This window comes from Bufo bufo, chromosome 5 (assembly GCF_905171765.1).
Source record: "Bufo bufo chromosome 5, aBufBuf1.1, whole genome shotgun sequence".
Taxonomy (NCBI): domain Eukaryota; kingdom Metazoa; phylum Chordata; class Amphibia; order Anura; family Bufonidae; genus Bufo; species Bufo bufo.
Window position 1 is genome coordinate 4,801,757 of NC_053393.1, and position 72,089 is coordinate 4,873,845.

Here is a 72,089-nt window from a genome sequence, read left to right on the forward strand (position 1 = left end):
TAGTGTTGGTTGCACACAGGTGTGAGGGGACGGTAGTGTTGGTTGCACACAGGTATGAGGGGACGGTAGTGTTGGTGGCACACAGGTGTGAGGGGACGGTAGTGTTGGTGGCACACAGGTGTGAGGGGACTGTAGTGTTGGTGGCACACAGGTGAGAGGGGGAGGGTAATGTCGGTTGCACACAGGTGTGACGGGGACTGTAATGGTGGTTGCACACAGCAGGTGCCCGGGCAGGGAGTGCGGTGGGGGAGGGGAGGGCTGGGCTCAGGAATGTCTCTGCTCTCGGTCTCTGCTCTGGGTGGAGCTTTTCATGTTTTCTCTTCCTGAGGAGACTGAAGAAGTAGGAAAAGAGAGAGAGAGAGAGAGAGAGAGACAGCTCCTGAGCCGAGGTACGACCCTGCCTGCTGTCTACTCTCTGTACAGCCGGTGTTACACTCTTCCTGACTGTCTACTCCACTCTGTACGGCGTTACACTCTTCCTGACTGTCTACTCCACTCTGTACGGCGTTACACTCTTCCTGACTGTCTACTCCACTCTGTACGGCGTTACACTCTTCCTGACTGTCTACTCCACTCTGTACGGTGTTACACTCTTCCTGACTGTCTACTCCACTCTGTACGGCGTTACACTCTTCCTGACTGTCTACTCCACTCTGTACGGCGTTACACTCTTCCTGACTGTCTACTCCACTCTGTACGGTGTTACACTCTTCCTGACTGTCTACTCCACTCTGTACGGCGTTACACTCTTCCTGACTGTCTACTCCACTCTGTACGGCGTTACACTCTTCCTGACTGTCTACTCCACTCTGTACGGTGTTACACTCTTCCTGACTGTCCGTTGAACTCTGCCTGTCTCTGTACGGCCGGCGTTGTACTCTGCCTGTCTCTGTACGGCCGGCGTTGTACTCTGCCTGTCTCTGTACGGCCGGCGTTGTACTCTGTCCTTAGCTGCAGGATATCCTGACAGATCTCCAGTGTTTTTCAGTTTTAGAAAATTGAGATTGTCAGCTCTTCTTCACTACATGTGGATATGTACTGTGTAATGGGGAGGATAGATTGTAACGACGGGTATGTACTGTGTAATGGGGAGGATAGATTGTAACGCCGGGTATGTACTGTGTAATGGGGAGGATAGATTGTAACGCCGGGTATGTACTGTGTAATGGGGAGGATAGATTGTAACGCCGGGTATGTACTGTGTAATGGGGAGGATAGATTGTAACGACGGGTATATACTGTGTAATGGGGAGGATAGATTGTAACGCCGGGTATATACTGTGTAATGGGGAGGATAGATTGTAACGCCGGGTATGTACTGTGTAATGGGGAGGATAGATTGTAACGCCGGGTATGTACTGTGTAATGGGGAGGATAGATTGTAACGCCGGGTATGTACTGTGTAATGGGGAGGATAGATTGTAACGCCGGGTATATACTGTGTAATGGGGAGGATAGATTGTAATGCCGGGTATATACTGTGTAATGGGGAGGATAGATTGTAATGCCGGGTATATACTGTGTAATGGGGAGGATAGATTGTAACGCCGGGTATATACTGTGTAGTGGGGAGGATAGATTGTAACGCCGGGTATATACTGTGTAATGGGGAGGATAGATTGTAACGACGGGTATGTACTGTGTAATGGGGAGGATAGATTGTAACGACGGGTATGTACTGTGTAGTGGGGAGGATAGATTGTAACGACGGGTATGTACTGTGTAATGGGGAGGATAGATTGTAACGACGGGCATGTACTGTGTAATGGGGAGGATAGATTGTAACGCCGGGTATATACTGTGTAATGGGGAGGATAGATTGTAACGACGGGTATGTACTGTGTAATGGGGAGGATAGATTGTAACGACGGGTATGTACTGTGTAGTGGGGAGGATAGATTGTAACGACGGGTATGTACTGTGTAATGGGGAGGATAGATTGTAACGACGGGCATGTACTGTGTAATGGGGAGGATAGATTGTAACGACGGGCATGTACTGTGTAATGGGGAGGATAGATTGTAACGCCGGGTATGTACTGTGTAGTGGGGAGGATAGATTGTAACGCCGGGTATGTACTGTGTAATGGGGAGGATAGATTGTAACGCCGGGTATATACTGTGTAATGGGGAGGATAGATTGTAACGCCGGGTACTTACTGTGTAATGGGGAGGATAGATTGTAACGCCGGGTATGTACTGTGTAATGGGGAGGATAGATTGTAACGCCGGGTACTTACTGTGTAATGGGGAGGATAGATTGTAACGCCGGGTATGTACTGTGTAATGGGGAGGATAGATTGTAACGCCGGGTATGTACTGTGTAATGGGGAGGATAGATTGTAACGACGGGTATGTACTGTGTAGTGGGGAGGATAGATTGTAACGACGGGTATGTACTGTGTAATGGGGAGGATAGATTGTAACGACGGGTATGTACTGTGTAATGGGGAGGATAGATTGTAACGCCGGGTATGTACTGTGTAATGGGGAGGATAGATTGTAACGCCGGGTATGTACTGTGTAGTGGGGAGGATAGATTGTAACGACGGGTATGTACTGTGTAATGGGGAGGATAGATTGTAACGACGGGTATGTACTGTGTAATGGGGAGGATAGATTGTAACGACGGGTATGTACTGTGTAGTGGGGAGGATAGATTGTAACGACGGGTATGTACTGTGTAATGGGGAGGATAGATTGTAACGACGGGTATGTACTGTGTAGTGGGGAGGATAGATTGTAACGACGGGTATGTACTGTGTAGTGGGGAGGATAGATTGTAACGACGGGTATATACTGTGTAGTGGGGAGGATAGATTGTAACGACGGGTATGTACTGTGTAGTGGGGAGGATAGATTGTAACGCCGGGTATGTACTGTGTAATGGGGAGGATAGATTGTAACGCCGGGTATGTACTGTGTAGTGGGGAGGATAGATTGTAACACCGGGTATTGTGGCTGCCCACATGACGCCTCTGTATTGCAGGAGCTGGGAGGTGAAGGCGGTATTATGTGGGCACTGCAGGCGGCACACATTTGGGCTCTGCTGTAGCAGTAAGCACTCTGTCGGCTCTGCTGTGTTCTGGAGCAGTGATGGCGGCGTTCCATCTGGTACAGAATGTCAGGTGGCGGTCTATGCTTGGTGCAGCTCGGTGGCCTCTGCTGGTCTTCCAGCTGATGGTTTGTTACAGTGTATCAGATTCGTGCTGCTGTGAGAGGACTGGAGAATAGAGACGATTATAAGAGCAGGACTGGGTCAAGGCGGGTTTCAGCCTCGTGACATAAGGGCACGTTCACACTTGCGTTCTTCTTTTCCGGCGCTGAGTTCCGTCCTCGGGGCTGAATACCGGAAAATAACGGATAAGTTTCATCCCCATGGATTCTGAATGGAGAGAGATCCGATCAGGAAGCATCAGGACGTCTTCAGTTCAGTCTTTTTGACGTTTTAGGACGGAGCTAATACCGCAGCATGCTACGGTTTTATCTCCGGCCCAAAAAACTGAACACTTGCCTAAATGCCGGATCCGGCATTTTTTTCCATAGGAATGTATTAGTGCTGCCGTCCGGTCTGCGCATGCGCAAAAATAAAAAAATGTGAAAAAAATAGGAGAAACGGACCGTATGACAAATGGACAGATGGATCCGTCTACAATTGCTGTCCATTTGCATGCAGATTGCCGGATCTCTCTTCCGCAAGTGTGAAAGTACCCTAAGTTCCCATTCACTGATAGCAAGCAGAGATCTTGAGAATTGTGTAGAACACAGCGGAGCACAGAGACGTAAATCACAAGTTATGAAGGTGATGCTGGCTACCTGTTCTGTCTGGTGTGATTTACCACACACAGGATCCGCACATGTCCGCCAGTAGAGGACGAAAGCTGTTGAGTAACCCCCCCCCCCCCATTAAGAAACTTAATTTTTTTGCAACAGTTTGGTAAAATGTGTAACGCTAGGAATCTCCCATAACCCAGAGATCGGAAGCTGGAATCAAGACTTCCCACCGTCATCTCCTTATCTTTCTGCATCTCCGAACATGAATGGGTTAAGCCCGGGCACTGGTGTGACCAGTTTTTATGTATGGGGTCATGTCACCCACCATGATTGACACCGACAGTGTGTGGGGCAGGACATTTGGTTCCCAGGCCTCAATGTATAAGATGGGGGAAAGGAAGATTACAGGGACAGTATGGAGAGAGGATGACTGTAGGACAGGAGAATACAGTCTATTGTCCCCTGTTATCAGCCATATCAGGAGAGAGGATGACTGTAGGACAGGAGAATACAGTCTATTGCTCTCTGTTATCAGCCATTTCAGGGGAGAGGATGACTGTAGGACAGGAGAATACAGTCTATTGCTCCCTGTTATCAGCCATTTCAGGGGAGAGGATGACTGTAGGACAGGAGAATACAGTCTATTGCCCCCTGTTATCAGCCATTTCAGGGGAGAGGATGACTGTAGGACAGGAGAATACAATCTATTGCTCTCTGTTATCAGCCATTTCAGGGGAGAGGATGACTGTAGGACAGGAGAATACAATCTATTGCCTCCTGTTATCAGCCATTTCAGGGGAGAGGATGACTGTAGGACAGGAGAATACAGTCTATTGCCCCCTGTTATCAGCCATTTCAGGGGAGAGAATGACTGTAGGACAGGAGAATACAGTCTATTGCTCCCTGTTATCAGCCATTTCAGGGGAGAGGATGACTGTAGGACAGGAGAATACAGTCTATTGCCCCCTGTTATCAGCCATTTCAGGGAAGAGGATGACTGTAGGACAGGAGAATACAGTCTATTGCCCCCTGTTATCAGCCATTTCAGGGGAGAGGATGACTGTAGGACAGGAGAATACAGTCTATTGCCCCCTGTTATCAGCCATTTCAGGGGAGAGGATGACTGTAGGACAGGAGAATACAGTCTATTGCCCCCTGTTATCAGCCATTTCAGGGGGGAGAGGATGACTGTAGGACAGGAGAATACAGTCTATTGCTCCCTGTTATCAGCCATTTCAGAGGAGAGGATGACTGTAGGACAGGAGAATACAGTCTATTGCCCCCTGTTATCAGCCATTTCAGGGGGGAGAGGATGACTGTAGGACAGGAGAATACCATCTATTGCTCCCTGTTATCAGCCATTTCAGGGGAGAGAATGACTGTAGGACAGGAGAATACAGTCTATTGCCCCCTGTTATCAGCCATTTCAGGGGGGAGAGGATGACTGTAGGACAGGAGAATACCATCTATTGCTCCCTGTTATCAGCCATTTCAGGGGAGAGGATGACTGTAGGACAGGAGAATACAGTCTATTGCCCCCTGTTATCAGCCATTTCAGGGGAGAGAATGACTGTAGGACAGGAGAATACAGTCTATTGCTCCCTGTTATCAGCCATTTCAGGGGAGAGGATGACTGTAGGACAGGAGAATACAGTCTATTGCCCCCTGTTATCAGCCATTTCAGGGGAGAGGATGACTGTAGGACAGGAGAATACCATCTATTGCTCCCTGTTATCAGCCATTTCATGGGGGAGGATGACTGTAGGACAGGAGAATACAGTCTATTGCTCCCTGTTATCAGCCATTTCAGAGGAGAGGATGACTGTAGGACAGGAGAATACAGTCTATTGCCCCCTGTTATCAGCCATTTCAGGGGGGAGAGGATGACTGTAGGACAGGAGAATACCATCTATTGCTCCCTGTTATCAGCCATTTCAGGGGAGAGAATGACTGTAGGACAGGAGAATACAGTCTATTGCCCCCTGTTATCAGCCATTTCAGGGGGGAGAGGATGACTGTAGGACAGGAGAATACCATCTATTGCTCCCTGTTATCAGCCATTTCAGGGGAGAGGATGACTGTAGGACAGGAGAATACAGTCTATTGCCCCCTGTTATCAGCCATTTCAGGGGAGAGAATGACTGTAGGACAGGAGAATACAGTCTATTGCTCCCTGTTATCAGCCATTTCAGGGGAGAGGATGACTGTAGGACAGGAGAATACAGTCTATTGCCCCTTGTTATCAGCCATTTCAGGGGAGAGGATGACTGTAGGACAGGAGAATACAGTCTATTGCCCCCTGTTATCAGCCATTTCAGGGGAGAGGATGACTGTAGGACAGGAGAATACAGTCTATTGACCCCTGTTATCAGCCATTTCAGGGGAGAGGATGACTGTAGGACAGGAGAATACAGTCTATTTCCCCTGTTATCAGCCATTTCAGGGGGGAGAGGATGACTGTAGGACAGGAGAATACAGTCTATTGCTCCCTGTTATCAGCCATTTCAGGGGAGAGGATGACTGTAGGACAGGAGAATACAGTCTATTGCCCCCTGTTATCAGCCATTCAGGGGAGAGGATGACTGTAGGACAGGATAATACAGTCTATTGCCCCCTGTTATCAGCCATTTCAGGGGAGAGGATGACTGTAGGACAGGAGAATACAGTCTATTGCCCCCTGTTATCAGCCATTTCAGGGGAGAGGATGACTGTAGGACAGGAGGATACAGTCTATTGCCCCCTGTTATCAGTCATTTCAGGGGAGAGGATGACAGTAGGACAGGAGAATACAGTCTATTACTCCCTGTTATCAGCCATTTCAGGGGAGAGGATGACTGTAGGACAGGAGAATACAGTCTATTGCCCCCTGTTATCAGCCATTTCAGGGGAGAGGATGACTGTAGGACAGGAGGATACAGTCTATTGCCCCCTGTTATCAGTCATTTCAGGGGAGAGGATGACAGTAGGACAGGAGAATACAGTCTATTGCCCCCTGTTATCAGCCATTTCAGGGGAGAGGATGACTGTAGGACAGGAGAATACAGTCTATTGCCCCCTGTTATCAGCCATTTCAGGGGAGAGGATGACTGTAGGACAGGAGAATACAGTCTATTGCCCCCTGTTATCAGCCATTTCAGAGGAGAGGATGACTGTAGGACAGGAGAATACAGTCTATTGCCCCCTGTTATCAGCCATTTCAGGGGAGAGGAAGACTGTAGGACAGGAGAATACAGTCTATTGCCCCCTGTTATCAGCCATTTCAGGGGAGAGGATGACTGTAGGACAGGAGAATACAGTCTATTGCCCCCTGTTATCAGCCATTTCAGGGGAGAGGATGACTGTAGGACAGGAGAATACAGTCTATTGCCTCCTGTTATCAGCCATTTCAGGGGAGAGGATGACTGTAGGACAGGAGAATACAGTCTATTGCCCCCTGTTATCAGCCATTTCAGGGGAGAGGATGACTGTAGGACAGGAGAATACAGTCTATTGCCCCCTGTTATCAGCCATTCAGGGGACAGGATGACTGTAGGACAGGAGAATACAGTCTATTGCCCCCTGTTATCAGCCATTTCAGGGGAGAGGATGACTGTAGGACAGGAGAATACAGTCTATTGTCCCCTGTTATCAGCCATTTCAGGGGAGAGGATGACTGTAGGACAGGAGAATACAGTCTATTGCTCCCTGTTATCAGCCATTTCAGGGGAGAGGATGACTGTAGGACAGGAGAATACAGTCTATTGCCCCCTGTTATCAGACATTTCAGGGGAGAGGATGGCTGTAGGACGGGAGAATACAGTCTACTGCCCCCTGTTATCAGCCATTTCAGGGGAGAGGATGACTGTAGGACAGGAGAATACAGTCTATTGCCCCCGGTTATCAGCCATTTCAGGGGAGAGGATGACTGTAGGACAGGAGAATACAATCTATTGCTCCCAGTTATCAGCCATTTCAGGGGGGAGGATGACTGTAGGACAGGAGAATACAGTCTATTGCCCCCTGTTATCAGCCATTTCAGGGGAGAGGATGACTGTAGGACAGGAGAATACAGTCTATTGCTCCCTGTTATCAGCCATTTCAGGGGAGAGGATGACTGTAGGACAGGAGAATACAGTCTATTGCCCCCTGTTATCAGCCATTTCAGGGGAGAGGATGACTGTAGGACAGGAGAATACAGTCTATTGCCCCCTGTTATCAGCCATTTCAGGGGAGAGGATGACTGTAGGACAGGAGAATACAGTCTATTGCCCCCTGTTATCAGCCATTTCAGAGGAGAGGATGACTGTAGGACAGGAGAATACAGTCTATTGCCCCCTGTTATCAGCCATTTCAGGGGAGAGGATGACTGTAGGACAGGAGAATACAGTCTATTGCCCCCTGTTATCAGCCATTTCAGGGGAGAGGATGACTGTAGGACAGGAGAATACAGTCTATTGCCCCCTGTTATCAGCCATTTCAGGAGAGAGGATGACTGTAGGACAGGAGAATACAGTCTATTGCCCCCTGTTATCAGCCATTTCAGAGGAGAGGATGACTGTAGGACAGGAGAATACAGTCTATTGCCCCCTGTTATCAGCCATTTCAGGGGAGAGGATGACTGTAGGACAGGAGAATACAGTCTATTGCTCCCTGTTATCAGCCATTTCAGGGGAGAGGATGACTGTAGGACAGGAGAATACAGTCTATTGCCCCCTGTTATCAGCCATTTCAGGGGAGAGGATGACTGTAGGACAGGAGAATACAGTCTATTGCCCCCTGTTATCAGCCATTTCAGGGGAGAGGATGACTGTAGGACAGGAGAATACAGTCTATTGCTCCCTGTTATCAGCCATTTCAGGGGAGAGGATGACTGTAGGACAGGAGAATACAGTCTATTGCCCCCTGTTATCAGCCATTTCAGGGGAGAGGATGACTGTAGGACAGGAGAATACAGTCTATTGCCCCCTGTTATCAGCCATTTCAGGGGAGAGGATGACTGTAGGACAGGAGAATACAGTCTATTGCCCCCTGTTATCAGCCATTTCAGGGGAGAGGATGACTGTAGGACAGGAGAATACAGTCTATTGCCCCCTGTTATCAGCCATTTCAGGGAGAGGATGACTGTAGGACAGGAGAATACAGTCTATTGCTCCCTGTTATCAGCCATTTCAGGGGAGAGGATGACTGTAGGACAGGAGAATACAGTCTATTGCCCCCTGTTATCAGCCATTTCAGGGGAGAGGATGACTGTAGGACAGGAGAATACAATCTATTGCTCCCTGAATGTGTCTTGGCCTTTGCTGGCTGTATAGCCTAGTGTAGTCAGGGTTTGCTGGGACTTGTGGTCGGGATTTGGTAGAGATGCACTTTGATTTCACCTGCTGTCCTGTGCACTCGTTATACACAGTGGGGAAGGTGCACACAGCAGGACAGCCATGTGAAATTGCTTTTTCACAGCTGAGGGCTTGTTACAATGCATCAGTGCAGACAGTCCTCTGTAGGTGAACACATTAGCTGCACACCGCTCTCTCCTGTTCCTAAAGTTTGTTACACTGGATACCATTGTGACAAACTCTCATCTGTGTGACTGCTTACATTTACTGACAGCAAGAAGAGATCTTGAAAATGGTGACAAAATGAAGCACACCCCCCAGTAGAAAGTTGCAGAACTTTAGTCACATAGACTGGATGGGCCCTTGATGAACTTTCTTGTGTGACCTACTTGTGAACCTCTGGGCCATCTGTGGCTTTTAACCCTTACAGTCCTGAGCTTATAAAAACACAGGAGCATTATAAGAGGAGTGACCGGACCTGTCTGACGTGTTCTCCCCCACCCGCCTCAGGTGAGGGCCCTCTGCTCCAATATACAAGACTGACCTTCATCCTGTGGGAAGCGTGACTGTCCCTTTAACGCTCGGTGCAGAGATTTTTTTTTTTTTTGGGGGGGGTCTCCTATGTCTGACATCTAACTTTTGATGCGGCCCCCAAACCCTGCAGAGAATATCGGAGGGGTGACCGGTGTCACATGTTCTGTATAGGGGTGGGTGGACGTGGACGAGTGTCTGCTGCCTTCCTGCCCCACTGTCCTCCCCACAATCCGGCCGTTTTCCTGTAGACAATACATAGTAAAGTCATTGGCCTGTAACCTCCAGACTTGGAGCTCTGCTGTCCTGTTCATCCTGAGCCTCCTGGTTCATGAATACAATGCTAAATGTCCATTGTGCGGCTAATGGTCATGCTGTGAGTTGTAGTTTCTCTGCCAGCCACAGGTCACATCTCCATGATTTGTCGCAGTGGGTGGAGTCAGAGCCGGACGGATACTTCATAGTTTATCAGTGAAGTTATTTCTGGACGCGGTTTATGATAATTTGTGACAGATTTAGTTTGTGTTTTATGTGGAGTCCGGGGAAGGTTTTTGGCCGCGCGCCCAGGGATAATATCACGGCGTCCACTCTGCGGTTTTATAACCTGCGCGATGTCTAGCGTCGCCTCCACCTGAACATCGTGTCCGCAGGAGCAGAGTCCTCAAGTTTATTGAATTCTTTGCTCTATTCATCCTAAGTCACCTGCTTCATGAATAGAATGGCAGGGCGGCAGTGCAGACTGACACACAGCAGTGTAGGTCTGTACCCACATATTCAGGATGATGACACCTCAGTGAACCGACCGACCTGTCGGCGTGAGGAATGTTCCAAAGTTCCTCTTTACTGGCTTGGTGAGAAGGTTTTTATGGCTTCGCTGTCATTATCCCAGAGTTTCCTGCAGCATGATGAGTGTTGTCTTTCTTACTGCAGCGCTCCAGGCATCATATCTCAGCCCCTGGGAAAGCCGGGTGACTACTACCTCCATCGTGCAGCTTCATTCAGGGTGAATGTGATGAGATAATTTACACCTGAGCACGTGAGTCTCCCAGCATTGCCGGCTCTCCTCGCAGTAGGGATGTCATTGCCAGGGCCCCTGGAGGACCCCTGTGGCCCCTGGTCTGGACTTTCCACTGTGTGGATAGACGTCATGCTGCCACCCAGCCGCTCCTTGGCTTAATGGGTTAATAATTGCAGACTGTATATGGAAAAGTTCTCCAATTTGTGTTACAATCTCTCATTTTTAATACCTCTGCTTGCTGTCAGTGATTTAAGAAAATAGTTTCCATTCAGAGGCAGTAAGGCCCCATTCACACGTCGGCAAAATGCGGAACGGAATTGTGGACCGATTCACTTCTATGGGGCCCGCACAGCTCCGGAAATGCAGATCCGCACTTCCGGGTCCGCATTTCCGTTCCCGAAATGAATAGAGCATGTCCACACGCAATTGTGGACAAGAATAGGCACATTCTATTAGTGCCGGCGATGTGCGGTCCGCAAAATGTAGAACGCACATTGCCGTGTCTGTGTTTTGCGGAACCGTGGATCCGCAAAACACGTTACGGACGTGGGAATGGACCCTAAACCTGTACGTCCTGCTGTCATCTGACAAGTGGATACAATGTATCAGTCTACAGGGAGTGCAGAATTATTAGGCAAGTTGTATTTTTGAGGAATACTTTTATTATTGAACAACAACCATGTTCTCAATGAACCCAAAAAACTCATTAATATCAAAGCTGAATATTTTTGGAAGTAGTTTTTAGTTTGTTTTTAGTTTTAGCTATTTTAGGGGGATATTTGTGTGTGCAGGTGACTATTACTGTGCAGAATTATTAGGCAACTTAACAAAAAACTAATATATACCCATTTCAATTATTTATTTTTACCAGTGAAACCAATATAACATCTCAACATTCACAAATATACATTTCTGACATTCAAAAACAAAACAAAAACAAATCAGTGACCAATATAGCCACCTTTCTTTGCAAGGACACTCAAAAGCCTGCCATCCATGGATTCTGTCAGTGTTTTGATCTGTTCACCATCAACATTGCGTGCAGCAGCAACCACAGCCTCCCAGACACTGTTCAGAGAGGTGTACTGTTTTCCCTCCTTGTAAATCTCACATTTGATGATGGACCACAGGTTCTCAATGGGGTTCAGATCAGGTGAAAAAGGAGGCCATGTCATTAGATTTTCTTCTTTTATACCCTTTCTTGCCAGCCACGCTGTGGAGTACTTGGACGCGTGTGATGGAGCATTGTCCTGCATGAAAATCATGTTTTTCTTGAAGGATGCAGACTTCTTCTTGTACCACTGCATGAAGAAGGCGTCTTCCAGAAACTGGCAGTAGGACTGGGAGTTGAGCTTGACTCCATCCTCAACCCGAAAAGGCCCCACAAGCTCATCTTTGATGATACCAGCCCAAACCAGTACTCCACCTCCACCTTGCTGGCGTCTGAGTCGGACTGGAGCTCTCTGCCCTTTACCAATCCAGCCACGGGCCCATCCATCTGGCCCATCAAGACTCACTCTCATTTCATCAGTCCATAAAACCTTAGAAAAATCAGTCTTGAGATATTTCTTGGCCCAGTCTTGACGTTTCAGCTTGTGTGTCTTGTTCAGTGGTGGTCGTCTTTCAGCCTTTCTTACCTCGGCCATGTCTCTGAGTATTGCACACCTTGTGCTTTTGGGCACTCCAGTGATGTTGCAGCTCTGAAATATGGCCAAACTGGTGGCAAGTGGCATCTTGGCAGCTGCACGCTTGACTTTTCTCAGTTCATGGGCAGTTATTTTGCGCCTTGGTTTTTCCACACGCTTCTTGCGACCCTGTTGACTATTTTGAATGAAACGCTTGATTGTTCGATGATCACGCTTCAGAAGCTTTGCAATTTTGAGAGTGCTGCATCCCTCTGCAAGATATCTCACTATTTTTGACTTTTCTGAGCCTGTCAAGTCCTTCTTTTGACCCATTTTGCCAAAGGAAAGGAAGTTGCCTAATAATTATGCACACCTGATATAGGGTGTTGATGTCATTAGACCACACCCCTTCTCATTACAGAGATGCACATCACCTAATATGCTTAATTGGTAGTAGGCTTTCGAGCCTATACAGCTTGGAGTAAGACAACATGCATAAAGAGGATGATGTGGTCAAAATACTCATTTGCCTAATAATTCTGCACTCCCTGTAGGTGAAAGATCTGGACTGCAGACTGATACATTGTAGCAGAGAGGTGTTCAGCTCACAGACCAGGCTGGATACCATTGTAACAAACCCTCAGCTGAGAGCAGGCCAAGCTAAATATAGCCTGTCGCCTCTGAATGTAAAGAGTTCTCAATCGCTGACTGCAAGCAGAGATATTGAAAACAAGGGGGAGTTGAAACACAAAGTCTTAGGCCTCATGCACACGACCATTGTTGTGTTCCGTGTCCGTTGTTCCGTTTTCCGTGATTTTCTGCGGACCCGTTGACTTTCAATGGGTCCATTGAAAACTCGGCTAATGCACCGTTTGTCGTCCGTGATCCGTGGTTCCAGTCCATCAAAAAAATATAACCTGTCCTATTTTTTTCACGGAAAACGGTTCGCGGACCCATTCAAGTCAATGGGACCGTGAAAAAATGCGGAGGCACACAAGTTGTCCGCGTCCGTTTTTTTCCTATCATTTGCATGGCAAACTTGACTTCGACTTTTTTTTTTAACTTTCCTTCATGTCTGGTGATCCTCCAAAAATAAAGGAAGACACACGGAAACAAAAACGGATCACGGAACAACGAAACCCCATTTTGCGGAACGGAACACAACAACGGTCGTGTGCATGAGGTCTTAGAAGATTTATTTCCATAAAGCCGGAGAGCCCTTTTAAGCTTCTGTTCACACCCGTGTCGGGGCCCCATGCCGCTGCACCCCAGTATACGTCGGGGCACCTCTTAGAGAGCTGATGCAGTGCACTGTCCATGTTTCCTGTGTGAACAGAGACCGAGCGGCGACGTCTCTGTGCGCCAACCCCTGACCCACATCTGGGTGCGGATTTCTTCACCACGAGGGACATTTGGCAGACACACTGATTGCTGAGGAGTCCAGCAGGGAAGGGGTTAAGCGTCTGGTAGCCTCATTTGCATTTTCTGTGCTCGTGGGGGCTTGTTACCGAAAACTGCTGATGGCGCAATGGCCTTCTGCCCGTGTCCCTGTGACAACACTCCCTGTCCTCTGCAGCTTAGGGACCACGGGCCTTATATTAGTCGGACCTCTTCCTGCAAAATCCAGGATTCTGACTGGTTTCCACAAACCCCAGTGTCCTCAGAACAGGAAGAGTTGTCATGGGGATGCAGGCAGGGCACAGGGGCAGGGAGGGTTGCCATGGGGATATAGGCAGGGAGGGTTGCCATGGGAATATAGGCAGGGCACAGGGGCAGGGAAGGTTGCCATGGGCATACAGGCAGGGCACAGGGGCAGGGAGGGTTGCCATGGGCATACAGGCAGGGCACAGGGGCAGGGAGGGTTGCCATGGGCATGCAGGCAGGGCACAGGGGCAGGGAGGGTTGTCATGGGGATGCAGGCAGGGCACAGGGGCAGGGAGGGTTGTCATGGGGATGCAGGCAGGGCACAGGGGCAGGGAGGGTTGTCATGGGGATACAGGCAGGGCACAGGGGCAGAGAGGGTTGTCATGGGGATACAGGTAGGGCACAGGGGCAGGGAGGGTTGTCATGGGGATGCAGGCAGGGTACAGGGGCAGGGAGGGTTGTCATGGGGATACAGGCAGGGCACAGGGGCAGGGAGGCCACAGGGGCAGGGAGAGTTGTCATGAGGATACAGGCAGGGCACAGGGGCAGGGAGGGTTGTCATGAGGATACAGGCAGGGCACAGGGGCAGGGAGGGTTGTCATGAGGATACAGGCAGGGCACAGGGGCAGGGAGGGTTGTCATGGGGATACAGGTAGGGAACAGGGGCAGGGAGGGTTGTCATGGGGATGCAGGTAGGGCACAGGGGCAGGTAGGGTTGTCATGGGGATGCAGGCAGGACACAGGGGCAGGGAGGGTTGTCATGGGGATGCAGGCAGGGCACAGGGGCAGGGAGGGTTGTCATGGGGATGCAGGTAGGGCACAGGGGCAGGGACGGTTGTCATGGGGATGCAGGCAGGCGGGTTTTTCTCCTTTTAGATGCCAGGTGTGAGACTGTAAGGGTTATCTGCGGGCACTGTGACACAAGGCGGGTATGGGAAGGTGGCAGACAAAGTTGTCAGCAGTTGTCACTGCTCCCTGGAGAAGCCCCAGTGAAGGGTTAACCCTGCGGCAGTCGAGTGACGCTCCCACTCTCTGCATTTTTTATTTCACTTGGTAAAATGTGAGTGTGAAGCCTCGACATCTGCTGCCCCCCCCCCCCCCCCCCACCGCAGGTGATATAACAGTATCAACCATAACGTGTGCGCTCTGCTGGCTGTCAGTGAATGGAAAGGCTGGACACCAATCCAGACCTAATATGTTGCACACCTGGGGGTTTGATACAATGTATCACAGGGCAGACAATCCTCTGAGAGCTACACCTAACTGATACACTGTAACGGCTCCAGCAGCTGTGACAGCAGGAACAGGTCAAGGCTGTAAACAGTGAATGTTTCACTCACTGGAAGCAAGCAGAGATCTTATAAGGAAGTTGCAGAACTTTCCTTTCTCTTGTGCTCTCGGGAGGCTCCTTCTCCTCACCTGATGATGGGAGTGTTCCATGTGAGGGCTGCAGTTGAGGACATCTTGTTTCCCTCCTGCTCCGTGTTCTCTGGTGCAGTGACATGTTGGACGCCGGAGCTGATGAACCTGTATCTCCAGGAATTGTCTCCACCGCCCCGTCATAGGCTGCGACGAGAGGGACCCCAACATGGCCGCCAGCACCGTACGGATCGATGAACGTCATCCTTGTACAAATCTATATCTGATTCTGGAAAAGCTGGGTGGTTGACGCCAGTATGGGAGCACAGCTGGGTGACAACCACACGGTGGCTTAGTGCTTAGCACTGGGGTCCTAGATTCCTCTGCATGGAGTTTGTATGTTCTCCCCCTGTTTGGGTGGGTTTCCTCCGGGTTCTCCCGCACTCCACAGACAGACTGATAGGGAACTTAGATTGTGAGCTCCTGGGGACAGTGTGACACTAATGTCTGTAAAGCGCTGTGCAATATAGTTGTGCTATATAAGTGCATAAAATGAAAATATTAGGGCCCCTCCATGGGTAAGTACTGTAAAGGCCACGTTGCCTGCCACCCAGCTTTCCCAGGAGCCGATCTGGTGACTCCAGGGATAATCCTGTACCGTGACTCATTGCCCAGATGTGGCTGTGACGTCATCCGCGTGAGATCTTATTCATCTGGATGATTCTGTCACTCTTCATTCTTTTGCCTAATAATTGGGTGGGAACAGCGAGGAAGGACGCCAGAGGCTCGGAGCGCCTCGTCCGTGGCATTACTATGAGTCAGTCTCTGGGATCTGCACTCCTCCTTCATCTTCACCTGCCCATATTGTACCTATAGGGATGTGGCTCCTCATGCATTGTCCACTAGGGGCGCTGTTATGTATATCATCAGCAACATGGCAGTTCTCTTGTATGTGACCTACCTGTCCTCTCACTCTGGTGGCACCTACTGGTACAGTCTGCATCCGAGGTCTCCGGCTGCCGCAATACTACAGGCCATAGTCAGGAGATGTTTCGCTCATCAATAAGTTGTGAATCTATCTTGTGAGACATTTCCCCCCTCAGTAAGGTGTGATTCCATCTGGTGAGACATTTCCCCCCTCAGTAAGGTGCGATTCCATCTGGTGAGACATTTCCCTCCCCCCTCAGTAAGGTGTGATTCCATCTGGTGAGACATTTCCCCCCTCAGTAAGGTGTGATTCCATCTGGGGGAGACATTTCCCCCCTCAGTAAGGTGTGATTCCATCTGGTGAGACATTTCCCCCCTCAGTAAGGTGTGATTCCATCTGGTGAGACATTTTCCCCCTCAGTAAGGTGCGATTCCATCTGGTGAGACATTTCCCTCCCCCCTCAGTAAGGTGTGATTCCATCTGGTGAGACATTTCCCCCCTCAGTAAGGTGTGATTCCATCTGGTGAGACATTTCCCCCCTCAGTAAGGTGTGATTTCCATCTGGTGAGACATTTCCTCCCTCAGTAAGGTGTGATTCCATCTGGTGAGACATCCCCCCCCCCTCAGTAAGGTGTGATTCCATCTGGTGAGACATTTCCCCCCTCAGTAAGGTGTGATTCCATCTGGTGAGATGTTTTCCCCCTCAGTAAGGTGTGATTCCATCTGGTGAGATGTTTTCCCCCCTCAGTAAGGTGTGATTCCATCTGGTGAGACATTTCCCCCCTCAGTAAGGTGTGATTCCATCTGGTGAGACATTTCCCCCCTCAGTAAGGTGTGATTCCATCTGGTGAGACATTTCCCCCCTCAGTAAGGTGTGATTCCATCTGGTGAGACATCCCCCCCCCCCTCAGTAAGGTGTGACTCCATCTGGGGGAGACATTTCCCCCCTCAGTAAGGTGTGATTCCATCTGGGGGAGACATTTCCCCCCTCAGTAAGGTGTGATTCCATCTGGTGAGACACCCCCCCCCCCCCCCTCAGTAAGGTGTGATTCCATCTGGTGAGACATTCCCCCCCCCCCCCCCAGTAAGGTTTGATTCCATCTGGTTAGACATACCCCCCCCCCCCCCTCAGTAAGGTGTGATTCCATCTGATGAGACATTTCCCTCCCCCCTCAGTAAGGTGTGATTCCATCTGGTGAGATGTTTTCCCCCCCTCAGTAAGGTGTGATTCCATCTGGTGAGACATTTCCTCCCTCAGTAAGGTGTGATTCCATCTGGTGAGACATTTCCCCCCTCAGTAAGGTGTGATTCCATCTGGTGAGACATTTCCCCCCTCAGTAAGGTGTGATTCCATCTGGTGAGATGTTTTCCCCCTCAGTAAGGTGTGATTCCATCTGGTGAGATGTTTTCCCCCCTCAGTAAGGTGTGATTCCATCTGGTGAGACATTTCCCCCCCTCAGTAAGGTGTGATTCCATCTGGTGAGACATTTCCTCCCTCAGTAAGGTGTGATTCCATCTGGTGAGACATTTCCCCCCTCAGTAAGGTGTGATTCCATCTGGTGAGACATTTCCCCCCTCAGTAAGGTGTGATTCCATCTGGGGAGACATTTCCCCCCTCAGTAAGGTGTGATTCCATCTGGTGAGACATCCCCCCTCCCCCCCCCCCCCCCTCAGTAAGGTGTGATTCCATCTGGGGAGGCATTTCCCCCCTCAGTAAGGTGTGATTCCATCTGGTGAGACATTTCCCCCCTCAGTAAGGTGTGATTCCATCTGGTGAGACATTCCCCCCCCCCTCAGTAAGGTTTGATTCCATCTGGTTAGACATACCCCCCCCCTCAGTAAGGTGTGATTCCATCTGGTGAGACATTTCCTCCCTCAGTAAGGTGTGATTCCATCTGGTGAGACATTTCCCCTCTCAGTAAGGTGTGATTCCATCTGGTGAGATGTTTCCCCCCTCAGTAAGGTGTGATTCCATCTGGTGAGACATTCCCCCCCCCCCCCTCAGTAAGGTTTGATTCCATCTGGTTAGACATACCCCCCCCCCCCTCAGTAAGGTGTGATTCCATCTGGTGAGACATTTCCCCCCTCAGTAAGGTGTGATTCCATCTGGTGAGACATTTCCCCCCTCAGTAAGGTGTGATTCCATCTGGTGAGACATTTCCCCCCTCAGTAAGGTGTGATTCCATCTGGTGAGACATTTCCCCCCTCAGTAAGGTGTGATTCCATCTGGTGAGACATTCCCCCCCCCCCCTCAGTAAGGTTTGATTCCATCTGGTTAGACATACCCCCCCCCCCCCTCAGTAAGGTGTGATTCCATCTGGTGAGACATCCCCCCTCCCCTTCAGTAAGGTGTGATTCCATCTGGTGAGACATCCCACCCTCAGTAAGGTGTGATTCCATCTGGGGAGATGTATTCCCCCTCAGTAAGGTGTGATTCCATCTGGTGAGACATTTCCCCCCCTCAGTAAGGTGTGATTCCATTTGGGGAGACATTTCCCCCCCTCAGTAAGGTGTGATTCCATCTGGGGAGATGATTTCCCCCTCAGTAAGGTGTGATTCCATCTGGTGAGATGTTTCGCTCCTTAATAAGGTGTGATTTTATCTCGTGAATTGTTTTGCTCTTCTGTAGGTTGATTCCAGCTCATGAGATGTTTTGCTCCACTATAGGTTTCGCACCTCGATAAGATGTGATTCCATCTCGTGAGACGTTTCACTCCTTGGTAAGGTGTGATTCCATCTCATGAGACATTTTCGCTCCTCTATAGGTTGTTTCCATCTCGTGAGACATTTCGCTCCTTCATAATGTGTGATTCCATCTCGTAAAATGTGTCGTTCCTTGATAAGATGTGATTCAATCTCGTGAGATGTTTCGCTCCTTGATAACGTGTGATTCCATCTCTTGAGACATTTTGCTCCTCTATAAGTTGTGATTCCATCTTGTCAAATGTTTCATTCCTTGATAAGATGTGTTTCCATCTTGTGAGATGTTTCGCTCCTCTATACGTTGTGATTCCATCTCGTGACATGTTTTTCTCCTCTATAGGTTGTGATTCCATCTTGTGAGACGTTTTGCTCCTCTATAGGTTGTGATTCCATCTCGTGACATGTTTTTCTCCTCTATAGGATGTTATTCCATCTTGTGAGACGTTTTGCTCCTCTATAGGTTGTAATTCCATCTCGTAAGATGTTTTTGCTCCTCTATAGGTTGTTTCCATCTCGTGAGACATTTCGCTCCTTCATAATGTGTGATTCCATCTCGTAAAATGTGTCGTTCCTTGATAAGATGTGATTCAATCTCGTGAGATGTTTCGCTCCTTGATAACGTGTGATTCCATCTCTTGAGACATTTTGCTCCTCTATAAGTTGTGATTCCATCTTGTCAAATGTTTCATTCCTTGATAAGATGTGTTTCCATCTTGTGAGATGTTTCGCTCCTCTATACGTTGTGATTCCATCTCGTGACATGTTTTTCTCCTCTATAGGTTGTGATTCCATCTTGTGAGACGTTTTGCTCCTCTATAGGTTGTGATTCCATCTCGTGACATGTTTTTCTCCTCTATAGGATGTTATTCCATCTTGTGAGACGTTTTGCTCCTCTATAGGTTGTAATTCCATCTCGTAAGATGTTTTGCTCCTCAATAAGATGTGATTTCATCTAGTGAGACGTTTCGTTCCTCGATAGGTTGTGATTTCATCTAGTGAGACGTTTCGCTCCTCGATAGGTTGTGATTCCATCTCATCGGATGTTTTGTTCCTTGATAAGATATGATTCCATTTTGTGAGACATTTTGCTCCTCTATAGGTTTGATTCCATCTCGTGACGCGTTTCGTTCCATAATAAGATGTGATTCCACCTCGTGAGATATTTTGCTCCTCGATAAGATGTGATTCCATCTTGTGAGATGTTTCGCTCCTCTATAGATTGTGATTCCATCTGGTCAAGCATTTCGCTCCTCGATAAGATGTGATTATGTCTCATGGAGCTTCTTAGCATCTTCAGAAGACAGAAGACTCAGCACAGCAAATCGATTGAAGTTTTAATGAGAGTCTGGTCCTGGGGAAGGGATTAGGTGACACATGGAGGCGAGGAGATGGTCCCTGATGTTCGGTCCCTCCCTCTGTGTCACTTGCGTTCAGTCACCTATGGGTCTGCCAGTCCGTGACCGAGGAAGGGAGCAAGGATGTCCTATCCCGTCTGCAAGCACCACGGCCGAGCGATGCAGCCACGCTGGCCGGTGACGTGGAGCCTGTACCTGCCCATGGTCCAGGAGACCAGAACGTGGGGGAAGAAGGTCTGGATGGCGGTCACCCCGCCGCCCCTCCTGTTACACGGGAACCTGCAGGGGTCATTTTGCTCCTCGGAGTGCTCCTGGGGTCAGTCTGCGGTGAGTGCCAGGACTGCGCCTCCTTTGTGGACTGGTCTAGGACCAGTTGTCGTGGGAAGTGGGGGGGGGGGGGGGATTCTTTACCTTACCATGTAATAAAGGTGCACATTTCATACATGCATAGACTGTGAACGCTCTGGACAATGATGAGGGTTTTACTGCCTGTGTGGTTAATCGGTCACTGTCTTGCTGCTTTCATCTTCCTGGAGGAGAATCCGGGTAATTTTGGTTCATGGATCGATGTTCATTGGATGCGTGTGAAGTTTACATGTGATGTCACATCTACATGTTCTGTATGCAGCAGGTGTACAATGATGGGTGTTGTAGTGTACATTTCTGTTCTGTACAGTAATATTAGTCTGTGTTGGTAATGGAATGTCTATTGTATGTTCTTCAGTCATGTATGCACACGGCACTACCTGCCCTACGTCATGTATGCACACGGCACTACCTGCCCCACGTCATGTATGCACACGGCACTACCTGCCCCACGTCATGTATGCACACGGCACTACCTGCCCCACGTCATGTATGTACACGGCACTACCTGCCCCACGTCATGTATGTACACGGCACTACCTGCCCTACGTCATGTATGTACACGGCACTACCTGCCCTACGTCATGTATGCACACGGCACTACCTGCCCCACGTCATGTATGCACACGGCACTACCTGCCCTACGTCATGTATGTACACGGCACTACCTGCCCTAGGTCATGTATGTACACGGCACCACCTGCCCTAGGTCATGTATGTACACGGCACCACCTGCCCTAGGTCATGTATGTACACTGCACCACCTGCCCTAGGTCATGTATGTACACGGCACCACCTGCCCTAGGTCATGTATGTACACGGCACCACCTGCCCTAGGTCATGTATGTACACGGCACCACCTGCCCTAGGTCATGTATGTACACGGCACCACCTGCCCTAGGTCATGTATGTACACGGCACCACCTGCCCTAGGTCATGTATGTACACGGCACCACCTGCCCTAGGTCATGTATGTACACGGCACCACCTGCCCTAGGTCATGTATGTACACGGCACCACCTGCCCTAGGTCATGTATGTACACGGCACCACCTGCCCTAGGTCATGTATGCACACGGCACTACCTGCCCTATGTCCAGGGGAGGACTGGGAACTTGAAGTTGCCACGGAAAAAATACTAAAAGTGGCCTCATTTTGTAGTTGGGTCAAACTGATGGAAGGCAGGGCCACCTATACCATATTGTGGCACATTATACCACAGTCCATCACAGAATACTGCCGTCCGCAGCACAACATACATCCCCAGAAACTTCCACTGGCCGGCCGTGAGGAGGGCCCAGGTGGCCCCCTTATGCATCGGCCCACTGGGAAATTTCCCTGTAAGTTCTATGGCCAATCCACCGCTGCCCCACATCATGTACACTGCCTGTCCAAAAAAAACCTTGCCACCAAAAAAAGCCTCCAGCTTTGATTCCGGCACGCATTCCCTGTGGCATTGTTCCGATAAGCTTCTGCAATGTCACAAGATTTATCTCCATCCAGTGTTGCAGTAATTTCCCCCCAAGATCTTGCATTGATAATGGTAGAGTCTGACCACTGCGCAAAGCCTTCTCCAGCACGTCCCGAAGATTCTCCATGGGGTTAAGGTCTGGACTCTGTGGTGGCCGATCCCTGTGTGACAATGACGTCTCCTGCTCCCTGAACCACTCTTTCATAATCTGAGCCCGATGAGTCCTGGCATTGTCATCTTGGAATATGCCCGTGCCATCAGGGAAGACCAGATCCATTGCTGGAATACCCTGGTCCTTCAGTAGGTTCAGGTGGTCGCTGACCTCATTCTTGGAGCACATACTGTCGCTGAACCTAGACCTGACCAACTACAGGACCCCAGATCATAGCACTGCCCCCACAGGCTGGTACAGGAGGCACCGGGCATGATGGGGGCATCACCTCATCTGCCTCTCTTCTTACCCTGATGCGCCCATCACTCTGGAACAGGGTAAATCTGGACTCATCAGACCACATCACCTTCTTCCATCGCTCCAGAGTCCAATCTTTATGCAAATTGAAGCCTTTTTTTTTCTGGTTTACTCACTGATTAGTGGTTTTCTTACGGCTACACAGCTGTTCAGTCCAATCCCTTGAGTTCCCTTCGCATTGTGCGTGTGGAGATGCTCTTACTTTCACTATTAAACATAGCCCTGAGTTCTATTACTTTCACTATTAAACACAGCCCTGAGTTCTATTACTTTGACTATTAAACATAGCCCTGAGTTCTATTACTTTTACTATTAAACAAAGCCCTGAGTTCTATTACTTTCACTATTAAACATAGCCCTGAGTTCTATTACTTTCACTATTAAACATAGCCCTGAGTTCTACTGTGGTTTTTCTTCGGATTTGATTTCACCAAACGTTTAAGTGATCGCCGGTCACCATCATTCAGGATTTTTTTCCCGCCACATTTCTTCCTCGAATACGATGGGTCCCCACTATCCTTCCAGTTTTTAATAATGCGTTGGACAGTTCTTAACCCAATGTTAGTAGTTTCTGCAATCTCCTTAGATGTTTTCTCTGCTTTATGCGTGCCACTGATCTGACCCTTCTCAGACAGACTGACATCTTTTCCACGACCACGAGATGTGGCTTTCCACATGGTTGTGTAAGAAAAGAGAAGCAACTCATTGCACCAGTCGGGGTTAAATAACTTGTTGCAGCTGAAAGATAATCGCCCCCATGCGGTAATTATCCAATAGGAGGCTCAGAACTATCTGCTTAGTTACATCCATGTGGCCCACGTCATGTATGTACACGGCACTACCTGCCCCACGTCATGTATGCACACGGCACTACCTGCCCCACGTCATGTATGTACACGGCACTACCTGCCCTACGTCATGTATGTACACGGCACTACCTGCCCTACGTCATGTATGCACACGGCACTACCTGCCCCACGTCATGTATGCACACGGCACTACCTGCCCTACGTCATGTATGTACACGGCACCACCTGCCCTAGGTCATGTATGTACACGGCACCACCTGCCCTAGGTCATGTATGTACACGGCACCACCTGCCCTAGGTCATGTATGTACACGGCACCACCTGCCCTAGGTCATGTATGTACACGGCACCACCTGCCCTAGGTCATGTATGTACACGGCACCACCTGCCCTAGGTCATGTATGTACACGGCACCACCTGCCCTAGGTCATGTATGCACACGGCACTACCTGCCCTATGTCCAGGGGAGGACTGGGAACTTGAAGTTGCCACGGAAAAAATACTAAAAGTGGCCTCATTTTGTAGTTGGGTCAAACTGATGGAAGGCAGGGCCACCTATACCATATTGTGGCACATTATACCACAGTCCATCACAGAATACTGCCGTCCGCAGCACAACATACATCCCCAGAAACTTCCACTGGCCGGCCGTGAGGAGGGCCCAGGTGGCCCCCTTATGCATCGGCCCACTGGGAAATTTCCCTGTAAGTTCTATGGCCAATCCACCGCTGCCCCACATCATGTACACTGCCTGTCCAAAAAAAACCTTGCCACCAAAAAAAGCCTCCAGCTTTGATTCCGGCACGCATTCCCTGTGGCATTGTTCCGATAAGCTTCTGCAATGTCACAAGATTTATCTCCATCCAGTGTTGCAGTAATTTCCCCCCAAGATCTTGCATTGATAATGGTAGAGTCTGACCACTGCGCAAAGCCTTCTCCAGCACGTCCCGAAGATTCTCCATGGGGTTAAGGTCTGGACTCTGTGGTGGCCGATCCCTGTGTGACAATGACGTCTCCTGCTCCCTGAACCACTCTTTCATAATCTGAGCCCGATGAGTCCTGGCATTGTCATCTTGGAATATGCCCGTGCCATCAGGGAAGACCAGATCCATTGCTGGAATACCCTGGTCCTTCAGTAGGTTCAGGTGGTCGCTGACCTCATTCTTGGAGCACATACTGTCGCTGAACCTAGACCTGACCAACTACAGGACCCCCAGATCATAGCACTGCCCCCACAGGCTGGTACAGGAGGCACCGGGCATGATGGGGGCATCACCTCATCTGCCTCTCTTCTTACCCTGATGCGCCCATCACTCTGGAACAGGGTAAATCTGGACTCAGACCACATCACCTTCTTCCATCGCTCCAGAGTCCAATCTTTATGCAAATTGAAGCCTTTTTTTTTCTGGTTTACTCACTGATTAGTGGTTTTCTTACGGCTACACAGCTGTTCAGTCCAATCCCTTGAGTTCCCTTCGCATTGTGCGTGTGGAGATGCTCTTACTTTCACTATTAAACATAGCCCTGAGTTCTATTACTTTCACTATTAAACATAGCCCTGAGTTCTATTACTTTCACTATTAAACATAGCCCTGAGTTCTATTACTTTCACTATTAAACATAGCCCTGAGTTCTACTGTGGTTTTTCTTCGGATTTGATTTCACCAAACGTTTAAGTGATCGCCGGTCACCATCATTCAGGATTTTTTTCCCGCCACATTTCTTCCTCGAATACGATGGGTCCCCACTATCCTTCCAGTTTTTAATAATGCGTTGGACAGTTCTTAACCCAATGTTAGTAGTTTCTGCAATCTCCTTAGATGTTTTCTCTGCTTTATGCGTGCCACTGATCTGACCCTTCTCAGACAGACTGACATCTTTTCCACGACCACGAGATGTGGCTTTCCACATGGTTGTGTAAGAAAAGAGAAGCAACTCATTGCACCAGTCGGGGTTAAATAACTTGTTGCAGCTGAAAGATAATCGCCCCCATGCGGTAATTATCCAATAGGAGGCTCAGAACTATCTGCTTAGTTACATCCATGTGGCCCACGTCATGTATGTACACGGCACTACCTGCCCCACGTCATGTATGCACACGGCACTACCTGCCCCACGTCATGTATGTACACGGCACTACCTGCCCTACGTCATGTATGTACACGGCACTACCTGCCCTACGTCATGTATGCACACGGCACTACCTGCCCCACGTCATGTATGCACACGGCACTACCTGCCCTACGTCATGTATGTACACGGCACTACCTGCCCTAGGTCATGTATGTACACGGCACCACCTGCCCTAGGTCATGTATGTACACGGCACCACCTGCCCTAGGTCATGTATGTACACGGCACTACCTGCCCCACGTCATGTATGTACACGGCACTACCTGCCCCAAGTCATGTATGTACACGGCACTACCTGCCCCACGTCATGTATGTACACGGCACTACCTGCCCCACGTCATGTATGTACACGGCACTACCTGCCCCACGTCATGTATGTACACGGCACTACCTGCCCCACGTCATGTATGTACACGGCACTACCTGCCCCACGTCATGTATGTACACGGCACTACCTGCTATATGTGAATGTCTGCCCCCCATCCTCTAATGTTCTCCTGAACTCGGGGGAGGGGGGCGCCTGCACCCGTCCTGGTGTCGCCCTGTTTTCTTGCTCTGCCCCTTGTAGATGTGCAGCCAGGGAGCAGGGACGGAGTTACAGCCGGGGTAATTACATGTGACTGCCGGAGACGCTGTCAGGTAGAGGCAGGTTGTCAGCAGGGAAGGTATGTGGTGAGGACAGGTAGAGGCAGGTACGCAGCACATGTGCGGAGGACTCTTCTAGTTGGGGATGGGGGTGTGAGTCTCCTCATACATATAGACATAGGGGAGCGTGGACTGGTGGTAGAGGACTCCGTGTCACCTGCAGGCCCTGGAGCTCCATGTGTGGGTGGAAACTGCCGGATGTGAGCGCCAGTCACTGCTGCCTCCCAGGACAGCTCCCTGCCACGTCATGCCCTTCAGGGGCCCAGAAAATATGGGTGACTACCGGTTGTAATGTGTCACCTGCAGTCCTATGTAACACAACAGACAACAGTAATACCTCTCTGAATACAGATAATGTAGTAGATGACGCCTGCAGTCCTATGTAACACAACAGATAACACAGTGATAACTCTCTGAGTACAGATAATGTAGTAGATGACGCCTGCAGTCCTATGTAACACAACAGATAACACAGTGGTAACTCTCTGAGTACAGATAATGTAGTAGAGGTCACCTGCAGTCCTATGTAACACAACAGATAACACAGTGATAACTCTGTGAGTACAGATAATGTAGTAGATGCCACCTGCAGTCCTATGTAACACCACAGATAACACAGTGATAACTCTGTGAGTACAGATAATGTAGTAGATGTCACCTGCAGTCCTATGTAACACCACAGATAACACAGTGATAACGCTCTGAGTACAGATAATGTAGTAGATGTCACCTGCAGTCCTATGTAACACCACAGACAACAGTAATACCTCTTTGAGTACAGATAATGTAGTAGATGTCACCTGTGTTTGTTACATGGGACTGCAGGATAGCCCCGAGGGTTAGGTGTCTGCCCCTATGGCTCTGGCTTTTGTGTTGTATCATGTGACTGGATACAATGTTTCCGCTCAGTTGTTACTTTGTATCTTCTGCTCCCCACAGACGGGTCTGGATCTTGGGCCGTGTTCACACTGCGTCTTGGGACTGTTCCCTCGGACGTAGATGTTTAGCAGACGCTCCTCGCACTGCGGTGTACGGTATTTACCACATGCCTGTGTATGGTAAACTGCAGGAGGAGATGGGAGTGAATGACGTCACCCACAATGCATCTGAGCGCCGCACGGATTTCAGGGCCAGTGTCTGAGCCGGGGGTTGCTGTCCCTGCATCTCCTGTAATGGGGTCAGACTTCGCTCCTGATGGTCTGGGGGGCACATGAGCAGGTGGGGGTCTTCAGTTAGTGGGGGCTTGTGGTCGACCACATCCTTGTGCACGTTTTAGGCTTCGTAATTGGCCATCTGCAGGCAGCGACCGCCGCGGTCGTGTCCGGAAAGATTTGTCCATGTAGTATTCATACTGGGGAAGGGGGTGGGGGGCAGATATTTTCCAGCCCGCCATCTATGTGTGGTGGCCTGTAATATATTGTGTAGTGCGGATATGGGCGAATCCGATGGGAGTCCTTCCATATTGTGAGTCCGCGTCCCCGGAGCAGCTGCTGAGGGCATTGTTCCAGAGGCTTCCTGTTGTTTATGTATTCACGGATGTGCAGATTTTTGCTTTGGGCCCCCCTCCTCTCTATGCGCCCCCATACCGGCCACAGATTATGAAATCATCTCATGAAGGCAAGAAATCAGTGCTGGGGTTGTGTCCGTACAGCGCCTGCGCTGGCTGATAACAGAGAGCAATGAGGCGCGCAGCAAGTGTTGTCATACTGTGATGATTATGGGGTAGTTGTAAAAGTCTTGACACCCTGGGCACAGTCGTATGGTTACTGGAGCCCTCTTACTCCCAAGACTGGAATGGACAGTCAGTATAGAAAGAAGTAGCAACCTGCAGAAGTGTCATTACAGCTCTGGATGTGAAAAAAATGACTGCAGCTCTGGATGTGACTAGAGTAATGAGGGTCAGCGCTGCAGGCACTTGGCATGCCCTGTTGGCTCGGCAGTGGGTAATGGCGGTAGACTGTGACTCAGCACCTGGCGGGGGTTTCCTTGCGGATCAACGCCAGGTGATAACGCTCCGGAGTAAAGTTCAGCTGCAGCGGCCACATCCTGGAGATGGAAGGCGCCTGTTGTGGTAAACAAATATTTAGGTTTCTAGGAATGAAGATGCCGCTCTGTCATGTCACCTTTGATTTAGGTTTGACTTCATTCCATCGCCTGCACGTGACCCTGGGGACAGACATGAGTGACACGTGTCCCCACATTAGCTGGGGCCCAGAGAAGCACCTGGTGCCCCCACCTGATCCAACCTGTCAGCCCCAGGAATAGTCCTGACCCCCTCCAAACATGACATTACTTATCCTGTACTGATGCTGTAAAATACTCCAGAGCTGCACTCACTATTCTGCTGGTGTAGTCACTGTGTACATACATTACTTATCCTGTACTGATCCTGAGTTACATCCTGTATTATACCCCAGAGCTGCACTCACTATTCTGCTGGTGCAGTCACTGTGTACATACATTACTTATCCTGTACTGATCCTGAGTTAGATCCTGTATTATACTCCAGAGCTGCACTCACTATTCTGCTGGTGCAGTCACTGTGTACATACATTACTTATCCTGTACTGATCCTGAGTTACATCCTGTATTATACTCCAGACCTGCACTCACTATTCTGCTGGTGCAGTCACTGTGTACATACATTACTTATCCTGTACTGATCCTGAGTTACATCCTGTATTATACTCCAGAGCTGCACTCACTATTCTGCTGGTGCAGTCACTGTGTACATACATTACTTATCCTGTACTGATCCTGAGTTAGATCCTGTATTATACTCCAGAGCTGCACTCACTATTCTGCTGGTGGAGTCACTGTGTACATACATTACTTATCCTGTACTGATCCTGAGTTACATCCTGTATTATACCCCAGAGCTGCACTCACTATTCTGCTGGTGCAGTCACTGTGTACATACATTACTTATCCTGTACTGATCCTGAGTTAGATCCTGTATTATACTCCAGAGCTGCACTCACTATTCTGCTGGTGCAGTCACTGTGTACATACATTACTTATCCTGTATTATACTCCAGAGCTGCATTCACTATTCTGCTGGTGGAGTCAATGTGTACATACATTACTTTTTCTGTACTGATCCTGTATTATACTCCAGAGCTGCACTCACTATTCTGCTGGTGCAGTCACTGTGTACATACATTACTTATCCTGTACTGATCCTGGGTTACATCGTGTATTATACTCCAGAGCTGCACTCACTATTCTGCTGGTGCAGTCACTGTGTACATACATTACTTATCCTGTACTGATCCTGAGTTACATCCTGTATTATACTCCAGAGCTGCACTCACTATTCTGCTGGTGCAGTCACTGTGTACATACATTACTTATCCTGTACTGATCCTGAGTTACATCCTGTATTATACTCCAGAGCTGCACTCACTATTCTGCTGGTGCAGTCACTGTGTACATACATTACTTATCCTGTACTGATCCTGAGTTACATCCTGTATTATACTCCAGAGCTGCACTCACTATTCTGCTGGTGGAGTCACTGTGTACATACATTACTTATCCTGTATTATACTCCAGAGCTGCACTCACTATTCTGCTGGTGGAGTCAATGTGTACATACATTACTTTTTCTGTACTGATCCTGTATTATACTCCAGAGCTGCACTCACTATTCTGTTGGTGCAGTCACTGTGTACATATATTACTTATCCTGTACTGATCCTGGGTTACATCGTGTATTATACTCCAGAGCTGCACTCACTATTCTGCTGGTGCAGTCACTGTGTACATACATTACTTATCCTGTACTGATCCTGAGTTACATCCTGTATTATACTCCAGAGCTGCACTCACTATTCTGCTGGTGCAGTCACTGTGTACATACATTACTTATCCTGTACTGATCCTGAGTTACATCCTGTATTATACTCCAGAGCTGCACTCACTATTCTGCTGGTGGAGTCACTGTGTACATACATTACTTATCCTGTATTATACTCCAGAGCTGCACTCACTATTCTGCTGGTGGAGTCACTGTGTACATACATTACTTATCCTGTACTGATCCTGGGTTACATCCTGTATTATACTCCAGAGCTGCACTCACTATTCTGCTGGTGCAGTCACTGTGTACATACATTACTTATCCTGTACTGATCCTGAGTTACATCCTGTATTATACTCCAGAGCTGCACTCACTATTCTGCTGGTGCAGTCACTGTGTACATACATTACTTATCCTGTACAGATCCTGAGTTACATCGTGTATTATACTCCAGAGCTGCACTCACTATTCTGCTGGTGCAGTCACTGTGTACATACATTACTTATCCTGTACTGATCCTGAGTTACATCCTGTATTATACTCCAGAGCTGCACTCACTATTCTGCTGGTGCAGTCACTGTGTACATACATTACTTATCCTGTACTGATCCTGAGTTACATCCTGTATTATACTCCAGAGCTGCACTCCCTATTCTGCTGGTGCAGTCACTGTGTACATACATTACTTATCCTGTACTGATCCTGAGTTACATCCTGTATTATACTCCAGAGCTGCACTCATTATTCTGCTGGTGCAGTCACTATGTACATACATTACTTATCCTGTACTGATCCTGAGTTACATCCTGTATTATACTCCAGAGCTGCACTCACTATTCTGCTGGTGCAGTCACTGTGTACATACATTACTTATCCTGTACTGATCCTGAGTTACATCCTGTATTATACTCCAGAGCTGCACTCACTATTCTGCTGGTGCAGTCACTGTGTACATACATTACTTATCCTGTACTGATCCTGAGTTACATCCTGTATTATACTCCAGAGCTGCACTCACTATTCTGCTGGTGCAGTCACTGTGTACATGCATTACTTACCCTGTACTGATCCTGAGTTACATCCTGTATTACACTCCAGAGCTGCACTCACTATTCTGCTGGTGCAGTCACTGTGTACATACATTACTTATCCTGTACTGATCCTGAGTTACATCCTGTATTATACTCCAGAGCTGCACTCACTATTCTGCTGGTGCAGTCACTGTGTACATACATTACTTACCCTGTACTGATCCTGAGTTACATCCTGTATTATACTCCAGAGCTGCACTCACTATTCTGCTGGTGGAGTCACTGTGTACATACATTACTTATCCTGTACTGATCCTGAGTTACATCCTGTATTATACTCCAGAGCTGCACTCACTATTCTGCTGGTGCAGTCACTGTGTACATACATTACTTATCCTGTACTGATCCTGAGTTACATCCGGTATTATGCTCCAGAGCTGCACTCACTATTCTGCCGGCGGAGTGAGGCACATGTGCTGTATGAGGCGCCTCGTGGTTCCCGCTGGTTTATGAGTTGTGACGGTCGTACCTGCACAGACTGGTATTCTCGGCCGCACCCTGTGACGGGCAGGGATCGGGCACAGTGTCGCTGCACGGCGCGTTCTCAGTCTGTAATAAATAGATGATTATTTATTCCGGGGGGATAATGGCGGCCGGCGTGAGTGTGATACTATGTCGTCTTCGTTGTGCTAATAGTACTACAACCCTCAGCATTTCTTCACCACAATGAGGTGAGCATAGTGAGCATACTCTGTGAGACAGAGGTCAGTGCAGGCCCGTTCCTGGAAAAGCTGGGTAAAAGTACTACAACCCCCACTGGATGCAGCACCCAGCTTTCCTGCCCCCGTGACTGCAGCGTCTCTTAAACTCCGATTTACATGGCGGCTGCAGGACGGGGGAGGGGCGGGGGGGGGGCTTTAAGGGCTGTACATTCAACAAATATGTTTTCTGCTTCATCTTCAAACATGTGGCTTTATTGTCTCCTGACATTTGCGCCATTCCTGTCATTCCGCGGTGAGTGGCGGCATTATGTGGCCGGTGACATATGGGGGGGAATAAGGAGTTAAGTGACCCGCTTGTACACAACATGCCCCCCTCCCCCAAGTGAATGGTCGCCCTGCAGCCGCCATCTTTACCACTGGAGCGGTCTCTCCGCCCAGTCTCATCCACATACAATCCATGGTTCATTAACCCCAGGCAGACTGGATTGTGTTCCACGATGGGAGTTGTGGTGTTCTCTTCCCCTTTATAATCACTGAAAGCTTGTCCAGGGTTAGAGAGATGGCGGTTTTCTTCCTGAAACGGCGCCACAGCTGTCCATGGGTCGTATCTGGTATTGCAGTTCAGCCCTATTCACTACAAAGGGATTCAGCTGCAGTACCAGACACCACCTGAGGACAGGGGGGGGGGGGGGGGCGACGTCCCTGCAGCAAGTAAGCTGGACAGCCCCTTTAAGGGTCCTTCTACCCTGCTCCAGGCGTGGCCCCCTCTGTGGTGGCATCTAACGTACGACCGATGCAGCCAAAATACAGCAGTCGAAATGCGTGTGCTGCCATTAACAGGCTGCAGTCGGCGCCTCCTTCATTAGCGAGTCTTGGTGGGACGGCCCCCTGACACTCCCAGCTCCGCCTCCTGATGCGTCAGTAACATTAGGAAATCTGCAACATTGTTTCAGCTTCCAGATTGTAACGTTTCCAGGATACAATTACTGTCATGGCGACTTTGGTCGCACTACACGAAGATGACTGTGACGCATCCGGCAGGGCAGTTTCTTCTCCATGTACAGGGGCGTCGCCGGTGCTGCATCGCGCTGCGAATTCTCTGAATGTAATACGCACAGTGTGTCCGTGGTGTCCGCCCGCTCATTCCTGTCATAGCGATGGCGCGGGGCGGGCTCCCCGGCTGCAGGCGATGCACATGGTTCTTCTCGATCTTGGGCCCTCGTGTGCCCCAGGGCGTTCTGAACTGCCACCAGCACAGACGTCTGTAGTTACTGGTTACAGTGGATTTGATGAGGGTAGTAGTGCTGGTTCCGAGCACCTGGGCCTTCTGTCCATGTCGCGGGTGGAGCCGCCGTCCGTTATTTATACAAGGTCTGTGTCATGGAACCGCAAATCCTGAGATTCCATTCATAAATGTTCTCATTGTAAATCCTGGTCACACCCAGAGCGGCTCAACGAGGCCTCCACACCCAGCGTGCCTCACTCCAGCACCCAGCGTGCCTCACTCCAGCACCCTGCCTCCACACCCAGCGTGCCTCACTCCAGCACCCAGCGTGCCTCACTCCAGCACCCAGCGTGCCTCACTCCAGCACCCAGCGTGCCTCACTCCAGCACCCTGCCTCCACACCCAGCGTGCCTCACTCCAGCACCCAGCGTGCCTCACTCCAGCACCCAGCGTGCCTCACTCCAGCACCCAGCGTGCCTCACTCCAGCACCCAGCGTGCCTCACTCCAGCACCCAGCGTGCCTCACTCTAGCACCCAGCGTGCCTCACTCTAGCACCCAGCGTGCCTCACTCTAGCACCCAGCGTGCCTCACTCTAGCACCCTGCCTCCGCACCCAGCGTGCCTCACTCTAGCACCCTGCCTCCGCACCCAGCGTGCCTCACTCTAGCACATAGCGTGCCTCACTCTAGCACCCTGCCTCCGCACCCAGCGTGCCTCACTCTAGCACCCTGCCTCCGCACCCAGCGTGCCTCACTCTAGCACCCAGCGTGCCTCACTCTAGCACCCTGCCTCCGCACCCAGCGTGCCTCACTCTAGCACTCTGCCTCCGCACCCAGCGTGCTTCACTCTAGCACCCTGCCTCAGTACCCAGCATGCCTTACTCCAGCACCCAGCGTGCCTCACTCCAGCACCCTGCCTCTGCACCCAGCGTGCCTCACTCCAGCACCCTGCCTGCGCACCCAGCGTGCCTCACTCCAGCACCCTGCCTCTGCACCCAGCGTGCCTCACTCCAGCACCCTGCCTGCGCACCCAGCGTGCCTCACTCCAGCACCCTGCCTCTGCACCCAGCGTGCCTCACTCCAGCACCCCGCCTCTGCACCCAGCGTGCCTCACTCTAGCACCCTGCCTCAGTACCCAGCATGCCTCACTCCAGCACCCTGCCTCCGCACCCAGCGTGCCTCACTCCAGCACCCCGCCTCTGCACCCAGCGTGCCTCACTTCAGCACCCAGCCGGCCTATATTACCCAGCATGTACATAATAAATTACTAGACAGCCTTCATCTTATCCAACATGGCAGCAAACCTGTTACCCAGAATGCCTTGCCTTTTCTAGCCTCTTAGCATATGTGAGGCTCCAAGGGTGGGAAACCTTTCTAAGAATTAGCAGAGACTTCTAACCAATTGGGAATTCCCCGTGCACAGACCAGTCATGGAGTGCGGGGGCCCCAGTAATGGTTCCACATTGTAATGGTCTTTTTTGCTCCTTTCTAGGTCTGTTCTCTCCCCTCCCTCTGGTGTAGACCCATGGCACGTCGGTCCCAGAGCTCCTCACAGGGGGACAACCCTCTGGACCCCAATTACCTGCCCCCGCACTACAAGGAGTATTACCGCATTGCTATCGATGTCCTAGCGGAGGACGGGCCGGAGGCATATGAGCGCTTCCTCGCTGAGGAGGGGGCGCCAGACTTCTTGTCACATTCTGAAATTGACCACATCTCAAACCACTTGCAAAGACCCCCAGAGCCCACCCAGGAAAGTCTATACCCAGACCATGTTTATAGCGGACAAGAGGAGGATGATGGCTCGTCAGGGACCTACTGGCCCATGCACTCGGACACGGCCGCCCCAGAGCTGGACCTCGGGTGGCCCACTGTCTTTGACTTTCAGGGGACAGAGGTGACAACGCTGATCCATCCACCCCCTCCGGAGAGTCCTAGTATTAAGGAAGAAGTGCGAAGGATGATTCGGTCAGCACAACAGGTGAGAGACCGTATAGTCCTATATACCCTTCTATATCCTTATGTTACCGTTAGGGGTATATGTCCATAGTGTACATCTCCGTGATGTAATATACCATGTACCGCCATATCCCTGCTCTTTAGTGTTAACATTTCTGATGATTGAAGGGATAACTTTTTTATCCTATGGTATAACACCTCTGTCTCCAGAGTCTAGTGGTAGAATACCTCTGTCTCCAGAGTCTAGTGGTAGAATACCTCTGTCTCCAGAGTCTAGTGGTAGAATACCTTTGTCCCTGGTGTCTAGTGGTCGAATACCTGTGTCCCTGGTGTCTAGTGGTAGAATACCTGTGTCCCTGGTGTCTAGTGGTAGAATACCTGTGTCCCTGGTGTCTAGTGGTAGAATACCTGTGTCCCTGGTGTCTAGTGGTAGAATACCTGTGTCCCTGGTGTCTAGTGGTAGAATACCTGTGTCCCTGGTGTCTAGTGGTAGAATACCTGTGTCCCTGGTGTCTAGTGGTAGAATACCTGTGTCCCTGGTGTCTAGTGGTAGAATACCTCTGTCCCTGGTGTCTAGTGGTAGAATACCTCTGTCCCTGGTGTCTAGTGGTAGAATACCTCTGTCCCTGGTGTCTAGTGGTAGAATACCTCTGTCCCTGGTGTCTAGTGGTAGAATACCTCTGTCCCTGGTGTCTAGTGGTAGAATACCTGTGTCCCTGGTGTCTAGTGGTAGAATACCTCTGTCCCTGGTGTCTAGTGGTAGAATACCTCTGTCCCTGGTGTCTAGTGGTAGAATACCTCTGTCCCTGGTGTCTAGTGGTAGAATACCTCTGTCCCTGGTGTCTAGTGGTAGAATACCTCTGTCCCTGGTGTCTAGTGGTAGAATACCTCTGTCCCTGGTGTCTAGTGGTAGAATACCTCTGTCCCTGGTGTCTAGTGGTAGAATACCTCTGTCCCTGGTGTCTAGTGGTAGAATACCTCTGTCCCTGGTGTCTAGTGGTAGAATACCTGTGTCCCTGGTGTCTAGTGGTAGAATACCTGTGTCCCTGGTGTCTAGTGGTAGAATACCTGTGTCCCTGGTGTCTAGTGGTAGAATACCTGTGTCCCTGGTGTCTAGTGGTAGAATACCTGTGTCCCTGGTGTCTAGTGGTAGAATACCTCTGTCCCTGGTGTCTAGTGGTAGAATACCTCTGTCCCTGGTGTCTAGTGGTAGAATACCTCTGTCCCTGGTGTCTAGTGGTAGAATACCTCTGTCCCTGGTGTCTAGTGGTAGAATACATGTGTATAGTACCATTCTGGTGGTGTTTACAATATTTTCTTGGTATTTGGAGTGGTCTGTGCAGCACTTTATACCCTTGTGTTGGATGTTATTTCTGATGTCTTTTGTATTGTAGCTTCCTGCGTCCATAATTCCATATACTTTCAGGAACCCAGTGTTCCCAGATTCCATATTCTGTCAAAATAATGTTATGTTGCTGTGTGTAGCTACGTGATGATGTCACAGGACAAACATGAACACTCAGCTCAGTCTGTTCATTTAAATGGGAAGAGTAACACAAGCCGCTATCAGACAGACTTCTCTGTCACATCTCCAGATACCTCTGTCCCCCCAGACCCCTGTATCCCCTTCAGACCCCTATGTTCCTTTGCAGACATCCTCTGCCCCCATCCAGACATCCTCTCCGGGCTCCTCTGCCCACTCTTCTCCAAGACCTTCTGCCCACTCTTCTCCAAGACCTTCTGCCCACGCTTCTCCGGGCTCCTCTGTCCTCGCTTCTCCGGGCTCCTCTGTCCTCGCTTCTCCGGGCTCCTCTGTCCTCGCTTCTCCGGGCTCCTCTGTCCTCGCTTCTCCGGGCTCCTCTGTCCTCGCTTCTCCGGGCTCCTCTGTCCTCGCTTCTCCGGGCTCCTCTGTCCTCGCTTCTCCGGGCTCCTCTGTCCTCGCTTCTCCGGGCTCCTCTGTCCTCGCTTCTCCGGGCTCCTCTGTCCTCGCTTCTCCGGGCTCCTCTGTCCTCGCTTCTCCGGGCTCCTCTGTCCTCGCTTCTCCGGGCTCCTCTGTCCTCGCTTCTCCGGGCTCCTCTGTCCTCGCTTCTCCGGGCTCCTCTGTCCTCGCTTCTCCGGGCTCCTCTGTCCTCGCTTCTCCGGGCTCCTCTGTCCTCGCTTCTCAGAGTTCCTGATGTGCGATTATCCCAGAATCGCTGCAGTCATATATTTATTTGTACATTTTGTTTCTGTTGTTACATTGTATCCTTTCTGTATTTCAGGTCATTGGGATTGTCATGGACTTCTTCACCGATGTAGACATCCTCTCAGATCTCCTTGATGCTGCTGCCCGACGTGTTCCAGTCTACATCATCCTGGATGAGATGAACTGTCAGCAATTTCTTGACATGGCGTCTAAGTGTAGGGTCAACCTGAACTTTGTAGAGGTGAGAACACTAGAGAAAACCCCTCGGCTAGCTTCTCAGTTGAAGGAAGAGACATAGCAATAGGAGATGTCGAGGCAGCGGTTGCACTCGAGCCTTGGTGACTGAGAGGTTCCAAAGATACCTCTGCCATATAAGAAGTCACCATGATTACAAATGGCACATGACAGGTAGGGGCACTGGTACAGATTTTGCCCTGGGGTTTTGCCCAGGAGCTTCATGTTATGGGATGTTGGTCTTGCTGTAGAGCAGGCATGCTCAACCTGCGGCCCTCCAGCTGTTGTAAAACTACAACTCCCACAATGCCCTGCTGTAGGCTGATAGCTGTAGGCTGTTCATACAAGCTGGGAGTTGTAGTTTTGCAACAGCTGGAGGGCCGCAGGTTGAGCATGCCTGCTGCTGTAGAGGATCTTGGTATCATGTTTATCAATGTGCAGCTGCTGGTAATTACTGTCCCAGTGGGATGACAGTTTCCTCTCCACCATTGGTAAACACTGGCAGGGGCAGGCGGTACAGCAGCTGCTGACTAAGAGATCTCACATTGCTCAGCTGGGGTACAAAGGTCATCCATACCTGACGTGTATGGCGTGGATATGTGAACTGTAAATCCTGTACATAAAATACTCTCTGGGAACTCTAGATTCTGCAAGGAGTTTCAGACCCATTAACGCTCCAGTCTCGTCTACAAATAAATGGACACTCTGGCCAAAACTGTGTTCTGCTACTCCGAATGCAGGGCCTGACTGTCACGGATGAGAGTGGGGGAAACCCTCAACCGTGCAATGTTAAAGGATAATGGAAGCTGCTAGGCCAGGACCACAGGATCAGGGAGCAGGTCACCTCCTATTGCGTCCCTAATACATACCCTGACTCCTATCCGTATGAGCCAACCCAGATGGTAGGAGGGATCATACTCCGGAACCTAGGGTCCCTACTAGCCCTAAGGAAATCCCTGGACTTAGGAGCAGGGTAAGACGACCTGTTCCTCCTAGACACGGATGAACAGGTATCTAACTGGCCAAGCTGCAAGGAAGGGAGTACATATACAGCCAATGGATATGGCAGGTGAGTGAAACCACTTCCACACCTACCTGCCACTGACACACTGACTGGAACCCGTGCTCAAAAGCTGATGTCCACACCAAACATAAAAAGGACACAGCACACACACATAAACACACAGGAAACCAGATCCATAGCTGCAATGAGGATAGACACCACACAAACATAACATCACGACATGTCTTTTATGACCACAAGGGTGGCCCTCACTGGAAGATGGTATAAGAAGACCAGGAGGATGACTCCAGCATACACCATGGCTGGAGGACCCCTCAGCTACAGGCTTCCAGCAGAGGCTAAACGGCCCAAGTAGCCGCACCCACACAGACACACACTGGGAAGGGAGTTAACCCTTCCAACACCAGACAAGGTAAGGTAACCACTTAAAGGGAAAGTGCACATACAACTAAATCCCATGCACACCAAACAAACAAAGTGCACACATAAAATTACACGTTTGCCAGAGGCAAGCGCATGCATAGACAGCGGACCGCCTAGCCACCAGCTCCGGCTGCTCCACTGCCAAGAACCTTATGTTGCCAGATGCAACCGCATGCCTTGACAGAGAGCCGCCTAGCAACCAGCTCAGGCTGCTACACTGCCAAACCTCATTATGTTGCCAGCGGCAACCACACGTGACACAAACATACAAACTGTCCTCACCTGCGGTAGACAACAAGCAGACCGCTGGCAACTGCATGCGACACAAGGAGTCGCGACCAAAGGCCGTGACACCGACACACTGATTCTCTTCTTTTGCTCTTTGAATATCTGTGTCATGCTAAATTCCCATACTTCCCTCCTTCCCTAATTCTTTCCTTCCTTCCCTCTTCACTTTCTTCCTCCCTCTCTCTTTTCTTCCTTGATTTCTTTCATCCCTCTTCTTCCTTCCTTCCTTCCTTCCTTCTTTCTTTCCTTCCTTCCTTTTTTCCCTGCCTCTTTTCTTCTTTTCCATTCATGTTTTCTTTCTTCCCTCTTTACCTTCATTCCGTCTTCCTTTCTTCATTCCCTCTTGCTTCCTTCCCTTTTCCTTCCTTGTTTCCTTTATTTTCTCCTTCTTTCCTTCCCTCTTTCTTTTCTTCCTTCCTCCATTTAGTTTTTTCCTCCTGTAATGTGTTTCCATTGCTATGTGGGTTTGGCTTCTTGGAGTGTTATCCCCTCGGGTTGGAGGAGCGGTTCTTCTACTGCGTTCACTGCAGGGGACGTTACTGGAGATTATACTTGGCGGACTCATGTTTTCTTCCAAAAGTTTATATAAATAAGACAAATAAAACCGCCGTGTGAATGACTGTGAGCGAGCATGCAAGGGCATGACTTTGTAGTGTAGGTGTCATTGGTCATGTGACAGCCCATAGGGAGGAGTGTGACCTGCAACAGCTGTGACACCAGGGGTTAATGTTGTGGTGACGCAACCTCAGCGCTTCCCTATGGGGTAAGGCTACACAAAGTCATCACATGCATCGCCTCATTACCTGTGCCACCTGGCTGCATGAGCCATATCCAAATCAAGAGAAAAAAAATCATTCCGCTCCCTGTAATCTTATTCCTAAATCCGGAGCAGTGAGGAGCACCAGAGGGTCGGTGAGCGCTCGAATAGCCTCATAAACCATGTCCACCGCTCCTGTTCAAGAATAAGAACTTAAAACCAACACAGTTTATTCCATCATGCTGAGCTCTCAGTCAGAGTATATCTGGGGTCCCTTTTACATGGGTGGATGATCGGCCGAATGAGCCGATCGTTGTCCAGTTTAAAACAGGGCAGCAATTGGCATTGACCCTAAAACTAAGGTCATGCTCAGGGTTCAAAGCGCGGCAGCGTCCTCAATGGATGTGTTTGTACTTGGAGTTTAACTTGATGGAAACAAGTTTATTGTTTTAACTTCTTTATGGCAACGAGTGGTGGCACTCGTGGTTTATATGGCTATTCGAATCCTCATGTCCCCCTCGTCTTGCTGCATGATGGTGGACAGGACTTCAGGTTTGAGTCAGAACATTTTGTAGACTTGTCCTCTCACTGTAAACCTCGTGCCTCAGACTAATGATATTTCTTCTGTCCCTCCATTTACCTGTAAATATCCCATCTCTCCCCCACCCTGGGGTGACTCCCTGTATTTATGACAGTACAGTGCGGCCACGCCTGGGGAGCTTGTGTCTCACATGCCACCTGTCCCATTGCCTCTGCAGTCCACTACACCATAAACAATCAATCATTTCTTCTTCTGAATTGTAGCTACCAAAAGTGGAGACTTGGAGTTTATTTATTTTTTATCCATTTTAAAAATGGGAGTCCCCTGCTGTCACACCCCACCAGGGTGACCTCTCCTCTTCTCGCCTATGTTGTAAAGAGGGGAGCACATAGGATAGGGAGCTAGGATCCGTAGGAGGTCGGGGCCCCACAGCAGCTGCGCGGGTTGTGTGCAGCCCTGAATGCAGATTGTATTATCGTTCAGTGGGCCAGTGATATTTCTTATAAGGATAGCCTTGGGGGACAGATGGAGAGTGGTTTTGTAAAGTATCTTTAGAGGTTTTGCAAAAGTGTGGGATATTTTGAGTAATATTGGCATTTCTAGTCATGGAAAGTTCTTGCTACTTGCCCCTTATCTATACCGGACCATTGGATTCAGTCGTCTGAACATGAAACATGGATCCTTTTGATATTGCACAATTATATTCATGTGACTCTTCTTCCTTCACAGTTCCTGAGGGTGCGGACCGTCTCTGGCCCCACGTATTACTGCAGGACAGGCACCACGTTCAAGGGTAACCTTCTGGAGAAGTTCATGCTAGTGGACTGTACGGTGGTGCTGAGTGGTACATACAGGTGAGATACACGTTTTTTTTGCCTGGTTGATGTAACGACAGCTGTATTACAGCAAGTTTGAACAGAAGACTGTAGTTTGCATATTTCTGACAAAAATGATGGGCCCTAGAGTTTTAGAAACCCATAGCTCCATTCATCCTGAGCTTCTTATAAAAGGCATGCTACAACTGAGGTGGAGACTGACACACAGAGCACTTGGGGTATCATTGTAAAATCATATATTGAGAATATAACAATGATGGAGTGATAATCCTTAAGGCCACAGTAACGGCAGCCATTGGGGGTAGTCATCCAGTAGTAACAATGGAACATGTTTTGATGTGATGGAGTTTGCTGTAATTTTTGAATGTTTTTGTTGAGGCTAAAGCCATGTTCTTTTCTCTTTACAGCTTTATGTGGTCATTTGAGAAGATCCACCGCAGCATAGCGCACATCTTCCAGGGAGAACTGGTTTCGAGCTTTGATGAAGAATTCCGTATTCTGTTTGCCCAGTCTGACCCGCTTATCCCCCCTGAGAATGCTTTGAAGATGGAAAAACCCTACATGGGGATGGTCCCGTTTGCCGGCCAACGCCCTTTCTTTGAACGAAAGCTTCACTTCATGTACCCTAGAGAGGACAGCTCCCAGAACTCTTTCAACTCCTTTGGTGTAGATCTGGACCGCCATTACATGCAGCCATTCCGCAGAGATGACATGATGAGACAGACAGTAGACCCTGCTGCCATGAGATTCCATGGGCCAAAGGTTCCAGAACACATGCAGATGCAAACGCAAATGGATAAAATGCATATGTCCTTCATGCAAAACAAACACTTGGATGTTGATGCCTTTAAGAGGCACAGCTTTGCAGAAGGCACCTTCGAGAACTACACAGCTTCTAAACAATACGCCAGGCAAATGTATATGAACACTGAGAATAATGAGTACCGCTTCCAGTCAAGTCAGTTCCAGAAAAGTCAGTTTCTACAAATGGATCGTACAGGGCGGACACAAGGACTCTTCGAGAAGATTCGAGGCAACCGTCAGGGTTTGCAAGACACCGATGACATGGATTCCAGGTTTCCTCATTATAAAACATTGCAGGGAGAAGGTAATTATGCTATTGAGGGGCCACAAACAAGGCTGGGCTACAACCCCTCCAGCTCATCTCGAGAGGTTAAACATGGCTCAGACCAGGTAGTGCTGGGGAGCGAAGGAAGATTTGGCCAAAGATCACAAAGTCGTCAGAAGTTCATGTGTCAAATGTCGCCCACACAAAAGCAGAGCACCGAGCAAAAGCAGTTTTTTCAAGATCAAGATGCAGACAAAAAATTTCAAGAAAACAAGCAAGGTCTACGGAGCTGGCGCATCTCCTCGTACTTGAGTGGAATTCAGCCAGACCAGGAAGAGGAAGGAATGATGATGGCTTTAGATTCAGAACCTTTCGAGGAAGCCCCTGCTCCTATAGAAAAACCAGTAACTACAAGTGAGACATTGTCAAGGTATTCTATTGATCCCATCCCACCGTATAAACCCATATTAGCTGTTAGTGAGACCCCTCCGCAAGTAGACACAAGCAACGAGATATCCTTGTTAGACAAGGAGAAAGAAGATTCCTTCCTATCACGACATGATTCCTTCCGGTCACGGACTAACCCCTTGCTTCAAAGAAGTTCCCGCTTAAGGTCCTCCCTTATATTTAGCAACTCTAAACTGGAGCAGCATGGTTCTACAACCGAAGCTGTGCAAGTTATTCAGAAGGAGCAGAGTACAAGTGAGGTGGTCAAAGACAATGAGGTCATGAAGACATCATCCAAAGTAGCTGAGATTCTGGAGAAGTACAGAAGTGGCAGCAAAGACAGCGAAGTGACCTCCATAGTGCAAGCCAAAGCGGCCTCTAAAGTCATCCAGGAGGTGAAAGAGGATGGACAGAAAAAGAACACTACTGAAAGTGTGGCTTACAAATCCCTGGAATCCAAACTTCTGGACAAAGATTCATTTAGTCGAACACTCTTTGAGTCGTCGCAGTATCGGTCTTCAGTCACCTCTCAGTTCCAGGACCTTTTCAGCAAAGATAGACAGACAAGCTCCATTACCAAGGTTGAACAAAGGGTCTCAAGTATCCAAACAATAAACAGCAGCACGGCTGCCCTTCTTGAGCCGAAAGAAAGTGGGCCCATTATCACTGAAATTACAGATGAACCAAAACCTCCAGAGGTTGAAGTGCCAAAGCCACCAAGCAAACCAAACTCTGGTCTTCTGTTTGGCAATGCTCTAGAAAGTATGTCCCAAAACCCCATTCCTGCCATCACTTCTCCATCCACCACCACAACCAAATCAGAAGAAGAACTGTCAAAAACAGAGCCGACACCAATGGAGTTCATCAGAAGAGGGTCCATGAGGCTCAAGCAATTTCTTCAATCACAAAAAGAGAAGAAGGCAGAAGAAGAGGCAGTTTCAGATGCTGCTAAAGTAGAGAAACAGAATAATGCCTTCAGACGTCTGTCTAAAACTGAGATCTCTGAGCCAACACCGGTGGTTGAGACTGAGGACAAGACCACTAAACTAGCATCTACTTCTCCACCCAAACACACATCTACATCTCAGTCCAGGTTGTCTGCTTCAACCTCAAATGTAATCTTCAGTAGTAACCTACGTGATGACACCAAGGTGATCTTAGAGCAAATATCCGCCAATAGTCAAAAAAATAGGGCGGAGATGGCCAAGCAGTCCCAGGCTTTAACCACCAGTGATTCAGAGGTGAGCACTGCCATTTCCAACTCAACAGAGACCAAATCAGAAGGCACCAGCAGTCCGGACTCAACTTCTATCACCAGGACTGGAAGCTTCTTAAGTCGATTCACGCGACCTTCTTCGACTTCTCCAGAGGACAGAGATAACCTGCTAAAGCGGATGGAGAGTATCCGGAAGGAAAAACGAGTCTATAGTAGGTTTGAAGTGTTCTGCAAAAAGGAAGAACCTAACCAAGCGGAGGAGATCGAGGATGACTCGAAGGATAAAAAAGTGGGCAAACTGCTGGGGAAGTTAGGAACTCTGATCAAGAAATGACCATAGACATCATCCAAGTGTTTCCATCTGGTGCCAATAACCCCTTGAATATTCGGAGGGCTCTTTGTGTTATAATTTTCCGCAGAGGTCATACATTGAAACCTGCATTGTCGACGTCTCTGCGCACTTGTGTCATGGAAACTTTTATATCAATAGTAGAAATTACATGGAACAGAAGAAATCTCTCAGGTGGACTTTAAGAAACGGTACTGACCCATCATCGAAGATTCCACTTGTGCCTTAAATGTGGGGAGCGGCGTCACGACTACTGCCTTCCCTCTGCAGTTCTGGAACTAAAAGTCCCACTGTTTGTGCCATGCTGGGACTTGTAGTTCCAGACCTTCCTGACACAGCTGGCCTGCTACAGAGATTGCATTACATTAATTTATTCAGTAGAGTGGAAAAACTTGACCGGTACCAGATGGATAATGGCGAGAACATAGAGGTGGAGGTTGTGTGGAGTCTTTTTGCAATATCCCCGCTGGACGAAGCACTGAAAACAGTTTTTCTACCATTTGTAAATAGCTGTGTATATTAGCGGTATGAATGATGGTGGTCTCCTGGCACAAAATCCAAGTTGCAGTCCTGTTGGATCCAATGCTGCGTAAGCTGTCAGAGCTGAGGAGGTCTGTATTCATTATGGTGCAGGAGGCAGCGAGTGGCTGTAACCAGTGCCACCAGTCAGCTGTTGCTGGTTTGTCTGGACGGTGGCTCTTGGTTACGGCAGATTTTCCTGCACAGTCGTGTTTTAGGATTCTAGGAGAACATATCAAAACCAGCAAATGAAAGGGCCAGACCAGTCATTATGGGATGAAAACTCCTGGAAATTTTAGTAGACTTGTTTTTTAGATGCCTTGCCATTTTCAAGATCTATGCTTGCTGTCAGAGAGTACAGTCTTGTTTACATTCAGAGGCTGTAAACCCCCTTCTGCTGCCACTGCTGGTGGAGCTGTTAGAATGTGTCAGTGCAGGCGACAGCTGGAGTCAGACAGGATGGGTTTTTTATCCTCTACTTGCTGGCAGTGAATGGCGACATTCATTGTTTACATTCAAATATTTTGTAAACTGAATTGAAACACAAAGTATTTTTACATAGGGGTACTTTCACAGTAGCGTTGTTAGAATCCGGCATAAGCCGTATACAAACGGATAGATTTTTTTTTCCCAGATCAGTTTTTTTTCACACATCCGGAATAACAGATCCGGTATTTAAATTGTTTCAAAGATCAAAAGCGAAAGTAGCTCCTCCTATATCTCGGAAAACCAGATCCGGCGATGCGGCAATTTCCGGAACACTTGATACTGGATCCAGCATTAATACATCTCTATGGAAATGCGGTATTGTTCTGGGATTTTGGCCGGACAAAATACCGCAGCAAGCTGTAGTCTTTTGTCCAGTCAAATACCGTACAAGGGACGGAACGGAAGACATCCTGATGCATACTGAACAGATTGCTTTCCGTTCAGAATGCATTAGGACAAAACTGATGCGTTTTTTTTCCGGTATTGAGACCCTTTACCGAATTTCAATACCAGAAAAGAATAACGCTAGTGTGAAAGTGCCCCAAAACTGGACGACCTGAGGGTAGACACGCCTGGGCGTTGTGGTCCCACAGTTTTAAGGAGGTGCAGACTTGCTGCCACAACCCCAGTATTGGAGTCATTGTGTTGGATCACCTGCTGTATTATCCTGAGTGTTGGGGCCTTGGGCCCGCTCCATTTTGCACATCCTACTGAGGACGTAGGAGCACTGATTGTATTACTACTGACATGGAACCATGGGTGGGCTGCAGAGCTGACACTCAGTGACTACTATGTATAATGTGTGAGGATGTCTTCTGCTTTCTATGGTGACTAAGGTAATGTCTGGTGTGAATAAAATTTAGTGTAAAGGTGGAATTGCAGGATGTAAAGCATGCAATCATTGTACTTCCCTCCTGACGCCTGTAGGGGGCAGTGCAGGGACCAGCATAAAGACAGGCTCAGGTGTCATGTGCCGAAATAAAACCATTCTTATCAAGTTGTGTCCCTGCTCCTTCTTGTGCTTTTCACATTACCCTGGCTGAGAGACAGGGAGCGATGGAGATACAACTGAGAGACAGTGTCACGGTGGGGAGTGGGGAAAACCCTCCACCGTACGATGACTGGGGAATAAGGAATGCAACTAGGCCTGAACACAAGGATAAGGGAGCAGGCCACCTCCTACTACATCCCTATACCTAGCCCTAACGCCTCACCGTATGAGCGGACCTGGATGGTAGGACGGCTCATACCCTGGAAACCTGAGGCCCTGAGTCGCCCTGAGAATCCCTCACAAAGGAGCTGAGGAGAGGTGACCTGTTCTTCCAGGACACAGAAGAACAGGAATCTCAAAAGGCCTAAAAGCAGGGAAAGCAAAAGACAATATGCAGCAAGAGAATCGGCAGGTAAGAAAACAAGACAACACACTTACCTGCCGCTGCCACCACGACTGTAACCCGTGAATACGGACCAGAGCCCTAACACCAAACAGGACACCATACTAGCAACTCACACAGGTATCCAGCACACCAGACTCCGCCAGGACCCCCATGCCTCAAGGTGCATGGCAGCCCCAGGTGGCACTGCATACAGGCTAGGAAGTCTAGCAACCATGCTGGAAGATATCACCAAACATACCAGACATGGAACACCAAGCTAGACATTACAACAGACCAAATCATAACCCCACACCAAACATACAACACATGTAAGGGAGAGAAGACATCGCTGGAGACCTCGATGTCCCCCTAGGAGGCCCTCACTCTGGGAGATGAAACATGACGACCAGGAGCATAACTCCAGCACACACCATGGCTGGAGTACCACGGACTCCTGGCCTCTAGCCACAGGTGAGATGAAGCACCTAGTGACCACGCCCAACAAGGTGGTTAACCCCTCCAGCACTGGACAGAGGAGGAAACAACTGAAAGGGGAAGTGCACACACCAGCATAAAAAGCTACACGTTGCCGCAGGCAACAACATACGAGGCAACCATGTCACGGCACACACCACAAAGGCCGTGACACTGCCCCCGCATGCCGAAACAGCAACACGTTGCCACAGGCAACAGCAAGCGTGGCATAAGTGTCACAGCGCACACCAAAGGCCGTGACAGACAGAGAGCGATGGGGATACAACTGAGAGACAGGGAGCGATGGGGATACAACTGAGAGACAGGGAGCGATGGGGGTACAACTGAGAGACAGGGAGCGATGGGGATACAACTGAGAGACAGGGAGCGATGGAGATACAACTGAGAGACAGGGAGCGATGGGGATACAACTGAGAGACAGGGAGCGATGGGGATACAACTGAGAGACAGGGAGCGATGGGGGTACAACTGAGAGACAGGGAGCGATGGAGGTACAACTGAGAGACGGAGCGATGGAGATACAACTGAGAGACAGGGAGCGATGGGGATACAACTGAGAGACAGGGAGCGATGGAGATACAACTGAGAGACAGGGAGCGATGGAGATACAACTGAGAGACAGGGAGCGATGGGGATACAACTGAGAGACAGGGAGCGATGGGGATACAACTGAGAGACAGGGAGCGATGGAGATACAACTGAGAGACAGGGAGCGATGGGGGTACAACTGAGAGACAGGGAGCGATGGGGATACAACTGAGAGACAGGGAGCGATGGGGATACTACTGAGAGACAGGGAGCGATGGGGGTACAACTGAGAGACGGAGCGATGGGGATACAACTGAGAGACAGGGAGTGATGGGGATACAACTGAGAGACAGGGAGCGATGGGGATACAACTGAGAGACAGGGAGCGATGGAGATACAACTGAGAGACAGAGCGATGGGGATACTACTGAGAGACAGGGAGCGATGGAGATACTACTGAGAGACAGGGAGCGATGGGGATACAACTGAGAGACGGAGCGATGGGGATACTACTGAGAGACAGGGAGCGATGGGGATACAACTGAGAGACGGAGCGATGGGGATACTACTGAGAGACAGGGAGCGATGGAGATACAACTGAGAGACAGGGAGCGATGGAGATACTACTGAGAGACAGAGCGATGGGGATACAACTGAGAGACAGAGCGATGGGGATACAACTGAGAGACAGGGAGCGATGGGGATACAACTGAGAGACAGGGAGCGATGGGGGATACAACTGAGAGACAGGGAGCGATGGGGGATACAACTGAGAGACAGAGCGATGGGGATACAACTGAGAGACAGGGAGCGAAGGGGATACAACTGAGAGACAGGGAGCGATGGGGGTACAACTGAGAGACAGGGAGCGATGGGGGATAAAACTGAGAGACAGGGAGCGATGGGGATACAACTGAGAGACAGAGCGATGGGGATACAACTGAGAGACAGGGAGCGATGGGGATACAACTGAGAGACAGGGAGCGATGGGGGATACAACTGAGAGACAGGGAGCGATGGGGGATACAACTGAGAGACAGACGATGGGGATACAACTGAGAGACAGGGAGCGAAGGGGATACAACTGAGAGACAGGGAGCGATGGGGGTACAACTGAGAGACAGGGAGCGATGGAGATAGAACTGAGAGACAGGGAGCGATGGGGATACAACTGAGAGACAGGGAGCGATGGAGATACAACTGAGAGACAGGGAGCGATAGAGATACAACTGAGAGACAGGGAGCGATGGAGATACAACTGAGAGACAGAGCGATGGGGATACTACTGAGAGACAGAGCGATGGGGATACAACTGAGAGACAGGGAGCGATGGGGATACAACTGAGAGACAGGGAGCGATGGGGGATACAACTGAGAGACAGGGAGCGATGGGGGATACAACTGAGAGACAGAGCGATGGGGATACAACTGAGAGACAGGGAGCGAAGGGGATACAACTGAGAGACAGGGAGCGATGGGGGTACAACTGAGAGACAGGGAGCGATGGAGATAGAACTGAGAGACAGGGAGCGATGGGGATACAACTGAGAGACAGGGAGCGATGGAGATACAACTGAGAGACAGGGAGCGATGGAAATACAACTGAGAGACAGAGCGATGGGGGTACAACTGAGAGACAGGGAGCGATGGAGATACTACTGAGAGACAGGGAGCGATGGAGATACAACTGAGAGACAGAGCGATGGGGGTACTACTGAGAGACAGGGAGTGATGGGGGTACAACTGAGAGACAGAGCGATGGGGATACAACTGAGAGACAGGGAGCGATGGGGGTACAACTGAGAGACAGGGAGCGATGGGGATACAACTGAGAGACAGGGAGCGATGGGGATACAACTGAGAGACAGGGAGCGATGGGGGTACAACTGAGAGACAGGGAGCGATGGAGATACAACTGAGAGACAGGGAGCGATGGAGAAACAACTGAGAGACAGGGAGCGATGGGGGTACAACTGAGAGACAGAGCGATGGGGATACAACTGAGAGACAGGGAGCGATGGGGATACTACTGAGAGACAGGGAGCGATGGGGATACAACTGAGAGACAGGGAGCGATGGGGATACAACTGAGAGACAGGGAGCGATGGGGGTACAACTGAGAGACAGGGAGCGATGGAGATACAACTGAGAGACAGGGAGCGATGGAGAAACAACTGAGAGACAGGGAGCGATGGGGGTACAACTGAGAGACAGAGCGATGGGGATACAACTGAGAGACAGGGAGCGATGGGGATACAACTGAGAGACAGGGAGCGATGGAGAAACAACTGAGAGACAGGGAGCGATGGGGATACAACTAAGAGACAGAGCGATGGGGATACAACTGAGAGACAGGGAGCGATGGAGATACAACTGAGAGAGAGTGATGGGGATACTACTGAGAGACAGGGAGCGATGGGGATACAAATGAGAGACAGGGAGTGATGGAGATACAACTGAGAGACAGGGAGCGATGGGGATACAACTGAGAGACAGGGAGCGATGAAGATACTACTGAGAGACAGGGAGCGATGGGGATACAACTGAGAGACAGGGAGCGATGGGGATACAACTGAGAGACAGGGAGCGATGGGGATACAACTGAGAGACAGAGCGATGGGGATACAACTGAGAGACAGGGAGCGATGGGGATACAACTGAGAGACAGGGAGCGATGGGGATACAACTGAGAGAGAGTGATGGGGGTACAACTGAGAGACAGGGAGCGATGGGGGATACAACTGAGAGACAGGGAGCGATGGAGATACAACTGAGAGACAGGGAGCGATGGAGATACAACTGAGAGACAGAGCGATGGGGATACAACTGAGAGACAGGGAGCGATGGGGATACAACTGAGAGACAGAGCGATGGGGATACAACTGAGAGACAGGGAGCGATGGGGATACAACTGAGAGACAGGGAGCGATGGGGATACTACTGAGAGACAGGGAGCGATGGGGATACAAATGAGAGACAGGGAGTGATGGAGATACAACTGAGAGACAGGGAGCGATGGGGATACAACTGAGAGACAGGGAGCGATGGAGATACTACTGAGAGACAGGGAGCGATGGGGATACAACTGAGAGACAGGGAGCGATGGGGATACAACTGAGAGACAGGGAGCGATGGGGATACAACTGAGAGACAGGGAGCGATGGGGATACAACTGAGAGACAGGGAGCGATGGGGATACAACTGAGAGACAGGGAGCGATGGGGATACAACTGAGAGAGAGTGATGGGGGTACAACTGAGAGACAGGGAGCGATGGGGATACAACTGAGAGACAGGGAGCGATGGAGATACAACTGAGAGACAGGGAGCGATGGAGATACAACTGAGAGACAGAGCGATGGGGATACAACTGAGAGACAGGGAGCGATGGGGATACAACTGAGAGACAGGGAGCGATGGGGATACAACTGAGAGACAGGGAGCGATGGGGATACAACTGAGAGACAGGGAGCGATGGGGATACAACTGAGAGACATGGAGCGATGGGGATACAACTGAGAGACAGGGAGCGATGGGGATACAACTGAGAGAGAGTGATGGGGGTACAACTGAGAGACAGGGAGCGATGGGGATACAACTGAGAGACAGGGAGCGATGGAGATACAACTGAGAGACAGGGAGCGATGGAGATACAACTGAGAGACAGAGCGATGGGGATACAACTGAGAGACAGGGAGCGATGGGGATACAACTGAGAGACAGAGCGATGGGGATACAACTGAGAGACAGGGAGCGATGGGGATACTACTGAGAGACAGGGAGCGATGGGGATACAACTGAGAGACAGGGAGCGATGGAGATACTACTGAGAGACAGGGAGCGATGGGGATACAACTGAGAGACAGGGAGCGATGGAGATACAACTGAGAGACAGGGAGTGATGGGGATACAACTGAGAGACAGGGAGCGATGGGGATACAACTAAGAGACAGGGAGCGATGGGGGTACAACTGAGAAACAGGGAGCGATGGGGATACAACTGAGAGACAGGGAGCGATGGGGATAAAACTAAGAGACAGGGAGCGATGGGGATACAACTGAGAGACAGAGCGATGGGGATACTACTGAGAGACAGAGCGATGGGGATACTACTGAGAGACAGGGAGCGATGGGGATACAACTGAGAGACAGAGAGCGATGGGGATACAACTGAGAGACAGGGAGCGATGGGGATACAACTGAGAGACAGGGAGCGATGGGGATACAACTGAGAGACAGGGAGCGATGGAGATACAACTGAGAGACAGGGAGCGATGGAGATACAACTGAGAGACAGGGAGTGATGGGGGTACAACTAAGAGACAGGGAGCGATGGGGGTACAACTGAGAGACAGGGAGTGATGGGGGTACAACTGAGAGAGAGTGATGGGGATACTACTGAGAGACAGGGAGCGATGGGGATACAACTGAGAGACAGGGAGCGATGGGGATACAACTGAGAGACAGGGAGCGATGGAGATACAACTGAGAGACAGGGAGCGATGGGGATACAACTGAGAGACAGGGAGCGATGGAGATACAACTGAGAGACGGGGAGCGATGGGGATACAACTGAGAGACAGGGAGCGATGGGGATACAACTGAGAGACAGAGCGATGGGGATACAACTGAGAGACAGGGAGCGATGGAGATACAACTGAGAGACAGGGAGCGATGGAGATACAACTGAGAGACAGGGAGCGATGGAGAAACAACTGAGAGACGGGGAGCGATGGAAATACAACTGAGAGACAGGGAGCGATGGCGATACAACTGAGAGACAGAGCGATACAACTGGGGATACAACTGAGCGATGAAGATACTACTGAGAGACAGGGAGCGATGGGGATACAACTGAGAGACAGGGAGCGATGGGGATACAACTGAGAGACAGGGAGCGATGGAGATACAACTGAGAGACAGGGAGCGATGGAGATACAACTGAGAGACAGAGCGATGGAGATACAACTGAGAGACAGAGCGATAGGGATACAACTGAGAGACAGAGCGATGGAGATACAACTGAGAGACAGGGAGCGATGGGGATACAACTGAGAGACAGGGAGCGATGGGGATACAACTGAGAGACAGGGAGCGATGGGGATACAACTGAGAGACAGAGCGATGGAGATACAACTAAGAGACAGGGAGCGATGGGGATACACCTGAGAGACAGGGAGCGATGGGGATACAACTGAGAGACAGGGAGCGATGGAGATACAACTGAGAGACAGGGAGCGATGGGGATACAACTGAGAGACAGGGAGCGATGGGGATACAACTGAGAGACAGGGAGCGATGGAGATACAACTGAGAGACAGGGAGCGATGGAGATACAACTGAGAGACAGAGCGATGGGGATACAACTGAGAGACAGGGAGCGATGGGGATACAACTGAGAGACAGAGCGATGGGGATACTACTGAGAGACAGGGAGCGATGGGGATACAACTGAGAGACAGGGAGCGATGGAGATACAACTGAGAGACAGGGAGCGATGGAGATACAACTGAGAGACAGGGAGTGATGGGGATACAACTGAGAGACAGGGAGCGATGGGGATACAACTAAGAGACAGGGAGCGATGGGGGTACAACTGAGAGACAGGGAGCGATGGGGATACAACTGAGAGACAGGGAGCGATGGGGATACAACTAAGAGACAGGGAGCGATGGGGATACAACTGAGAGACAGAGCGATGGGGATACTACTGAGAGACAGAGCGATGGGGATACTACTGAGAGACAGGGAGCGATGGGGATACAACTGAGAGACAGAGAGCGATGGGGATACAACTGAGAGACAGGGAGCGATGGGGATACAACTGAGAGACAGAGCGATGGGGGTACAACTGAGAGACAGGGAGCAAAGGGGATACAACTGAGAGAGAGTGATGGGGGTACAACTGAGAGACAGGGAGCGATGGGGATACAACTGAGAGACAGGGAGCGATGGAGATACAACTGAGAGACAGGGAGCGATGGAGATACAACTGAGAGACAGAGCGATGGGGATACAACTGAGAGACAGGGAGCGATGGGGATACAACTGAGAGACAGGGAGCGATGGGGATACAACTGAGAGACAGGGAGCGATGGGGATACAACTGAGAGACAGGGAGCGATGGGGATACAACTGAGAGACAGGGAGCGATGGGGATACAACTGAGAGACAGGGAGCGATGGGGATACAACTGAGAGAGAGTGATGGGGGTACAACTGAGAGACAGGGAGCGATGGGGATACAACTGAGAGACAGGGAGCGATGGAGATACAACTGAGAGACAGGGAGCGATGGAGATACAACTGAGAGACAGAGCGATGGGGATACAACTGAGAGACAGGGAGCGATGGGGATACAACTGAGAGACAGAGCGATGGGGATACAACTGAGAGACAGGGAGCGATGGGGATACTACTGAGAGACAGGGAGCGATGGGGATACAACTGAGAGACAGGGAGCGATGGAGATACAACTGAGAGACAGGGAGCGATGGAGATACAACTGAGAGACAGGGAGCGATGGGGATACAACTGAGAGACAGGGAGCGATGGGGATACAACTAAGAGACAGGGAGCGATGGGGGTACAACTGAGAGACAGGGAGCGATGGGGATACAACTGAGAGACAGGGAGCGATGGGGATAAAACTAAGAGACAGGGAGCGATGGGGATACAACTGAGAGACAGAGCGATGGGGATACTACTGAGAGACAGAGCGATGGGGATACTACTGAGAGACAGGGAGCGATGGGGATACAACTGAGAGACAGGGAGCGATGGGGATACAACTGAGAGACAGGGAGCGATGGGGATACAACTGAGAGACAGGGAGCGATGGGGATACAACTGAGAGACAGGGAGCGATGGAGATACAACTGAGAGACAGGGAGCGATGGAGATACAACTGAGAGACAGGGAGTGATGGGGATACAACTGAGAGACAGGGAGCGATGGGGATACAACTGAGAGACAGGGAGCGATGGGGATACAACTGAGAGACAGGGAGTGATGGGGGTACAACTGAGAGACAGGGAGTGATGGGGGTACAACTGAGAGAGAGTGATGGGGATACTACTGAGAGACAGGGAGCGATGGGGATACAACTGAGAGACAGGGAGCGATGGGGATACAACTGAGAGACAGGGAGCGATGGAGATACAACTGAGAGACAGGGAGCGATGGGGATACAACTGAGAGACAGGGAGCGATGGAGATACAACTGAGAGACGGGGAGCGATGGGGATACAACTGAGAGACAGGGAGCGATGGGGATACAACTGAGAGACAGAGCGATGGGGATACAACTGAGAGACAGGGAGCGATGGAGATACAACTGAGAGACAGAGCGATACAACTGGGGATACAACTGAGCGATGAAGATACTACTGAGAGACAGGGAGCGATGGGGATACAACTGAGAGACAGGGAGCGATGGGGATACAACTGAGAGACAGGGAGCGATGGAGATACAACTGAGAGACAGGGAGCGATGGAGATACAACTGAGAGACAGAGCGATGGAGATACAACTGAGAGACAGAGCGATAGGGATACAACTGAGAGACAGAGCGATGGAGATACAACTGAGAGACAGGGAGCGATGGGGATACAACTGAGAGACAGGGAGCGATGGGGATACAACTGAGAGACAGGGAGCGATGGGGATACAACTGAGAGACAGAGCGATGGGGATACAACTAAGAGACAGGGAGCGATGGGGATACACCTGAGAGACAGGGAGCGATGGGGATACAACTGAGAGACAGGGAGCGATGGAGATACAACTGAGAGACAGGGAGCGATGGGGATACAACTGAGAGACAGGGAGCGATGGGGATACAACTGAGAGACAGGGAGCGATGGAGATACAACTGAGAGACAGGGAGCGATGGAGATACAACTGAGAGACAGAGCGATGGGGATACAACTGAGAGACAGGGAGCGATGGGGATACAACTGAGAGACAGAGCGATGGGGATACTACTGAGAGACAGGGAGCGATGGGGATACAACTGAGAGACAGGGAGCGATGGAGATACAACTGAGAGACAGGGAGCGATGGAGATACAACTGAGAGACAGGGAGTGATGGGGATACAACTGAGAGACAGGGAGCGATGGGGATACAACTAAGAGACAGGGAGCGATGGGGGTACAACTAAGAGACAGGGAGCGATGGGGATACAACTGAGAGACAGAGCGATGGGGATACTACTGAGAGACAGAGCGATGGGGATACTACTGAGAGACAGGGAGCGATGGGGATACAACTGAGAGACAGAGAGCGATGGGGATACAACTGAGAGACAGGGAGCGATGGGGATACAACTGAGAGACAGGGAGCGATGGAGATACAACTGAGAGACAGGGAGCGATGGGGATACAACTGAGAGACAGGGAGCGATGGGGATACAACTGAGAGACAGGGATCGATGGGGATACAACTGAGAGAGAGTGATGGGGGTACAACTGAGAGACAGGGAGCGATGGGGATACAACTGAGAGACAGGGAGCGATGGAGATACAACTGAGAGACAGGGAGCGATGGAGATACAACTGAGAGACAGAGCGATGGGGATACAACTGAGAGACAGGGAGCGATGGGGATACAACTGAGAGACAGGGAGCGATGGGGATACAACTGAGAGACAGGGAGCGATGGGGATACAACTGAGAGACAGGGAGCGATGGGGATACAACTGAGAGACAGGGAGCGATGGGGATACAACTGAGAGACAGGGAGCGATGGGGATACAACTGAGAGAGAGTGATGGGGGTACAACTGAGAGACAGGGAGCGATGGGGATACAACTGAGAGACAGGGAGCGATGGAGATACAACTGAGAGACAGGGAGCGATGGAGATACAACTGAGAGACAGAGCGATGGGGATACAACTGAGAGACAGGGAGCGATGGGGATACAACTGAGAGACAGAGCGATGGGGATACAACTGAGAGACAGGGAGCGATGGGGATACTACTGAGAGACAGGGAGCGATGGGGATACAACTGAGAGACAGGGAGCGATGGAGATACAACTGAGAGACAGGGAGTGATGGGGATACAACTGAGAGACAGGGAGCGATGGAGATACAACTGAGAGACAGGGAGCGATGGGGATACAACTGAGAGACAGGGAGCGATGGAGATACAACTGAGAGACAGAGCGATGGGGATACAACTGAGAGACAGGGAGCGATGGGGATACAACTGAGAGACAGAGCGATGGGGATACAACTGAGAGACAGGGAGCGATGGGGATACTACTGAGAGACAGGGAGCGATGGGGATACAACTGAGAGACAGGGAGCGATGGAGATACAACTGAGAGACAGGGAGCGATGGGGATACAACTGAGAGACAGGGAGCGATGGAGATACAACTGAGAGACAGGGAGCGATGGGGATACAACTGAGAGACAGGGAGCGATGGGGATACAACTAAGAGACAGGGAGCGATGGGGGTACAACTGAGAGACAGGGAGCGATGGGGATACAACTGAGAGACAGGGAGCGATGGGGATAAAACTAAGAGACAGGGAGCGATGGGGATACAACTGAGAGACAGAGCGATGGGGATACTACTGAGAGACAGGGAGCGATGGGGATACAACTGAGAGACAGAGAGCGATGGGGATACAACTGAGAGACAGGGAGCGATGGGGATACAACTGAGAGACAGGGAGCGATGGAGATACAACTGAGAGACAGGGAGCGATGGAGATACAACTGAGAGACAGGGAGTGATGGGGATACAACTGAGAGACAGGGAGCGATGGGGATACAACTGAGAGACAGGGAGCGATGGGGATACAACTGAGAGACAGGGAGTGATGGGGGTACAACTGAGAGACAGGGAGTGATGGGGGTACAACTGAGAGAGAGTGATGGGGATACTACTGAGAGACAGGGAGCGATGGGGATACAACTGAGAGACAGGGAGCGATGGGGATACAACTGAGAGACAGGGAGCGATGGAGATACAACTGAGAGACAGGGAGCGATGGGGATACAACTGAGAGACAGGGAGCGATGGAGATACAACTGAGAGACGGGGAGCGATGGGGATACAACTGAGAGACAGGGAGCGATGGGGATACAACTGAGAGACAGAGCGATGGGGATACAACTGAGAGACAGGGAGCGATGGAGATACAACTGAGAGACAGAGCGATACAACTGGGGATACAACTGAGCGATGAAGATACTACTGAGAGACAGGGAGCGATGGGGATACAACTGAGAGACAGGGAGCGATGGGGATACAACTGAGAGACAGGGAGCGATGGAGATACAACTGAGAGACAGGGAGCGATGGAGATACAACTGAGAGACAGAGCGATGGAGATACAACTGAGAGACAGAGCGATAGGGATACAACTGAGAGACAGAGCGATGGAGATACAACTGAGAGACAGGGAGCGATGGGGATACAACTGAGAGACAGGGAGCGATGGGGATACAACTGAGAGACAGGGAGCGATGGGGATACAACTGAGAGACAGAGCGATGGGGATACAACTAAGAGACAGGGAGCGATGGGGATACACCTGAGAGACAGGGAGCGATGGGGATACAACTGAGAGACAGGGAGCGATGGAGATACAACTGAGAGACAGGGAGCGATGGGGATACAACTGAGAGACAGGGAGCGATGGGGATACAACTGAGAGACAGGGAGCGATGGAGATACAACTGAGAGACAGGGAGCGATGGAGATACAACTGAGAGACAGAGCGATGGGGATACAACTGAGAGACAGGGAGCGATGGGGATACAACTGAGAGACAGAGCGATGGGGATACTACTGAGAGACAGGGAGCGATGGGGATACAACTGAGAGACAGGGAGCGATGGAGATACAACTGAGAGACAGGGAGCGATGGAGATACAACTGAGAGACAGGGAGTGATGGGGATACAACTGAGAGACAGGGAGCGATGGGGATACAACTAAGAGACAGGGAGCGATGGGGGTACAACTGAGAGACAGGGAGCGATGGGGATACAACTGAGAGACAGGGAGCGATGGGGATACAACTAAGAGACAGGGAGCGATGGGGATACAACTGAGAGACAGAGCGATGGGGATACTACTGAGAGACAGAGCGATGGGGATACTACTGAGAGACAGGGAGCGATGGGGATACAACTGAGAGACAGAGAGCGATGGGGATACAACTGAGAGACAGGGAGCGATGGGGATACAACTGAGAGACAGGGAGCGATGGAGATACAACTGAGAGACAGGGAGCGATGGGGATACAACTGAGAGACAGGGAGCGATGGGGATACAACTGAGAGACAGGGAGCGATGGGGATACAACTGAGAGAGAGTGATGGGGGTACAACTGAGAGACAGGGAGCGATGGGGATACAACTGAGAGACAGGGAGCGATGGAGATACAACTGAGAGACAGGGAGCGATGGAGATACAACTGAGAGACAGGGAGCGATGGGGATACAACTGAGAGACAGGGAGCGATGGGGATACAACTGAGAGACAGGGAGCGATGGGGATACAACTGAGAGACAGGGAGCGATGGGGATACAACTGAGAGGCAGGGAGCGATGGGGATACAACTGAGAGACAGGGAGCGATGGGGATACAACTGAGAGAGAGTGATGGGGGTACAACTGAGAGACAGGGAGCGATGGGGATACAACTGAGAGACAGGGAGCGATGGAGATACAACTGAGAGACAGGGAGCGATGGAGATACAACTGAGAGACAGGGAGCGATGGGGATACAACTGAGAGACAGAGCGATGGGGATACAACTGAGAGACAGGGAGCGATGGGGATACAACTGAGAGACAGAGCGATGGGGATACAACTGAGAGACAGGGAGCGATGGGGATACTACTGAGAGACAGGGAGCGATGGGGATACAACTGAGAGACAGGGAGCGATGGAGATACAACTGAGAGACAGGGAGCGATGGAGATACAACTGAGAGACAGGGAGTGATGGGGATACAACTGAGAGACAGGGAGCGATGGGGATACAACTAAGAGACAGGGAGCGATGGGGGTACAACTGAGAGACAGGGAGCGATGGGGATAAAACTAAGAGACAGGGAGCGATGGGGATACAACTGAGAGACAGAGCGATGGGGATACTACTGAGAGACAGAGCGATGGGGATACTACTGAGAGACAGGGAGCGATGGGGATACAACTGAGAGACAGAGAGCGATGGGGATACAACTGAGAGACAGGGAGCGATGGGGATACAACTGAGAGACAGGGAGCGATGGGGATACAACTGAGAGACAGGGAGCGATGGAGATACAACTGAGAGACAGGGAGTGATGGGGATACAACTGAGAGACAGGGAGCGATGGGGATACAACTGAGAGACAGGGAGCGATGGGGATACAACTGAGAGACAGGGAGTGATGGGGGTACAACTGAGAGACAGGGAGTGATGGGGGTACAACTGAGAGAGAGTGATGGGGATACTACTGAGAGACAGGGAGCGATGGGGATACAACTGAGAGACAGGGAGCGATGGGGATACAACTGAGAGACAGGGAGCGATGGAGATACAACTGAGAGACGGGGAGCGATGGGGATACAACTGAGAGACAGGGAGCGATGGGGATACAACTGAGAGACAGAGCGATGGGGATACAACTGAGAGACAGGGAGCGATGGAGATACAACTGAGAGACAGGGAGCGATGGAGATACAACTGAGAGACAGGGAGCGATGGAGAAACAACTGAGAGACGGGGAGCGATGGAGATACAACTGAGAGACAGGGAGCGATGGAGATACAACTGAGAGACAGAGCGATGGGGATACAACTGAGAGACAGGGAGCGATGGGGATACAACTGAGAGACAGGGAGCGATGGAGATACAACTGAGAGACAGGGAGCGATGGAGAAACAACTGAGAGACGGGGAGCGATGGAGATACAACTGAGAGACAGGGAGCGATGGAGATACAACTGAGAGACAGGGAGCGATGGAGATACAACTGAGAGACAGGGAGCGATGGAGATACAACTGAGAGACAGAGCGATGGAGATACAACTGAGAGACAGAGCGATAGGGATACAACTGAGAGACAGGGAGCGATGGGGATACAACTGAGAGACAGGGAGCGATGGGGATACAACTGAGAGACAGAGCGATGGAGATACAACTAAGAGACAGGGAGCGATGGGGATACACCTGAGAGACAGGGAGCGATGGGGATACAACTGAGAGACAGGGAGCGATGGAGATACAACTGAGAGACAGGGAGCGATGGGGATACAACTGAGAGACAGGGAGCGATGGGGATACAACTGAGAGACAGGGAGCGATGGAGATACAACTGAGAGACAGGGAGCGATGGAGATACAACTGAGAGACAGAGCGATGGGGATACAACTGAGAGACAGGGAGCCATGGGGATACAACTGAGAGACAGAGCGATGGGGATACTACTGAGAGACAGGGAGCGATGGGGATACAACTGAGAGACAGGGAGCGATGGAGATACAACTGAGAGACAGGGAGCGATGGAGATACAACTGAGAGACAGGGAGTGATGGGGATACAACTGAGAGACAGGGAGCGATGGGGATACAACTAAGAGACAGGGAGCGATGGGGGTACAACTGAGAAACAGGGAGCGATGGGGATACAACTGAGAGACAGGGAGCGATGGGGATACAACTAAGAGACAGGGAGCGATGGGGATACAACTGAGAGACAGAGCGATGGGGATACTACTGAGAGACAGAGCGATAGGGATACTACTGAGAGACAGGGAGCGATGGGGATACAACTGAGAGACAGAGAGCGATGGGGATACAACTGAGAGACAGGGAGCGATGGGGATACAACTGAGAGACAGGGAGCGATGGAGATACAACTGAGAGACAGGGAGCGATGGAGATACAACTGAGAGACAGGGAGTGATGGGGATACAACTGAGAGACAGGGAGCGATGGGGATACAACTGAGAGACAGGGAGCGATGGGGATACAACTGAGAGACAGGGAGCGATGGGGATACAACTGAGAGACAGGGAGTGATGGGGGTACAACTGAGAGACAGGGAGTGATGGGGGTACAACTGAGAGAGAGTGATGGGGATACTACTGAGAGACAGGGAGCGATGGGGATACAACTGAGAGACAGGGAGCGATGGGGATACAACTGAGAGACAGGGAGCGATGGAGATACAACTGAGAGACAGGGAGCGATGGGGATACAACTGAGAGACAGGGAGCGATGGAGATACAACTGAGAGACGGGGAGCGATGGGGATACAACTGAGAGACAGGGAGCGATGGGGATACAACTGAGAGACAGAGCGATGGGGATACAACTGAGAGACAGGGAGCGATGGAGATACAACTGAGAGACAGGGAGCGATGGAGATACAACTGAGAGACAGGGAGCGATGGAGAAACAACTGAGAGACGGGGAGCGATGGAGATACAACTGAGAGACAGGGAGCGATGGAGATACAACTGAGAGACAGAGCGATACAACTGGGGATACAACTGAGCGATGAAGATACTACTGAGAGACAGGGAGCGATGGGGATACAACTGAGAGACAGGGAGCGATGGGGATACAACTGAGAGACAGGGAGCGATGGAGATACAACTGAGAGACAGGGAGCGATGGAGATACAACTGAGAGACAGAGCGATAGGGATACAACTGAGAGACAGAGCGATGGAGATACAACTGAGAGACAGGGAGCGATGGGGATACAACTGAGAGACAGGGAGCGATGGGGATACAACTGAGAGACAGGGAGCGATGGGGATACAACTTAGAGACAGGGAGCGATGGGGGATACAACTGAGAGACAGGGAGCGATGGGGGATACAACTGAGAGACAGGGAGCGAAGGGGATACAACTGAGAGACAGAGCGATGGGGATACAACTGAGAGACAGGGAGCGATGGGGATACAACTGAGAGACAGGGAGCGATGGGGATACAACTGAGAGACACGGAGCGATGGGGATACAACTGAGAGACAGGGAGCGATGGGGATACAACTGAGAGACAGGGAGCGATGGAGATACAACTGAGAGACAGGGAGCGATGGGGATACAACTGAGAGACAGGGAGCGATGGGGATACAACTGAGAGACAGAGCGATGGAGATACAACTAAGAGACAGGGAGCGATGGGGGATACAACTGAGAGACAGGGAGCGATGAAGATACAACTAAGAGACAGGGAGCGATGGAGATACAACTGAGAGACAGGGAGCGATGAAGATACAACTGAGAGACAGGGAGCGATGGGGATACAACTGAGAGACAGGGAGCGATGGGGATACAACTGAGAGACAGGGAGCGATGGGGGATACAACTGAGAGACAGAGAGCGATGGGGATACAACTGAGAGACAGGGAGCGATGGGGATACAACTGAGAGACAGGGAGCGATGGGGATACAACTGAGAGACAGAGAGCGATGGGGATACAACTGAGAGACAGGGAGCGATGGGGATACAACTGAGAGACAGGGAGCGATGGAGATACAACTGAGAGACAGGGAGCGATGGGGATACAACTGAGAGACAGGGAGCGATGGGGATACAACTGAGAGACAGGGAGCGATGGGGATACAACTGAGAGACAGGGAGCGATGGGGATACAACTGAGAGAGAGTGATGGGGGTACAACTGAGAGACAGGGAGCGATGGAGATACAACTGAGAGACGGGGAGCGATGGGGATACAACTGAGAGACAGGGAGCGATGGGGATACAACTGAGAGACAGGGAGCGATGGGGATACAACTGAGAGACAGGGAGCGATGGGGATACAACTGAGAGACGGAGCGATGGGGATACAACTGAGAGACAGAGCGATGGAGATACAACTGAGAGACAGGGAGCGATGGAGATACAACTGAGAGACAGGGAGCGATGGGGATACAACTGAGAGACAGGGAGCGATGGGGATACAACTGAGAGACAGGGAGCGATGGGGATACAACTGAGAGACAGGGAGCGATGGGGATACAACTGAGAGACAGGGAGCGATGGGGGATACAACTGAGAGACAGGGAGCGATGGAGATACAACTGAGAGACAGGGAGCGATGGGGGATACAACTGAGAGACAGGGAGCGATGGGGATACAACTGAGAGACAGAGCGATGGGGATACAACTGAGAGACAGGGAGCGATGGTGAAACAACTGAGAGACAGGGAGCGATGGGGGTACAACTGAGAGACAGGGAGCGATGGGGATACAACTGAGAGACAGGGAGCGATGGGGATACAACTGAGAGACAGAGCGATGGGGATACAACTGAGAGACAGGGAGCGATGGAGATACAACTGAGAGACAGGGAGCGATGGGGATACAACTGAGAGACAGGGAGCGATGGGGATACAACTGAGAGACAGGGAGCGATGGGGGTACAACTGAGAGACAGGGAGCGATGGGGATACAACTGAGAGACAGGGAGCGATGGGGATACAACTGAGAGACAGGGAGCGATGGGGATACAATAGATAATATATGTCCCAGAGAACCACAGATTGTGGGAGACACAAAGAGATGATGAGATGCAAATCTGTAATTTATCTTCTGGAAGCCCAAATATCCCTACTGAAGAAAGGCCTTTCATTGACGCCAGCCCCAGCCTGCGACAGATTTACATGGGTAAAGGATATCAATCTCTTTACCAGAAAGCTGGCCCTGTATAAAGGTCACTCGGGTGAGACTCAGGATTTGAGAAAATGCATAAAAGGGCGGAGGAAGCCATTAAGACCTGATAATGAAAGCTATGAAGTGGATAGAAAACCCGAAATCTATGACGACCCCAGCCTCTTCTCAGGACTCACAAACTGAGGCCTCCGTAAAGGAGGCGACAGAAGAGACACGGGAAATAAAACTGAGTAAAAGTGGGATTTATCAAGACCTTAGCAAGGAAGGACAGGAGATGTGAAAGATGACATAAAGCCCTCCGACGAAGGGGGACACGTAGTCATAACGGCATGGGGGGGTTATACAGCATATCCATGGAGCCTTCTGAGCCACACAGATACTGACCATTGCCTGGTGGACGTGAGATCCTAGAAGTAAAGTATTATCTGCGTACCCGCAGGACGCACGCGACTACCATGCTGGCCGCTCGCGCTGGATCCTCTTATTGGAAGGTTCAGCATGATTGAGGGATCGCAGGGGTTAAATATTTCTTGAAGACTGCAGGGATTCAGTCTCATGAACACAACAATCTTACTTTTACCTTACTTCAATCTGTGCACAATTATCTTATAACTCATGGGGCTTCTTTTTCCAGCAGATTAACCGCTTCATTACCAGAGTGTCTAACGGCAAATAAGTAATTCATCTCTGAGCCAACCGACATGTATTCCATATTGTTCTTCACTGGACACCTGAGACCTTTCTTTTGTGCCATTAAATGACAGACAATATATTTAAAAAAAATTGAAGGAAGAACTGTGAAAATTATGAAAATCTGAATATTTTTCTTTTTTATCAATTTTTTTTTCTGATTACAAAGGATTTCAAGAGGAAATATTAAACCATTACGGTATGTTACCATGTGATGGAGGGTATGTGTGTGCTTTACCTACTGGCTGGGCTGACCACACGACTTCGGAGCACATTCTGGAGGCCTATTTTTCTATTGCTGGTTTTATGGTACCGTCATACCTGCCAGTACACAGGTGCAGCACCAAAACATTAGAAACTCCTTCAAAGTGACCATTTTTTATAGTTGGGACCCTCAGGAATTCATCTTAGGGAAATTTGGACATTTTAACCTTTTGGCTTTTATTAGTTGTTATTTTTTAAATGAAATGCAAAATATATAAATAAATGGTGTTTTATATTTTATGCGCAGAAAGCTATATTAAATACAGCTGGAATGAATAACTAAAGCTAGTTTCAAGCTTGCGTTGTTAATTCCGGTTTTGAGATCCAGCAGAGGAGCTCAAAACCAGAATTCAGCGGATCCTTGCCATATAATGCATCCAGATTGTCACAAACTTACCTGTCCGAGTTCCAGCGGTGAGATCTTCGGCGCGGCTGCGCCAAAAGAGGCATGCTGCTAAGCCATGCCCCCTGGTGATGCTACAGCATCATTAGCAACTGGACACAATGCTTTCTTCCCACAGCGGGCGTGTCCTGAAGGAGACTAGCAGTGGCTGATTGCTCAGCTGATCTCTCCTGTGTGCTGGGTTCTGACTAATGGAGCACCGAGTCATGGACCTATCAGGTTCTGATCCAGGGACTTTGCACTCTATTGTCACGGCTGAGGATGGGGGAAATCCTCAGCCGTGCGGTGAAGGAAGATGTCCAGTCGCTACTCGCCAGGAACACAGAATCAGGGATCAGGTCACCTCCTGTTGCGTCCCTAACGCTGACCCTGTCTCCTACCTGCATGGGCCGACCTTGATGGTAGGAGGACCCATGCGCAGGAACCTCGGATCCCTGACTTACCCTCCGACCGGTCCCTGGGCTAAGGAGCAGGGTAAGACAACCCACTCCTCCTAGGCATGGAGGGGGTACATAAACAGGACTATGTATAAGACAGGTGAACCAAACAGTTCCACACAAACCTGTCTCAGCCTTGCTGACTGGAACCCGTGTTAAGGAAAGGCTGTCCACCCAGACAAGGTAAACAGCACACACATGAAGACACACAGGGACCAGGACATCCATAGCTGCACAAAAACCAAAGACACAAGACATCAACAACACATCACGGTATTAGAACTTATGACCGGAAGGGTGGCCCTTACAAGAAGATGGAAAATCACAGGAGGCTGCAACAGCAAAGCATGACTGAAGCAACCTCCTGAGCCATGCCAAAGTGATAAGCTTTATAGGCCTAAGAGGCCACACCCAACGGTCAGACACACCCAGTGACATCACACACACTGGGAAGGGAGTTAACCCTTCCAGCACCACAGGAAAGGGAAAACACCAACTTAAAGGAACAGAGTCCAACACGACAAACACACTGTGGTTGTTGCCGCAGGCAACGACATGGGTGGCAACCGTGTCCTGGGAGTCAGCCCTAAGGCCGGGACACTGCCACCACATGTACACAACGACAAACGTTGGCACGGACAACCACAGTGCAGGAAAGGTGTCCGTGCACACCACACACTACACAGAGTGCACACAGACAAACGACAGTGCATACATACACGCACACAAACTCCAAAGGGACCGCACACATACCTGTTGTCCCCGGCAACCGCACTTGAGGCAAACAACATCAAGCCTCAAGCTGCGGTTGAAACAACAACCCAAACCGCGGGCAACTGTATGCGGCTCCCAAGGAGTGACGGCCAAAACCGTGGCCGTGACATCTATATAAACCCCTGCTGGCCGCACACCCTGCCCACTCTTAGGTTTTCCTTGCTGTGCTCCAGTGCGGTTGGATTGTTGCTATTTGGATTTGACTTCGGCTTGACTTGGACCTCTCTCTATGCTTTGTGATTTTGTTGCAAATTTCTTTTTATTGAGTTTATATTAGGACATAAGACTGTCACCGCCAGACATCTGTGAAGCTCTGACAGGCGTTCTTTAGAACCTCCTGCTTGAGGTTCTTTTGTTTTGCTTTCCTTTTGTCATCTCGTTTCCCTCTCTCAGCTGTCATCTAGTTGCACTGATTGCATCCCTTTAAATCCCCTCCCATACTGCATCACTTTGCGGTTTATACAACTTCCTGGAGTGTGTGCATGCTGGATGCTACAACTGATGCTTCTACAGATAAGTCTGTTCATTTATCTTTGTTTTCCTGTTTGCTTGATCCGAGGTGACCCTGACTCCCTCCGTATTAAGTGTAGGGAGCCGGTGGTCGTGTCCCCTCACTATTATAGGGTGTTCAGGTGTCATACAATCGAGGAACGAGGGTATGCAAATTTCTACCATTGAGAATTTTGCATAGGCTGAGCAGAAAGGGAGAGAGCTAGGGCTGTTGCAGGGCTTACCCGTTGGTTCCTTAGTTTTGGATCAAGTCAGTCGGAACTTCATTTGTGTCTTCTAGTTTTCTGTTACACCATCCGTGACATAGACATGTACAAACATCACACGTGACAAAAGTCCATTGAGTTTTTTGCAGACAAAATACGAATAGAGCCACGTATTAGGTAAATAAAAAAATAAGGAAAAGAATGCTTGGCCGTAACAGGTCAGAGGCAGCATGATTCTTGAACCTCTGGATGAGATGGCAGAATTGCAACACAACAAAGTCCTTTTCCATTTCACTACAGAGGGAAAGTTAGCACAAGTTCAAGTTCAGCAAAGAGGACCAGAAGCCCCCACCGGTACCAGTGGCGGCGAGTTGCTCTGGAGTACTCTCCAGGGATGCCGGACCCCGGCGCAGACATTGCGATCCGCCACAGACCTTAGCATAAGGTCATGGCATAAAGTCCGGAGACAGTGTAGACATGAATTCCCTCCAGGCATTCCAAAGTTTGTGAAACTTAGGGAGATTGCGTATTGCTATATAGCAGAGCTCTTCCATGCGGGAGATTTGGGCTACTTTGTGGAGCCATTGGGAGACTGAGGGGGCAGCAGTGTCTTTCCAGTGAAGAGGGATCAGTGCTTTCGCGGCTACTACCAATGTGGCCCAGAGCTGTCTATTAAAGCGTGGCGGGAACACCGGGGGTAAACCAAGAAAGAGGATTCTTGGGGTCAGGGATGGGCACCTAGGCAGACTTTAGCTATGATCTCTCCAACTCTTCGCCAAAATGGTTGTATGAGGGCACAATCCCACCAGATGTGGACATAAGTGCCTACATAAGAAAGACAGCGCCAGCATAGGTTAGGTATGGAGGCGTTGATCCGACGCAGGACGACAGGTGTTTTGTACCAGCGGCACGTCAATTTATAGTTAGGTAGGTAGTCTCCGGTAGTGTAATGCATCTGGAAGGACCACAGTTATTTTTGTATACTTGTGAGATTTCCTGGGGGGTGAGAGTCTGGCCTAGTTTTTGTTCCCAGGCCCTGAGTTTAAGGGAAGCATAATCAGTTCCTTGTATATCCTGTAAATAAGTTTAGGAACAGGGGAATGTAGTGCAAATAATCGCTCCAGCCAGGTGAGTTCTTGTGGTGGTGGGCCTAGTTTCAGGAATGTCCTGAAGCCTAGGGCTATCTGATTATAAGTTAACTGCGTCACAGAAATAGAAGGAAACTGACTGCGCAATGTTTGGAAATCTGGTAGTGTGCCATCAACTAGGATATCCCCTGTTTTCTTAGTGTTTAAGCCCTTTTGTAAAGGCAGGTAGTTGGAAATACAAGGAGGGTTAAGACCAAGAAGGTCCCCCATACCAGTGATAGGGGAGGGGGAAGACTGCTGCGGAGCTTCACGGTATACCCTCAATATCTTCACTTAAATCCCCTTGTAGCTGAAGAAGCAGGTCAATAACCAAGAGACAATTTCCCCAGTGACTGGACGACACACAGTTTGGGAGTCAACTGACTTTACTAGGCATGGCACCTGGTTTCAAACCGCCAACAGCCTCATTTACATACAATACATGGATTACTATGGTACAAGGAGAAGTGGGGTCAGACAATAGCAAGGACTGAGACAACACCCTGCTGGGGAAACAATGGGACAGGAAAAGGGGGGAGGGAAAGAGGTACAGACAAGAAAGACATTCTGTAAGTGGCTAGGTTTGCCACAATGCTCCCCCAGAACCAAGCCGGCATACACAGTCTGATCCCAACGGATCGGCTTGGGGATGTCCGGGAGAGTACTCACAGATCACTATTCAAGTTCAGTTTGTCTGGATAACCCGTCGGCGTTGCCATTTTGCTTCCCAGGGCGGTAGTGGATGGTAAAGTCAAAAGGCTGCAGCGCCAAACTCCAGCGCAGCAGCCGGGCATTGTCTCCTGACACCCTGTTCAGCCACACCAACGGGTTGTGATCTGTGAGTAAGGAAAAGGGGTGTCCATACAAATAGGGCTGCAGCTTTTTAAGGGCCCACACCACGGCCAGGCATTCTTTTTCTATGGCGGCGTAGCTTACTTCCCGGGGTAAAAGTTTTCTGCTTAAGTAAGCCACTGGATGCTCGCCGCCATCTTCTCCGACTTGGCTCAGTACTGCCCCCAATCCAAACATAGAAGCGTCTGTGTGGACGAGAAAGCGTTTAGTTGGATCAGGGGCGGCAAGTACAGGTGAATTCACAAGAGCCGTTTTTAGTTGCTGGAATGCCTGCTCACACTCTGGGGTCCAGACTACTATCTTAGGGAGATTCTTGCGGGTCAAATCGGTGAGGGGTTTGGCCAGGGTACTGTAATTGGGTACAAATTTACGGTAGTATCCTGCGGTACCTAGGAATGCCAGTACTTGAGTTTTGGTACGAAGGGTTGGCCTCTTGGATAGTTGGTTGAGGGACAAAAGCAGAGGTGAGCTCCCCCAAGTCGTTGCCCAAAATAACATCAGCGGGCAAATCCTGCATAATTCCCACCTCCATGTTTCCATTCCCTGCCCCCAATTCAAATGCACCTTGGCAGTGCGAACTTTGTAAATTGCTCCCCCTGCCACCCGTACAGCTACACAGTCTCCGGTGAGGGTGTGCTTAGGCACCAAATGATTTTGGACCAGGGTTAACGTGGCCCCAGAGTCACATAATCCTTGTATATTCTTCCCCTCCATGTATACCACCTGGCGGTGCCCCTGGCGGTTGTCGGAGGCGGCTTGTATGGGGTTTACCTCGTGTAGGATCCCCAGAGGCTCTTCTATTGAGGTGACTGTGGATGTTGGGAGCACAGATTCTCTTTGGCAGCAGTGTACTGCAGCCCGATTGGGGGGAGGAGGACCCTGGTGGTTCCAGTTCTGGCGAGGTCGGTTATGTGGGCAGTCTCTCTGGATGTGCCCCTGTTGGTTGCAGGTGTGGCAGCGGATCGGTGGTCGGGTATTGTACCTAGGAGGGTACGGGTTGTGGCCCGCGGCTTGTCGTGGGTGAGCCAAGGTAGTCACTGCTGGCAGAGGGGTGGTAGATCCATACGTGGTCCAGTGTGGTGTGCGTTGATCTCGCCTGGTGTCTTGGAACTCGTCAGCTAGCTTGGCTGCCTCTGGTAGGGTACGGGGTTTGCGATCTCGTACCCAATTTTGCAGTTCTGTGGTTAGTCCATTAAAAAACTGCTCCATTACTATTAACTGGAACATCTCTTCCATAGTGGTGACCCGTGTCGCTTCCATCCACCCCTTGGTGGCTCGCTGTAGTCGGTGTGCCCATTCAGTGTGTGAGTCTTTTGTTTGTTTCTTGATGTCCCGGAATTTGAGTCGGTATGCCTCAGAGGTAATGGCATACCGTGCTAGGATGGCTTGTTTGACTTTGGGATAATTCCTGATGTCTTCGTCTTGGACGGTCCGGTATGCCTCTGCGGCGCGGCCTGACAATCTACCTGCCAGCAGGGGTACTTGGTCGGCTGGGCTGATGTCGTGTAGCTGGCACAACCTTTCGAAATCCTGTAGGTATTCGTCAATATCACTTTCTCCTTCTGTGTAATTTTTAAAAGCTTGGTAGGGAATCTTAGCTTTTCCCTGGGTAATGCTGGTGGGCGCTGGGGCTCCTTCCCTGACTCGCTGAATAGCGTTTTGCTTCGCTACAATGTACTCATGTACATCTGCTATCAGTCTTTCTAGTGTCTCCACGGAGGGGGTGTTTGGGTAAAAAGCTAACCTGCTATTGAGCTCTCTTGTAAATTCCGTTGGCTCTGTCTCCTGTGGAGTTGCCGCAGTGGTCGCTCTGTCCCCCTCCATGAGTTCGGCCACAAGAGTAGCTTTGGTTTTGTTGCTGGCTTTTCTTCCCCTTGCTTCCAATAATTCCTTTAACGTAGTTCGTTTCAATGTTGCATAATTCGTCTCCATTCACCGTTCGTTCGAATGACTGCACATATTCTCGAACTCCGGTATATCCGAATGGCTGTTTCAACGAACTGCTGCTTTGCTGTGCTGCAAGCCTTGTATCCCACCGCTGCCACCAATTGTTGCGGAGCTTCACGGTATACCCTCAATATCTTCACTTAAATCCCCTTGTAGCTGAAGAAGCAGGTCAATATCCAAGAGACAATTTCCCCAGTGACTGGACGACACACAGTTTGGGAGTCAACTGACTTTACTAGGCATGCGCACCTGGTTTCAAACCGCCAACAGCCTCATTTACATACAATACATAGATGACTATGGTACAAGGAAAAGTGGGGTCAGACAATAGCAAGGGCTGATGGGAGGTTGAGGGGGGACACTGCAGCTGGTTTAAACTGGTCTCCCAGTGTCCCTGAGACAACACCCTGCTGGGGAAACAATGGGACAGGAAAAGGGGGGAGGGGAAGAGGTACAGACAAGAAAGTAGGGATCGACCGATATTGATTTTTTAGGGCCGATACCGATACCGATAATTTGTCAACTTTCAGGCCGATAGCCGATAATTTATACCGATATTCTGGGTATTTTTATTTTTGAGAAAAA

General features: G+C 50.1%; 1 protein-coding gene across 1 annotated transcript; it reads left to right on the plus strand.

Annotated features, from left to right (window-relative positions):
• The first annotated feature begins 265 nt into the window (after positions 1-265).
• On the plus strand, positions 266-44,564 carry FAM83H (family with sequence similarity 83 member H). The gene is made up of 5 exons (XM_040431761.1): positions 266-389; positions 34,412-34,900; positions 37,140-37,304; positions 41,060-41,184; positions 41,574-44,564. Exons 2-5 carry the CDS (start codon positions 34,445-34,447, stop codon positions 44,230-44,232), a joined length of 3,405 nt encoding a protein of 1,134 aa, XP_040287695.1. The 5' UTR covers positions 266-389; positions 34,412-34,444; the 3' UTR covers positions 44,233-44,564.
• Positions 44,565-72,089: the final 27,525 nt, after the last annotated feature.

Excerpts from the sequence above, each read along its gene's own strand:
- FAM83H (XM_040431761.1), top strand. The coding sequence starts at position 34,445 with ATGGCACGTCGGTCCCAGAGCTCCTCACAGGGGGACAACCCTCTGGAC. Across the intron at positions 34,901-37,139 it reads TGATTCGGTCAGCACAACAG|GTCATTGGGATTGTCATGGA; the intron begins GTGAGAGACCGT and ends TCTGTATTTCAG. Across the intron at positions 41,185-41,573 it reads GTGCTGAGTGGTACATACAG|CTTTATGTGGTCATTTGAGA; the intron begins GTGAGATACACG and ends TTCTCTTTACAG.